Source organism: Nannobrachium achirus (genome assembly GCF_963921795.1).
Source record: "Nannobrachium achirus genome assembly, chromosome: 9".
Classification (NCBI taxonomy): domain Eukaryota; kingdom Metazoa; phylum Chordata; class Actinopteri; order Myctophiformes; family Myctophidae; genus Nannobrachium; species Nannobrachium achirus.
Window position 1 is genome coordinate 19,146,276 of NC_137818.1, and position 72,089 is coordinate 19,218,364.

General features: G+C 41.0%; 3 protein-coding genes across 3 annotated transcripts; all 3 read left to right on the forward strand.

The window, feature by feature from the left end:
- Positions 1–16,631: 16,631 nt before the first annotated feature.
- On the forward strand, positions 16,632–17,666 carry LOC308290695 (chemerin-like receptor 1; the record flags this gene model as incomplete). The annotated part of the gene is made up of 1 exon (XM_080732605.1): positions 16,632–17,666. The coding sequence occupies one exon, from the start codon at positions 16,632–16,634 to the stop codon at positions 17,664–17,666; it is 1,035 nt and encodes a 344-aa protein (XP_080588731.1).
- Positions 17,667–20,984: 3,318 nt separating this feature from the next.
- LOC308290696 (N-formyl peptide receptor 3-like) lies at positions 20,985–22,085 on the forward strand (the record flags this gene model as incomplete). Its single annotated transcript, XM_080732606.1, has 1 exon — positions 20,985–22,085. The coding sequence occupies one exon, from the start codon at positions 20,985–20,987 to the stop codon at positions 22,083–22,085; it is 1,101 nt and encodes a 366-aa protein (XP_080588732.1).
- Positions 22,086–24,988: 2,903 nt separating this feature from the next.
- Positions 24,989–42,986, forward strand: ddx20 (DEAD (Asp-Glu-Ala-Asp) box polypeptide 20; the record flags this gene model as incomplete). The annotated part of the gene is made up of 12 exons (XM_080732525.1): positions 24,989–25,187; positions 27,322–27,416; positions 28,561–28,729; positions 29,745–29,859; positions 33,387–33,529; positions 33,987–34,125; positions 34,591–34,649; positions 35,237–35,319; positions 35,877–35,982; positions 36,942–37,043; positions 39,611–39,795; positions 40,571–42,986. The coding sequence occupies 12 exons, from the start codon at positions 24,989–24,991 to the stop codon at positions 41,699–41,701; spliced, it is 2,526 nt and encodes an 841-aa protein (XP_080588651.1). The 3' UTR covers positions 41,702–42,986.
- Between the last annotated feature and the right edge of the window lie 29,103 nt (positions 42,987–72,089).

The following is a 72,089-nucleotide window of genomic DNA, read 5'->3' on the forward strand; positions in this document are numbered from 1 at the left end:
TAGAGACAGAGGACAGGGTTACTGTGTGTTCTACTGTATATGGTTATTATTATAGAGACAGAGGACAGGGTTACTGTGTGTTCTACTGTATATGGTTATTATTATAGAGACAGAGGACAGGGTTACTGTGTGTTCTACTGTATATGGTTATTATTATAGAGACAGAGGACAGGGTTACTGTGTGTTCTACTGCATATGGTTATTATTATAGAGACAGAGGACAGGGTTACTGTGTGTTCTACTGCATATGGTTATTATTATAGAGACAGAGGACAAGGTTACTGTGTGTTCTACTGCATATGGTTATTATTATAGAGACAGAGGACAGGGTTACTGTGTGTTCTACTGTATATGGTTATTATTATAGAGACAGAGGACAGGGTTACTGTGTGTTCTACTGTATATGGTTATTATTATAGAGACAGAGGACAGGGTTACTGTGTGTTCTACTGTATATGGTTATTATTATAGAGACAGAGGACAGGGTTACTGTGTGTTCTACTGTATATGGTTATTATTATAGAGACAGAGGACAGGGTTACTGTGTGTTCTACTGTATATGGTTATTATTATAGAGACAGAGGACAGGGTTACTGTGTGTTCTACTGTATATGGTTATTATTATAGAGACAGAGGACAGGGTTACTGTGTGTTCTACTGTATATGGTTATTATTATAGAGACAGAGGACAGGGTTACTGTGTGTTCTACTGTATATGGTTATTATTATAGAGACAGAGGACAGGGTTACTGTGTGTTCTACTGTATATGGTTATTATTATAGAGACAGAGGACAAGGTTACTGTGTGTTCTACTGTATATGGTTATTATTATAGAGACAGAGGACAGGGTTACTGTGTGTTCTACTGTATATGGTTATTATTATAGAGACAGAGGACAGGGTTACTGTGTGTTCTACTGTATATGGTTATTATTATAGAGACAGAGGACAGGGTTACTGTGTGTTCTACTGTATATGGTTATTATTATAGAGACAGAGGACAGGGTTACTGTGTGTTCTACTGTATATGGTTATTATTATAGAGACAGAGGACAGGGTTACTGTGTGTTCTACTGTATATGGTTATTATTATAGAGACAGAGGACAAGGTTACTGTGTGTTCTACTGTATATGGTTATTATTATAGAGACAGAGGACAGGGTTACTGTGTGTTCTACTGTATATGGTTATTATTATAGAGACAGAGGACAAGGTTACTGTGTGTTCTACTGTATATGGTTATTATTATAGAGACAGAGGACAGGGTTACTGTGTGTTCTACTGTATATGGTTATTATTATAGAGACAGAGGACAGGGTTACTGTGTGTTCTACTGTATATGGTTATTATTATAGAGACAGAGGACAGGGTTACTGTGTGTTCTACTGTATATGGTTATTATTATAGAGACAGAGGACAGGGTTACTGTGTGTTCTACTGTATATGGTTATTATTATAGAGACAGAGGACAGGGTTACTGCATGTGTGTTCTACTGTATATGGTTATTATTATAGAGACAGAGGACAGGGTTACTGTGTGTTCTACTGTATATGGTTATTATTATAGAGACAGAGGACAAGGTTACTGTGTGTTCTACTGTATATGGTTATTATTATAGAGACAGAGGACAGGGTTACTGTGTGTTCTACTGTATATGGTTATTATTATAGAGACAGAGGACAGGGTTACTGTGTGTTCTACTGTATATGGTTATTATTATAGAGACAGAGGACAGGGTTACTGTGTGTTCTACTGTATATGGTTATTATTATAGAGACAGAGGACAGGGTTACTGTGTGTTCTACTGCATATGGTTATTATTATAGAGACAGAGGACAAGGTTACTGTGTGTTCTACTGCATATGGTTATTATTATAGAGACAGAGGACAGGGTTACTGCATGTGTGTTCTACTGTATATGGTTATTATTATAGAGACAGAGGACAGGGTTACTGTGTGTTCTACTGCATATGGTTATTATTATAGAGACAGAGGACAAGGTTACTGTGTGTTCTACTGCATATGGTTATTATTATAGAGACAGAGGACAGGGTTACTGTGTGTTCTACTGCATATGGTTATTATTATAGAGACAGAGGACAGGGTTACTGCATGTGTGTTCTACTGTATATGGTTATTATTATAGAGACAGAGGACAGGGTTACTGTGTGTTCTACTGCATATGGTTATTATTATAGAGACAGAGGACAAGGTTACTGTGTGTTCTACTGCATATGGTTATTATTATAGAGACAGAGGACAGGGTTACTGCATGTGTGTTCTACTGCATATGGTTATTATTATAGAGACAGAGGACAGGTTACTGTGTGTTCTACTGCAGAGGAGTCCAAATAAACAATATGTTTTTTACAGTGGTCTAGAGCGGTTACACGCATTTGTTAGGTATTAAGTTATGGATTTTGTCATGATCACGATAGGTATTTTTGTATAATTGTTATTTTAAATAATTTGTAAAATACTATGAATTATTATCATTATGATAGTCTATTAAACAAACATCACAAACTACACGACTGCTACAGCTACCAGGTAACATTGCTCCTGACTGAGTGAAACAAACAATTTGTTTCTGCCGAGTCTTGTACTGTACATGCCTTTGCATTCAATACTCCAAGAACAAAAGAAAAGGATTTCCAGGAGGATGGCTCAAAAGTAGTAGGCCTAATATGTGAAGAGAAAACACTTAAAGGAGTAGTTCACCCCCAAAATGACTTTTTTTTCCTATTGATTAGTCACGCCATGGAGATTAGAGTTCAATAATATTTTTAGTTTTTTGTCGCATTCCTAAGACAAAAATTTGATAACAATAAATTTACCCCCATTCGTTCCGGATGGGGACCCGTTTCGAAACGGGTCCCCATCCGGAATCAATGGGGGTAAATTTACTCGAATAAAATTTTTGTCTTAAGAATGTGACAAAAACCAAAAGATATTATTGAACTCTACTCTCCATGGCATGAGTAATCAATAGAAAAAAAGTCATTTTGGGGTGAACTACTCCTTTAAAGGAGTAGTTCACCCCCAAAATGGCTTTTTTTTCTCCTATTGATTACTCACTCCATTGAGACTTGAGTTCAATAATATTTTTAGTTTTTTGTCACATTCCTAAGACAATTTTTTTATTACAATAAATGTACCCCCATTGATTACGGATGGAGACCCAAATGCATTTGGGTCCCCATCCGGAATCAATGGGGGTACATTTATTGTAATACAATTTTTGTCTTAGGAATGTGACAAAAAACTAAAAATGTTATTGAACTCAAGTCTCAATGGAGTGAGTCAATAGGAAAAAAAAGTCATTTTGGGGGTGAACTACTCCTTTAAGTCTTTTCATTGTTTTATTTGCCTCACCCGGAGGCACAACGGACATATGCAACTCCAGCATTCTTCCTCTGGCTGGCTGACTCCAAACACATGTGGTTTCGTTTCTTTGAAACTGGCATTTTGTTTGAGCCATGCCATGTGTACTGTACACAACCGGTCCTCCCTGGGGGTCCCGACCCACTGTTTGAGAAACCTCGCCCACCAGGCTTTCTACTGGTTTACAGTGTGCACTGTGCACTATTGTTCCAAACGTAGGAGACTTCGTTTGAAGGAGCGCTCGTTTTATGGTTATATGTCACAGTTATTGTCCACGACATTGCAAGCGGCGCGAAGCGCGAGTTACGAAGCCGTGGTGAATGCAATCGTTATATTTATGCCCAGGCCGTAAGGCCTGGGCAAGCCCACGATAAACGCATTCACACCCGCCCGCGCAGTCCAAGTGACCACAGCCGAGCGCTCCAGACCTCCGCTCCAGCCAATCACAAGCCGCGCCTCAACGAACTCTCCTATGGTAGGTATGGGACACACCTCCCCTCCTTAACCCCTCCTCCCTCTGCCCAACAAATTGGTAGCCAGATAAGACGACCTCTTTTCAAGTCGACCTTAGTCGCGGAAAAGTCACTCGGGAAGTGTCGACCACAGACATATAAAGCTAGACGCCTCCTTCGGCTAGGGGGCGTATGCATCTAGCAACCAAGGGAATCTTCGTCACTTCCGTGTTCATTGCTTCCGCGTGCGTCACAGTCACACATATGGAAGTCGGTAAGCCAATCAGAGGCAGGTGGGGGCTGGTCTTTACGTATGCAGCCTGTAAGAACAGCTGAGCAGCGCAACATCGGAACTGGCTCTGTTGAAATGAATTGTGGTCCTTGGATAAGTCACGGAAAAGACACACTGTGATTGGCCAGTAGTAACTTTGACTGACAGCGTTCCCTTGGTTTTTCCAGGAAGTCCGGGCTAGAACTTTTGCACATCGCTCCAATTAACTGCAGAGGCGAACGAGGCATCTAGCTCTTTATATCTGTGGTGTCGACCCCCATTCTAGGAAATCACGACCTAAACTAGACCAGGTCACCTGGTTCTGCCAGACCCGCAATGAAAATCAGAATGCAAGGAAGGGGGGGGGGGGGGGGGTGGATCAATCTTAGTCTGGCCTCTCTCCTTTGTCCTGTCCGGCAAGCGTGACGCTGGCAGGAGTGCAAGACTCCAGCTGGTATAGCTCATGCTCATCAGGAGAGCCTGTATTGTTAACAAATTTAAGGGGAACTCTGACAGAGTTGGGGCGGAACATTTTCAACACTTAATAGCAAGAGCTTGTAGATCGGCTGTTTTCACTAGTATGGCACTGAACTAACACATGAACACACAGGATTGTATAGGCTGAGCAGCTGGAAATGTTTCTGAGCTTGTAGATGGGCTGAGGAATTTATAGTGTCAGCAGCTCGTCAGCCAACTCAAGTCAGCTGGTCCTGTACAGGTGACGGCACTCAAGGCAATCAGCCGAGCAAGGGAAGGGAGGGGCAGATGAGCAGTCAGAGGCAAACACAGGCACACTGAGGAAAAGAGGGACCGACAGACCGACAGACCGACAGACCGACAAAGCCTTTTGTTGGCCGACCCCCTGGGTCTGGCAAAAATTGGAAGTGTCAACCCCAGTATAGGGAATCCCCGACCTCATGAAAATCAAGAAAATTGGAAATCTCATCCCCCATTATATGAAATCCCGACCTGAATATTTTCTCCCAGCACGCAGCAGCTGGAGAGAGAAGTTTAGGCGTTCTCTGTTTGAAAGAGAAAATATTATAACCTCTCTCTCTCCCCATCTTTCATTGCTGTGACTCATTTACAGCCAAAGCCTTATTTGAAAATAGCTGATCTATAGTCTAAGCATCACACACTCAAAGCGGATATGACTTCTCTCTCTCTCACACACACACACACACACACACACACACACACACACACACACACACACACACACACACACACACACACACACACACACACACACAATACCTGTGTTGTACCTTAAACTTGGACGTTTTCTTTGTTTAACAAAGTCACCCTAAACAGTATATATCATATCATATCTTTTTCAAAATGACCATAGGGTACTTGAGACCAATATTCTGCTGACCACTAGGCAAGAATGCAAGTGCTAATTGCCCCATTCATAGCTTGACCACTTTGATAGGTTGCTGCCAGTAGGCAACAACATCATTCATTGCGCAACACCCCTGCACGTCAACAAATAGGTCGTTAGAGAAGTGATCGCAGCTGCTTTCCTCGAGGCTACTTGGGCAGAAAGAGAGAGACACCCAAACGCATGGTGCGTTTATAGAGGAATATCCTACCTACCTAGACTCATCATTGTCATCATTTTTGCCTGCTTGAAAGGAAATACATTTAGGCAATCCAAGGTTAGTTTCCACGCACTTTGACCACAGGTAAAAGCTCATATTGCATGATTACGTTGAATAAGCATCTGATCGTTCCCTCTCTCCCCTCTCTGTCCCCAGCGCGGACAGAGAGGGGAGAGAGAAGGGGAGAGAGAGAGGTTATAATATTTTCTCTTTCAAACAGAGAACGCCAGAGGTTATAATATTTTCTCTTTCAAACAGAGAACGCCTAAACTCTCTCCCTGTGTGTCTCTCTCCCCCTCTCTGTCTCCCCTCTGTGTCTCGAAAATATTCGGGTCGGGATTTCATATAATGGGGGATGAGATTTCCAATTTTCTCCTGGGTGGGTTTTCTCTGGTCCTGGGATGACTTCTCCCAACCCTAGGTTGACTATTCCGTGCCCTGGGATGACATCTCCAATTTAAAAACGGGATGACTTTGAAAAGGGATGACTCTTCTGGCATTCAACAAATTCATCCCACACTTATTGTTTCACTTTCATTTCCTCCTTCTTGAAGAGGTGGGTGTCATACCGTATTCTCTGTCATGAGACTCAAGACATTAGAAATGGAATTGCTAACGATTTATTTTATTTTACATTGTTTGTAAAATAGTTCCTACTTCCTAAGTTCCTCAGAGAAGGAATGCGTTGCACTCCAACAGACACGGACTGGCTGTTAAACATCACAAGACACTAAGGCTTGCCCACCTGCCCCCGGCAGGTAAATTAAAACGTCAGGGCAGGTGAAGTTGGCTTTCAGGTTGCCCGACAGGGCAAGTGCTCATTTGAGAGGGAACACAAATGTCTATAAACACAACACGAGATATCTGTCTAAACACCTGAACGTGGCCAGTGCGCTGTGTCTTCTGGTCTGTGGAATGTAAAATAAGAGCACTATTTACCTATAATGTGCTGTTTTTACTGTTGCTACATTTAAAAATATAAAATAACAATTCTGAAACCATAGACATATTCAATCATAGCTAAAGTATTTGGTATTTGGATTTGGAGGTATTGAGGTATGACATTTTATCGCACAGCCCCAGAAAGTAAAGAAATAAGTGTTCAATTGAGCGGTAATTAAAATCGTACCTATCATTTTATAATGGACGATTTACTTTTCGGGCAAGTGGGCATATTACCTTCGGGCAAGTAGAACATGACCTGTACTTGCCCGATGGGCAAGTGCCTCTGAGACCTTAGTGTCAACCCCTGACATGCCTTTGCTATTGAGTGGAAACACTCCAAGAACAAAATAAAAATACTTCCAGGTTCACAGGTCAAAAGTATTATTATGTGAAGAGGAAACAGCACACTCATTGTTTATTTGCCTCAGCCGAAGGCACAAAGGACTGTTGCGACTCGATCCTGCATTCTTCCTCTGGATGGCTAAATACCAAACAGATGTTTCTTTGAAACTGCCATTTTGTTTGAGCCACGTGACGTCACATATACTGTTTGTTTGTTTGATTGATTGAAGAATGTATTAGAAGTTTGCAATAGAAAAAAAGTACAGTTTCATGACAGTACAAATCACTGGAACAAGGTCAACTAAAAGGAGATCCTAGAAAGCCGAGGCTTATTTCCTCAGGAACCACACCTGACAACTTGTGTTTGTGTGTGTGTTGTGAGAGAAGGCTCAGAGAGGATTGAAAACAGAGATTTTAGTCTAGGGACTAGGGACCAATATTGATATTTTCACAAATTGGTTGGTACCACCTAAGGTGACCGTAGGTTTTTGTTATATATTTGTTTTCTTCCTACATGTCTCTAGTTTATACATCTGCCAATGAATCTAGTAGTTATCACTCTCTAAACAAACCTATCCCCATATGAAAGAAACTGTGATGTGTGTGAGTCATTTATATGACCTCTAAAAACTCTGGGGAAAAATAGTGGAGGTATATGCCTGTAACCTACTGGAAATGTGCACAATCAATTTGGTGCTTATTAGTGTTGGGCCCCCTTGCCCCCTAGTGGCGAAAAAGAGAAAAACTTATGGGAACCCAGATTAGTGTTGGGGTAACGCCATCAAACATATAATTTTCCAAATGTCTGAATGTCTGTCTGTCTGAGACAGCGTTTCTCCACGATGGCTGGACCAATTGATATGAATCCGCATCACCATTAGCATATGAACACACCTGACATAACTGTGAAGCCCGTTTGTCACTTTCACAAATCATATGCTATATATTAGCATTTTTATGGTGTATCTACTATCTATTCTGCATCTAGCATGAGGCATATCTATTCTGCATCTAGCATGAGGCAAAATGTTTAACCAGCTCTGTGTGTGTGTGTGTGTGTGTGTGTGTGTGTGTGTGTGTGTGTGTGTGTGTGTGTGTGTGTGTGTGTGTGTGTTTGTGTGTGTGTTAGGGCTGCAAGCGAACCTTCGGAGGTTCGAACGTTCGTTCGTTACGTTGGCAATCGAAGTTCGAAATTAATGGGTTCAGGTTTTTTTCTTTTTTTTTTCTTCTTTTTTTACACGAAAAATAATTATCAGAATGTGATTGGCCTATTCAGAATATCACAGTAGTATTGATAGCCAGATACGAAATAAGTTAGGCCTACCGGTAAACACTAACAGTTAATGGTGACCGTTATAGTAGTTATAAAATGCACCAGAACAGCTTGGAGCGATCAAGGACCGTCCTCCGCTCCAATTGCGCTCCTATTTGGGGCCGCGAACCGGGTGGCGAATCAGCCTCGCTGACACACGCTTGTTGACAGTGAGTGAGAGCAGCTGTCCTGGGCAGAGAGAGACGTGTGTGCTTTGAACAGCGAACACCCAGCCATCCACGCACCCAAAGATTAAACATCCCTTTCTCCTAAGCATGAGCAAAGATGGATATCATTGCAACACCCTAAAGGATCTATAATCAATGCGATGTATGGGGTTGTTACATCGAGACCAGTTTAGCCCGAACGCGACGAGCTCCGATGCAGTCAAGTCTAATCATCATCATCCGTGCAACTCCGCTATACATTGAGCCTGTTCGTCAACAAACTGTGCGACATTTTCTCCGATTGGGTTGGATTTTCCAAGTGTTAGCCTAGGTGTTAATGCGGCCACGCATCCACGCGTTTTCAATGGATAAAACAGCGCATTTAAAACATTTCCTAGTTTCCTACACTGTTTAAAGGTACAGTACGTTCGATGGTTCGAACGTCCGAACGTTCGGTTTTTATTCAATTGAACGAACCCGTTCGTTCCGAAAATCCCCCCGAAGTTCGAATCCCTAAAACAGGGCTAGATTACAGCCCTAGTGTGTGTATGCGGGGGGGGGTGTTGTCTGGCCCTGTTACAGATGTTGTCCAAAAATCATGCAGATCGGTACACAGTATCTCTGTAGCCATTAAACGAAACGGGTATTTCTTACATTGATGCTCCTACATATTAACATGCAAGCACCAGTTAAAGTTACTTTCCATCCCTCATATACTGTGCACAGTGCACACCCCATAACCCACACACTGCACATCATTTCGGAGCTCATATCTTTGAACGGGTAACGACTAGTTTGTATAACAGAAAAAAATTATGATAATAGCGGTTGGATTATTATTGTCAAGGAATAATTTACCTTATAGCGCTGCCTTGGTTTCGTTATGCTCAAGGAATAATTTACCTTATAGCGCTGCCTTGGTTTCGTTATGCTCAAGGAATAATTTACCTTATAGCGCTGCCTTGGTTTCGTTATGCTCAAGGAATAATTTACCTTATAGCGCTGCCTTGGTTTCGTTATGCTCAAGGAATAATTTACCTTATAGCGCTGCCTTGGTTTCGTTATGCTCAAGGAATAATTTACCTTATAGCGCTGCCTTGGTTTCCTTATGCTCAAGGAATAATTTACCTTATAGCGCTGCCTTGGTTTCCTTATGCTCAAGGAATAATTTACCTTATAGCGCTGCCTTGGTTTCGTTATGCTCAAGGAATAATTTACCTTATAGCGCTGCCTTGGTTTCCTTATGCTCAAGGAATAATTTACCTTATAGCGCTGCCTTGGTTTCGTTATGCTCAAGGAAATAAATAAATACATGTCATCATATGACCAGTGGTGTAACTAAGTACTTACTCAAGTACTGTACTTTCTTTTTACAGTAATTTTCAGGTACTTTTACTTAACTGAAGTATTTCCAATTTTTACTTCTACTCCACTACATCTGAAAGGCAAATATTGTAGCCTACTTTTACTCCACAACAATTATTTGAAAACTTGACATACATTGCCATGGCCAATTGAAAATGGCCAATCTACAAGCTGCGTGCGCGTGCGCGCGCGCACACACACACACACACACACACACACACACACACACACACACACACACACACACACACACACAGTGGTGTAAAGTAGGCCTAACTACATTTACCTAAGTACTTACATAAGTGCAATTGAGTTATTTGTACTTTACTTGAGTATTTCCAGTTTTAAGTATTTTTACTTCTACTCCGCTACATCTCAGAGGAAAATATTGTACTTTTACTCCACTACATTTATTTGCAAACTTAAGTCATCAGTTACTTTGCAGTATAAATTATATTATAAAACATTAACCACTTTAGCCCTATTGTGTACCTATAAGGCTATTTGAAAATAGCCAATGTACAAACTCATTTCTACATCGGATAGAATTAACAGTATTGCAGTATTGATACTGAAGTAAAACATGTGATTACTTTTTCCACCACTGCGCCATAATGAACGTATATGGGAGAGGGGCTGGGCGCAAGCTCTGCGCAGAACCCTATATATTTGGAGTGGATTGTCACGGGTGGACAGGGATTCTAGAAGACCCGTGGGCATCTTTTGAATGCTCCCATGTGTGGAATCCGAGCGACGGATAATATCGATTGTTTTCCTATGAGTTAAAATGGCATCGAAGAGTTGCTTGCAGCTATATAGCATATTATTGCACAGCTTGGTTGAATGCTGGATTCTGATTGGTCAAGTACTGTGTGTGTGTGTCACAGATACTACATATTATAAAGTCATCTCTCTCCTTTCATGTCTCCTTCCACTTCCCCAACTCTCTCCTATCCTCTCCTGCAGCTATGGCTTCAGCCAGTGGCGTCATGTCTGAAGAACACTTCCTCTGTTCAATCTGGATGTTTTTACTGAGCCTGTAACTATTCCATGTGGACACAACTTCTGCAAGGTCTGCATCACTCAATACTGGGACAGCAATGTCACCTGTCACTGTCCCATGTGTAAAAACCCTTTCAGTCAGAGACCAGATCTCCATGTCAACACACTGATCTCTGAGATGGCTGCCCTTTACAAGAGATCACCTGAGGAAAGACCTTCCATCAGTGACAGTTCCCACCAAGATGCAGTTGGTCCAGGGGAGGTTCCCTGTGACATCTGTCCTGATGCTGCTAAGCGCAAGGCCCTGAAGTCCTGACTGGTCTGTCTAGCCTCGTTCTGTGAAACCCACCTGGAGCCTCATCGCAGAGTCGCAACCTGCAAGAAGCACAAACTGATTGACCCTGTGGCGAACCTGGAGGCGAGGATGTGTAAGAACCACGGCAAGCTGCTGGAGATCTTCTGCAGGAAAGACCAGGAAAGCATTTGTGTCACGTGTCTGAAGACGGAACATAAGGATCATGACACCGTCCTACTAGAGGATGAGTATAAGACGAAGCAAGCTAAGCTCAGCCAGATCAAGTCTGCGGCAAAGAAGATGATACAGCAACGGCAGAGCAGAGTTTATCAGCTTAAACAGTTCCTAAAGAAGAACAATGTAGAAGCAGCAAGGGGAAAAGATGACACCACCAAGGTGTTCGGTGCTCTAGTGGCAGCTGTTCAAAGCAACCAGGTTATGCTCATTGAGGAGATAGAGGAGAGGCGGAGAACAGCTGAGGAGCAAGCTCAAGGCTTCATCAAACAGCTGGAGTTGGACATCGCTTCGCTTCAGTGGAAAAGTACCGAGCTGGAGCTGTCTTCACACGATGAGGACCACCACCATCTCCTTGAGACATTCCCGTCAATATCCAGTATTCCACAAGTCCTCGATTTGAGTAAGGTCAATGTCCAAGAATGTAAGAGTCGGACTGTCGCTCAGCTGGAAGAGATGTTACATGAAAAAATGATACTAAGGGCCCAACAACGCTATGCACTAGATGTGACCCTGGACCCTGCTACAGCAAAGTCCGGTCTCATCCTCTCTGAAGATGGAAAACAAGCAAGGGCCAGAAAGATAACATCGTCCACCGATAACCCCTTTGGCGAATGCTGTGTCTTGAGTAAACTGTGCATCCACTCATCATCTAAGATCTATTATGAGGTTCAAGTTAAAGGAAACACAGAGTGGAAGTTAGGAGTGATTGAGGAGTCCTTCAAACGTGACAGGAAACAACAGGTATAGCAGTGTCCAAAAATGTGTTTTTAAAAATCGGCCTGGAGGTGGCGCTATATGGGACAGATTCATGTTGATGGGATGAGTGTAGACATACTGTGTACCGATTTGCGTGATTTTAGGGCGAAAATTGTAGGAGCAGTGTCCAAAAATGTGTTTTGCAAGAATCGGCCTCATGGTGGCGCTAGAAGTGGGCCATGTGAGAAATGAGGGGTGGGGAATTGTAAGCAGTGTAGTTTGTTGGGTTGTAAGCAGTGTAGTTTGTTGGGTAACCTTCCCTACCGATAGGAAAGCCAGCACATATTACCAGTAAGGCTCCCTAATCGGGAGATAAGCGACCGTAGGTCACTTATCTCCACAAATAGGGCAAAAATGTGTTTTGGCAAAATCTTCCTGATCCATGTTGATGACATGAGTATAGACATACTGTGTAGTGATTTTCGTGATTTTAGGGCAAAATCTGTAGGAGCAGTGTCCAAAAATGTGTTTTTAAAAATCGGCCTGGAGGTGGCGCTATATGGGACAGATTCATGTTGATGGGATGAGTGTAGACATACTGTGTACCGATTTGCGTGATTTTAGGGCGAAAATTGTAGGAGCAGTGTCCAAAAATGTGTTTTGCAAGAATCGGCCTCATGGTGGCGCTAGAAGTGGGCCATGTGAGAAATGAGGGGTGGGGTCTCCGCGCCGGCAAGGCGGACGAATAGGTACTGGCCCCGGCTGTCCCGGTCGCTCCTAGCCGGAGTTACGGCATTTTATGTGAGCTGCAGTGTAGGGGGTCCTCCACTGGGGGCGCCACCACTTTTGCATCCGTTCTGGAGCACCAGGAGTCGGCGGTCCCCGGGAATTCCCCGTGAGCAGCCCCGAACAGACAGGCTGGTGCAGGGCACACAAACTACTAGTACTTTCTATCATTAACCTGGTGATATAATTGTCACTAAGCAGTGAATGTATCTACAGTACCTGAACTTCTGGGAAAAGCCATGAGATCATGGAATTCTAAAAGTACCAGGTCAAAAACAAATGTATTTACAATCCATTGCAAATAATTGCTTGTTTATTGTTCAGAATTCATGATAATCCAGTTGGCTTAACTACAAATAGGAGTTAATTACTGAAAACACTAACCTGTGTTTTGACAAATAGATCTCCAGTGATGGACACTGTTACCAATGTTGATCAGGGCCATTTGGCTCCATTTGAACTCTTTGAGTTAAACTGTCACTCAGGATTTGACAGCCTGATGACACGCTCATGCTAGAATCATAGCACTTTTCTGATGAAATCATTGGCTTGTGAACATGACAGAGGGAAATATATTGAAAGGATAGTGCACACACGTCCAATAAGTGACCAGGTGAAGGACAAACAATACTGTTTATTGCTTGAATCAATGTATTCATCCAAGATCCTTGGACCAAATGTTGATTTAAGTGAAAACAGCGGGAGCTTGTTTTATGCCACATAAAGTGAAATATTGCCTGTAACTGACCGTGACAGCCTTGCTTGATGCATGATGACCATGCATTATTTCATATATATGCATTGTAATGCCTTTATATTTTGTCATTTTGTAATACAAGTAGGCTACAACTATCATGTGATTATAAGTGCTCATGTTCTATGTATGACTTCTACTGCCTTACACTATGATCCCTTTCAATTATGGGTTGTTTCTTCCCCCTCGTAGACATCAAGTGTTATAACAACAAGACACTTCCTGACCGGTGGAGACCTGTGAGCACTGCTTTTAGTTGAGATAGTTTTTTTATCTTTAGTTTTTGTATAGCAAATAGTAGCCAAGCTAATGTTTCCACTAAACGTAACGTTAGGAAGAGGCTTGGGGTGGCTTGTGGGCCATCCTGACATCCCAACAACCCCTCTGTCCCTGTGGATTATAATGGATGTGAGGTTTCTTTTTATGATGTTGATAACAGGGCTCTGCTCCACTGTTTCACAGGCTGCACATTTCATGAGAAACTCTTCACAATTTTCTGGTGCAACAATTATACTGATGATTCTCCTCTCATCATCACACATACATTTCAAACGTCATTTCAAACGATAAGATGGTTAATACTGTAGTTATTTCTTCCGGTTTAAAGCGGATAGGGAAACAGTGTGCATGGTTGAGACACGTTAATGGAAGCAAACACGTTAGCGGAAACATTTATCAAAGGCTAACAGACAGATTAAAGCAGAAAGAAGAGGAAAAATACTTTGTCTAAAACAGGTCTACATCTAAACAGAGAGACTGAGCTAAAAGTGAGGTGGACAAAAATGTGTGTTTAGGTTTGATTTAAAAGCTGCTAGATATGTGCACCACCCAGGAAGTTGAGTCCCAATGCAGCTAAGAGGCCCACAGGAGCCACTCTGCCCTGCCCATAGACCAGATGTGAGGGGGAGGAAGAAAAAGACCCCATGTGAGTCTCTCTTTGTTTTCTCTCTTCCTCTCAGTCCCAAAAGAGGTTCCTTGTCTGTCCCTCTGTGGGTGTGTGTCCCTCTGTGTGTGTGTGTGTGTGTGTGTGTGTGTGTGTGTGTGTGTGTGTGTGTGTGTGTGTGTGTGTGTGTGTGTGTGTGTGTGTGTGTGTGTGTGTGTGTGTGTGTGTGTGTGTGTGTGTGTGTGCGTGACCTGACCTAACTGAAAAACATGTCGATGTCAAACACCAATCAAACACCAAGCAAGCTCCGGGGGCGTTGCTTGAGCCATTCTTTGTGCAACAACATCTGAGCTGGGTTCGGCTGCAGGGCCGCAGGGCCGACAAAACCTCACTGCTGTCCCCTAATCTGGTTCTTCTCTGAAGAAAACACATCGTTGTCGGTCATTATTTTATTAAGACGTCAACATTGTAATCAGTATTGTGGGATATAAGAAATATGCAATCAGGTCTGTGAAAACAAGCCCAAAAAAGTATAGGCCACATGAGCCCTTTATACATACATTGGCTATTTGAAAATAGCCAATCTACAAGCTCACAATGCTTGTAGATCTGCTATTTATTTTTTGAGAAAAAAAAGTGACTAATATTACAATACAGTGAATACAGTGTATACAGTTTCTGTGTTGAGACTTGGAATGATCTATCTTCTCTCTATATCTCTGGAACAGCTTAGCATACATACAGTACATACAGCTGGGGCTCCTGGGAGGGAAACTGGAGCCAGAAATGTGATGGAATTCATAGTAGAACAGCTGGATGGACTTAACATCCTACACATCCCATACATCCTGTTCAATATTCCCTGTTGACAGGTGCCGCCCCAGCCTAGGAGTAACTTGCAATGACACAAATATCACCCTCTCCGCCTGGCTTCTTACTCAGCCAATTGTGTTCATATAGCCGGATGCAAATGTATGCATCACAGTGATGTGAAGCTGATTCTGACTGTCTGACAACACAGCGATGTTTTGTGAGCTTGTAGATCTGCTATTTTCAAAACACTGCACAACCAATATACTGTACTGTATGTACAAGTAACTTTACAGAAAAACAAGCCCAAAGTCACTTATAATAAGCAGATATTTGGAATAGAGGGAAAAAAGTGCAGACCAAGTACAGAGTGAAAGGTCAAGTTTATTAAGTATTGAGGGTTTAAGTTGAATCCAACATTGAAAAACATCAATTTACACAAGAGTGATAATAGCGCTGCATGTCAAACAAGTCTATGAAATGATCTATGAAATCTATGAAAAGGTTTAATCTGCAACACAATTTGATACAATATTCAGGGGGGGGGGGGGGGGGGTTCCTGGGGTCCCTGCTTCATATCTCTCTCTCTCAGCTAAGGGGTCCTTGGCCTGAAATACGTTGACGACCGCTGGTTTAGATCCCAAATACTTGCTTAACTGTTTGTTGTAGTTACCATACTCTACCACACCAATTGGACAAAAACACGGTTCAGATAAAGCCAGAAATTTGAGCTTATAGCAATTTCCAGGGGCACGCACTCAAAAATAAAGCATAATGAAGCATTGGCAGCTGTGAAAAAGAGTGCAAAGTGGATAGACAATGTCACCTATTGTCAGCATGAAGTGTGAGAGTGCGTGCGTGTGCCTGCGTGCGTGCGTGCGTGCGTGCGTGCGTGTGTGCGCGTGAGTGTGCATGTGTGTTTGTGTGCATGTAAGGGTTGGAGGGTCTTATCTAACCATTTTAAAAGGGGGTGGGATTTGTCCCAACCTTAATATTTGGGACTCTCTCTCATGCAAACAAGACATTGAACATTCAGTTCTCTGCTTGACATCCCTTGAGCACGCTGAGAGAGGTGAGCTGTTTTTACTGTTTAATCTACACCTAGGTCAATATTAAGGAAGCATCAGTGCAGTTTAAAGGCATTTAAATGTATATAACGCATGCTTGTAACTAAGGCCAAAGAAAAAGCAGAAACTTAGAAACTGTTTCATCAACTGTTTTTTTAGGTCTGTTACTGCCCCCTGGAGGATGAATGCTAGTAGTGCGATAAAACAAGGCATCATGTATCTTTGTTCTGTCATTTCAGGTCTCTTCACTGCAACCTGATGAATCGGTCTCGGTTTGACTATGACGATGAGTATGATGAAGAGTACGTTGAGGGATTTAATGAACTTTTACATTCCCTCAACATCACATGCATCATCGTTTACTGCCTGACCTTTGTTGTTGGTGTGTTGGGGAACGGAGTTGTCATCTGGGTGACAGGGTTCAAAATGAAGAAAACCGTCAACACCGTTTGGTTCCTCAACCTCGCTGTGGCCGACTTCCTCTACATAGCCTTCCTGCCACTGGGCGCGATGCACAAGGCGGTGGACAGCTACTGGCCTTTTGGCAGGCTCATGTGCAAACTATACTATGCTGCTGGCAACACTCTGGCCATGTGTGCCAGCGTCTATGTTCTGGTGGTCATGAGTGTCGACAGGTGTGTTTCTGTTGTGTGGCCAGCGTGGGTCCAGAACCACCGCAGCGTGAGGAAGGCGTCTTACGTGAGTCTGGGTGTCTGGGTGCTGGCCCTGGTCCTCAACTCCCCTGAGTTCATCTTCAGGGACGTTCTACCCTGCGTCAACGACTTCGACAACAACATTACCTTCCTCTGCGACTATAGGTGCCCCGACTATGAACCACCCACCGTGGTTCAACGGGCCATGGGCATCTCTTACTTAGTCCTGGGATACGCCATCCCTCTCGCCATCATCGTCTCCTGCTACACCATCATCATCCACCAACTCAGGAGGAGTCACTCGCTGGCCAGCCACTGGGGCGGTCGCCCCTTCAAAATCACAGCGGCTGTCATCATCGCTTTCTTCCTCTGCTTTGCTCCCATGAACATCATGGGTCTCATCTATGTTGTGTCTCCGGAAACGCCAGAAACAGTGATGTTTCGGATGGCCTGGTTTTATATAGGCCTCTATCTAGAGGCTCTCTACCACTGCCTCAACCCACTGTTTTACTTGCTCATGGGTCAGGATTTTGAGAATAAAAATTGCAAGCCCAACCTGAAAGTGCTGGAGAGCGCCTTCACTGAAGAGGAGCCTCGATCCAAACCCTCCACAGACATATCCCTTACTGATGCAGAATAGGTCTTTGAATAGTGTAGATTTCATTACGGACAACAATAAGAGCTCCAGAGAAGTGCAGGAATTAAATAAAGATCTGCAATGATGGTAGTGACCAGCAAAGAAATTATGCAATAAGGCTTTGAGACCATCTTTCACATCTTCATTTCAAATCGAGGTGCCCAGATGTCTCCACCTAGCCATAAACTATAACTTCCAGGAGAGGGCGCTAATATTCGAACATTATGTCTCTCCTGGAGTTATAAGGCAGAGTCATATGGCTCTCGCTGGTTGAGCCCCAACGTCCATACTAAGCTCAAAACATGTACAAATCAATAAGTTGCTCACCGAGTCATCGAAACAGCTTTATATCTACCGTCCAGCACACTCATTGGCATGTGTTAGTCCATATGTTTCTAATAAATGAATGTTTACTCAAACTTCTCCGAGTCTCATCGCTTTCCTTGTTTTTGAACTGCTTGGGTAAAAATGGCCGAACATATCACGTGACGTTGATCGCCGTTGCGATTCGCTCATATTAGGACATGACGTTTTTGTATGCGGAAGTATTCCAACGTTCTGTAGTTCTGAAGCGTTCTGTAGGTGGAAGCATTCCGACGAGGAAACGTGCTAGTGGGACCCCAAAAAAAGGTTTTAAAATAGGAAAAGTGACATTTCATGGTGTATCACCTTTAAGGGGATGCTAATTTCGTGCAAATTTGTCTTAAAGCGCCACATTTTGCACAGATGTAGCCCAGGGCATGCTCTAATGATTTAGCTAGGGACCTCTCACATCCTACTTAAATACCCAGAAAAAAATTTTTTTTTCTGGGTATTTCCCTCCTGTATAGAAAGTCGATGGGAGCCCAACTTGATTTGGCCGCTGTGGCGACCCCGAAGGTCGCAAACTCGGGCGCCCTAGCTAAATCATTAGAGCATGCCCTGGGCTACAAATGTGCAAAATGTGGCGCTTTAAGACAAATTTGCACAAAATTAGCATTTGCTCCCCTTAACGCCCCGCACTAAATCAACTGTGTGGTGGAAGTGAAGCCCACATTAACACACCCCTTTTCCCCAGTAAACTCCTTGGGAAACTTGTGGATAGAGATCTGCCTAATCGACTGGCCTGTGAACCTGAGTGGGCAGATATGACACAATGCTTACATTGTATTTGAACATGAAGATCATTACTGTAATATGACCTGTAATATGTAGTAGTCCATATGCACCCAAGATCAGTGTAACAATCAGTGGTGTAAAGTAACTAAGTACATGTACTCAAGTAGGCTACTGTACTTACATGTACCGTATGTAAATGTTGAGGTATTTTTACTTTGCTGGAGTATTTTCAACTTTCAGTTATTTTACTTCTACTCGATTACATCTCAGTGGCACATATCGTACTTTTTACTCCAATACAATTATTTGGATACTTTTGAAAACATATTTCGAATATTATTACAAAACATACATTCACTTCAACCCTATACTCTTGAAAAATCGCTACTTCTTCCACCACTGGTAACAATCATTCTATTATGTATTGTCTTTTTTTCGTTTATTCTTACTAACTAACATTAAATAATAAAAAGTGCAGAGCCCTTAAAGGAATAGTTCACCCCCAAAATGACTTTTTTTCTTTTGATTACTCACGCCACAGAGACTTGAGTTCAATTATGTTTTTTTGTTTTTTGTCGCATTCCTAAGATAATAATTTGATTACAACTAATTTACCCCCATTGATTCCGGATGGGGACTCAAATAGATTTGGGTCCCCATCCGGAATCAATGGGGGTAAATTTACTAGAATCAATTTTTTGTCTTAGGAATGCGACATACAACAAAATATTAGTCTCCATGGCATAAGTAATCAAAAGAAAAAAAGTCATTTTGGCGGTGAACTACTCCTTTAAGACCTCCTGCAAGCGTAAGTTACAGAAAGGAGTCTGTTTGTGATACTTTATTATTATTTAGATTGCATTTTATTGCATTTAGACAGATGCTAGGTTCATTATTACCTGGTATCTTATATATCGTTTCAATTGTTTTTAGTATAATGTTTACAGCAGGGACCAATGTTTTTCTGGCCAAAGGCCCCTTAGCTGAGAGAGAGATGAAGCAGGGACCCCCACTACATACATATTGTATACAATTGTGTTCCAGGTTAAACTTTTTCATAGATTTTGTTTTGTTGTTTATTTGTTTCACATGATCTTCTCCATTAATGTGTTGGATCCATGTTAATTTGCATTTCAGACATTCATTTTGTTCACTTAAACCTCAATATTAAACTTGACCTTTGCTTTGGCTGTGTATTGGTCTGCTCTTTTTTCCCTCCACACCAAACCGAAAAATTTACAAAAAATGTTGCACTGCGTTGTGAGCTTGTAGATCTGCTATTTGTCAAATGTTCCCAGAATATAGGGATTCTAGGGTTCATGTGGTCATGGTTAATGTAAAACAAACAAAAAAAAGTTCCTGTCACACAAAGTTTTGGTGACTCCCTCTGTAGTAACTCTGAGGACCCTCTATGGGTTCCGGACACATTTGATGTACGGTATGTATTTGAGAGACAGCCGCTGGCCGCCGCGAGTATTTACCGTGTGCATTGTGAATTTTGTAATTATTGGTACTTTTTACTTTCATATATTTCATCAGAAATGTTTCCATTTCCATTACCTTTTGTTCCATTTTTAATAATGTAATAGGCTAATTGATTAATGTAAATTGTGACAACACATGACACATACAGTACAATCTTGCTGAAATTTATTTTTGAGCACCGCTCAAAAACAAAGTATAATGAAGCATTGACAGCACTGTGAAAAAGATTGCAGAGTGGATAGACAATGACACTGATTGTCAGCATGTGATGCGTGTGTGTGTGTGCGTGCGTGCGTGTGTGTGCGTGCGTGCACGCTCGTGCGTGTGTAGGGGGTTGGGGGGGTCTCTTATCTAACCATTTTAAAAGGGGGTGGGATTTGTCCCACCCTTAATATTTGGGACTCTCATGCACACAACACATTGAACAGGACATTCAGTTCTCTGGTTGACATCCCTTGGCCACGCTGAGAGAGGTGAGCTGTTTTTTTACTGTTTAATCTACACCTAGGTCAATATTAAAGGAGCATCAGATTTAAAGATAACTAAATGTATATAATGCATGCTTATAGCCGGGCCATGGGGGGAAAAAAACTGAAACTTAGAAACAGTTTCATCAACTGTTTTTTTTTTTTTTTTTTTTTAGGTCTGTTACTCCCCCCTGCAGGATAAATAGAAGTAGTGCCATAAAGCCATAATGTAACTTTGTTCTGTCATTTCAGGTCTCTTCACAACAACCTGATGGATCAGTCTGCATTTAAACGCTGGAGGTTTGAGTATGAAGACTATGAGTCTGAGTCTGAGGACTATTATGAGTCTGAAGAGTACGTTGAGGGATTTAATGAACTTTTACGTTCCCTCAACATCATGTGCGTCATTGTTTACTGCCTGGTATTTGTTGTTGGTGTGTTGGGGAACGGAGTTGTCATCTGGGTGACGGGCTTCAAACTGAAGAAAACCGTCAACACCGTTTGGTTCCTCAACCTCGCTGTGGCCGACTTCCTCTACATAGCCTTCCTGCCGCTGGGTATGATATCCAAGGCGATCGACAGCCACTGGCCTTTTGGCAGGCTCATGTGCAAACTATACTTTGGTGCTGGCAACAATCTGGCCATGTTTGCCAGCGTCTATGTTCTGGTGGTCATCAGTGTCTACAGGTGTGTTTCTGTGGTGTGGCCAGCGTGGGTCCAGAACCACCGCAGCGTGAGGAAGGCGTCTTATGTGAGTCTGGGTGTCTGGGTGCTGGCCCTGGTCCTCAGTGCCCCTAATTTCATCTTTATGGACGTTAAACCCTGCGACCAGGGCCACCACCACAACGGCACTGAGAACTCCACCTACTGGTGCTTCGGCAACTACGTGTTCTCCAATGACTCTGAATCACCGGCCGTGGTAGAGCTGAGAGAGTTCCGTAAACAGGCCATGATCATCTCTTACTTCCTGGTGGGATATGTCTTCCCTCTCACCATCATTGTCTCCTGCTACGCCGTCATCATCCACCAACTCAGGAGGAGTCGCTCGCTGGCCAGCCACTGGGTCGTTCGCCCCTTCAAAATCACAGCCGCTGTTATCATCGCTTTCTTCCTCTGCTTGACTCCCATGCACATCATGGAAATCATCTATACTGTGTCTCCGGAGGAAACACACATTCGGTTGGTCTGGTATTATATAGGCCTCTACCTGGAGGCTCTCAGCCACTGCCTCAACCCACTGTTGTACTTGCTCGTGGGTCAGGATTTCAAGAATAAAGCTTGCAAGCCTATCCCGAAAGTGCTGGAGAGAGCCTTCACTGAAGAGGAGCCTCAATCCAAACCCTCCACAAACTTGTCCCTTTCTGATGCATAATAGGTCTTTGAATGGATTTTTATTACAATAGCCAATTTTACATTGAGATGTCCAGATGTCCCTATAGTGCCCACCTATCCTGTATAGAGCCTAGCAGTGGGCGTGGTTTACTGGTGTCAACAAATTGTCTCCCATTCATTTTCTCCATAGACTTTTACAAAAATATGTATAACATTTATTTTAAGCCTAGAACCAAGCCATCCAGGATGTCAGTGAATCATGACCATAAAAACGTTTATGCTGTGGGGGAAAAAAATAATAATATTCAATTATTTGATATACTACATTTAATAAATACCCTTTGTTTCACAAAATCAAGGGTTTCATGGCCATGATTCACTGTAAACCACGCCCATTGCTATGCTCTATAGAGATCTGCCAAGGAAAGGGAACCCTAATCGACTGGTGGCCTGTGAACAGAGTAAGCAGATATGACACAAGGCATACATTGTATTATTTTCTTAATTTTTTATCCCACGATTTTGTAACACATTATTTCACCCAGTGCCAATTACCTAGCTGTAATCCTGGTTTCTGCTCTCACTCTGCCACGCCTGGGGAGCCCCAGCTGGCCAGGGGGAGGCATACATTGTATGAAGATCAGTAATATGACCTGTAATGTGTTGTACTGTAGGCCCTATGCACCCAAGATCAATGTAACAGTCAGTGGTTTAAAGTAAATAAGTACATAATAACCAAATACTGTACTTATGTACAGTTTTTAGGTATTTTTACTTTACTGAAGTATGTCTAATGTTCTGTACTTTTACTTCCTCTACTCATAGTACATTTTACTCCACTACAATTATTTGGAAAAAAAGAAAAAAAAGAAAGAAAAACAAACAAAAAAAACAAAACATAAAGGGATGTTTCACTTTCAAAACATTTTTGGGTCATTTTTATCATATATTCAGGCTTTTGTGAACACCCAGACAGCTTTTTAAGTTGCTCGATTTAGTATTTAGATATTTGATATTCATTTTATCAGACATGCCCATTGTAACTTCAAACTCCATTTTAACCATGATAGATTCATTGAAAACAACTGTCTTTGGTTTTAACCATTAACCACTTGACCCCTATATACTTTGGCTATTTGAAAATAGCTAAGTATTTTAATATACATTTTTTTATATATGATGAACTTGTGAAATGGGATTATGAGTAGCCTACTTTTACTTTTGGTACTTTAAGTATATTTTGATGCAAATACTTTTGTACTCTTATTACATTATATTTTTAACACAGACCTTTACTTGCAACAGAGTATTTCTACATTGTGGTATTGATACTTTTACTCAAGTAATGTTTTTTTCTTTTTTTTTTACTAACCTTGATGTTTTCATTAATAAAAAGTGCAGAGCCCTTATGGTGGGCTCGGTTAGACTGAGACCGCTTGCAATCATAAGTTACAGAATGATTTTTCATCTTTTAGATGTTATTAAGTTTAGACAGATGCTGGGTTCATTGTTTACCTGCCATCCTATAGTTTCAATAGGCAGATTGTTTTTGTGACAGTAAATTGTTTACACCAGGGGTCTTCAATGTTTTTTTGGCCAATGACCCCTTGGCTGAGAGAGAGATGAAGCGTTGTGTTCCAACTTCTTCATAGATTTTGATTTGTTGTTTATTTGTTTCCACATTAACTGATCCATTAATGTGTTGGATTCATATTCATTTGTATTTTCAGTTCATAGACAAGATTATGTGCACATCTCAAGCCTATATTCAGGCCAGGTGCTGGACATCAAGGTATCAGATAATGGAAGGAGAAAAACGCCCGCACACTGTTCATATGCTCCAAAAACTTACTTTTATTATAGGCAACTGCAACGTTTCGACTTTACGTCTTCATCATTTTTTTGCCTGATGAAGACGTAAAGTCGAAACGTTGCAGTTGCCTATAATAAAAGTACGTTTTTGGAGCATATGAACAGTGTGGGGCGTTTTTCTCCTTCCATAATTTGTATTTTCAGACATTTGATGTATGTGTTTAATTTAACACATACATTATTTATAAGTCTCCCTGGATAAGAGATGCCTATTTGTATTTTACATACGTACACTTTTTACATTCATATATTTCATCATTCCTTTTCCCCTAATTTTTACCTTTTAATTTGTACAGTACCATTTCCACCCATTTTTACATAATTGATTAATGTAAATTGTACCGTGACAATACTATTTTCATGACACAGTGCAATCTTCAGAAATTAGTGTTGTAAATATATTTCAAATGAATAATCCTATTCAATGTTACCATTGTCTTGTGCTTTATTTTTACATGATGCTTTACTAATAGCCATAGCTAAGTGCACACGTTAAGATACTCAGAGGATCAGTGCCCAGATGCCTGTCAAACTACTTTACTCACAGGTGTAGATCCTTTTAGTTGGCCTTGCAGTAGTAGCCTCGGAAACCCAGACTTTTATTTTGGCAATAGGAAGAAAAATAGCCTTGCAGTGAACTGTACTGTCATGAAACTGTACCCTTTCCTATGCAAACTTCTAATAAAGTCTTCAGTCAATCAATCAATCAATCAATCAATCAATCAATCAAACAAACAAACAAACAAACCTAACCTAATAAAACCTGTTCCTGGTATATCAAATTAATAGCCTACAAAATAAACCGTGAACACCTCAGTCACTCACGCTGACTATTTCAGCACCATGGACAGCGCTGTCGACGCCACCCACCTGGTTGCCACCAATGTATAACTACTAATGCACACTAGATGGCGGTAAAGACAATGCTTTTCTTTTGCCATATCCTTTCCCTTCCCTTCCCTTCCAAAACCTCAACATCAAACTCGTTGACTCAGAGCGCCGGCTTTTCATTGGTCGCCCAGCAACATTACACAGTGACGTCACTCACCAGCGCGCTGCAGTGAAACAAACATGGCGGCGTCCATCAGGAGAGCCGCTCACGACATCGAGACGCGGAGTCGGACCTCCGACGTGCTGCTGTCGGATGGAGGCATCGACTTCACCTCGCTGCTGCTGTCCCAGCCCGTCCTGGACGGCCTGTCCGCGGCGGGCTTCCACAAGCCTTCTCCCATCCAGCTCAAAGCCATCCCGCTGGGACGCTGTGGACTCGGTGAGTCCCTCTCTCTCTCTCTCTCTCTCTCTCTCTCTCTATCTCTCTCTCTCTCTTAGCAGTTGTGGCTGGTGGAAGAAGTACTCACACATGTTTTAATATTCAATTCTATTCAGTTCAATTCAAAGGAGCTTTTGGCATGAGAAAACATACGTTTACATTGCCAAAGCAAGTTTCACAACATAAGAACGAAGGGAGAACTCCTTCTAACGCTATGGACCAGAGCTATAGGAACATAATGCAGTTGTAGCCATACATCACCAGTAAGACTCCCTAATCGGGAGATAAGCGACCGTAGGTGGCTTATCTCCACAAATAGGGCAAAAATGTGTTTTTCCAAAATCTTCCTGATCCATGTTGATGACATGAGTGTAGACATGCTGTGTAGTGATATTCGTGATTTTCGGGCAAAAACTGTAGGAGCAGTGTCCAAAAATGTGTTGTAAAAATTGGCCTGAAGGTGGCGCTAGAATAGGGCCATGTGAGAAATGAGGGGTGGGGTCTCCGCGTTGCCTTGGCGGACGAATAGGTACCGGGGCCGGCTCTCCCGGACGCTCCTAGCCCGAGTTACGGCATTTTATGTGCGCTGCAGTGGCAGGGGGTCCTCCACTGGGGGCGCCACCACTTTTGCATCCGTTCTGGAGCACCAGGAGTCGGTGGTCCCCGGGAATTCCCCATGAGCAGCCCCGTTGGGGTGGTAATTTTTGCACATTTGGTCATTTTTTACATCTGGGGGTCCCCCAGGACTCCGGGGGTCCTTGGAGGTTGTAGTTTGGCAGGCAAGGAGTGTGTGTGTAAAATCTGGCATGGATCGGGTCAACGGGTGCGGAGATATGAGCAGGGAAAAAGTGTGACGTGTGACGTGTGAGCACATTTGGTCATTTTTTACATCTGGGGGTCCCCCAGGGACCTGGGGGTCCCTGGGGCTCCGGGGGTCCTTGGAGGTTGTAGTTTGCCAGTCAAGGAGTGTGTGCAAAATCTGGCATGGATCGGGTCAACGGTTGCGGAGATATGAGCAGGGAAAAAGTGTGACTGACGGACTGACGGACTGACTGACGCACAGACAGCCCGTGGAGGTTTTGGTAGTAAATGTGACCTACGGTCGCAATAACTCTTGTAGAGGTTGCTTATATTGGGACCCAATATAAGCACCTCTACAAGAGTTATGATTTATGGCTAAGTTAATGCAGTTGGACTTGGAGGGGCAGCATTGTGTAAATAAGTAAAAGTATCAATACTGCAATGTAGATCATTCTAGTCTACTCTGTTACAAGTAAAAGTCCGGAATTCAAAATGTACTACTTGAGCAAAAGTACATAAGTATTGGCCTCAAAATGTAGTGCCAAGTAAAAGTACTCATTAGTATTCATAAAAGTAAAAGTTCTCATTGTGCAGAATGTCCCGTTTCAGAAGTTCAAAATGTATATAAAAAGAAATAGCCGATCTAAGTAATCTGCTATGCTAAGTAATTTCAAATGGCCGAAATACAGCTGCAGTGGTTTATGTATGGTTTTGTAATAAAAAGTAACTTGAGAAAAATAAGAAAGTAAAACATGCCTCAAAATTGTGCTTAAGTTAAGTACTTAGTTACTTTACTACACAGCCTCCTATTACACCCAGTTCTGCCCCATTCATGAAAAACACTCCTATCTGATTGTATTGAACTAGTGGTTCTCAAAATGTTTCACGTCAAGGACCTCCAAATGAATGTGTTTGGCCGGGGAACACAACCTGAAAATATTTTATGCCAGGTCACCCATACAAGATTTGTGTTCTTGTATTATTATTTTTGACCTTGATCTTGTAGATTGTTGTTTACTAGTTAACTAGGTATAACGTGGGTCAAAAGTGTTTAAACAGGTTTTGATGCTATATATTTTACATCCCCCTCGAACCCCCTCAATGATCCTTGGGGGGTCTTTGAGAACCACTATTAAACTATGCTGAACTGTGACTGGGAGCATTGTATTGCACCTCTACGGACAGCTGGGGTTATCCTATACAAAAAAATAATAATAATAAATGTTGTGTGTGTGTGTGTGTGTGTGTGTGTATACTATACACAATAAAACTAATCCTGTGCAGAATTTGTGTGTGTGTAAGTGAGACTTTTAATACCATGCGTTTGTTCCAGATTTGATAGTACAAGCCAAGTCTGGCACGGGGAAGACATGCGTGTTCTCCACCATCGCACTGGATTCTCTGGTTCTGGAGAACGCCACAACCCAGGTGAGCTCCACAGAACATCCATTCAATATGACTCTTCTTGTCATAAATGACAAGCTGTTTATCAGGAGCAGTTAAGGGGTTCAGTGTCTTGCTCAAGGACACTTTGACACTAACCCAGGCGGAGCCGGAGATCCAAACGGGAACCTTCTGATTCCCAATTGAAGGAATTGAGCGAGAATTGTGTTAATTAGTGTGGTTTCTGACCAACACATTGTCTTCAATTGCAAGACATGAGAAAGTTTTGGGGCTCTATTATGATCCGGGTCTTATGCCTTATGCCTTAACTTCTTTGCCTTTTTTTTACTATTTTGAAAAACATTTTTAAATACTTCAAATGCTGATCTACATCTGCACGTTGTGAGCTTGCAGATCAGCTATTTGAAATATTTTAAAAAATATGTATATATAGTAAAAAAAGGCAAAGAAGTTAAGGCATAAGGCATACGACCTGGATCATAATAGAGTCTATTAAGTCACTTTCAACAGGTTATCTGGTAACCAAGCAAGATAACCTCAATGCAGGTCTAATACAGTGGTTCTCAATCTGCGGGTCCCCCTTCATGATTTTGGAGGGGTCTCCAGGTGACAGTAAAGTGACAATTAAGGAATATTTAATACCTAAAAGAAAATAGAAATGAAATAAAATACCATTACTGCATCAAAAATTATCAACAAACTATTAGCCTACTATTAAAAAAAAGCTGGCAAAAAAAGAGAGGGGCAACAATAGTGAAAATGGACGCTATACAAGAGCTGATACGTAGATCGGCTATTTTCACAATTTGGAACTGAGTCCCACTAAATGTAACACCTCAACTACTACATTTGTCTGTCAGGGTGGGCTGTCCCCAGTTCAATTTGATTCTTTTGGGGGCTCGCAGCCTGAAAAGGTTGAGAGCTACAGGTCTAATAGATGACAAAACATTGTTACAGTATATTGAATTCCCATTAAAATGTTGTTCTTGCATTTGAAGACAGTGTGTGGGAGTTTCTTCTTTCAGTACGTTGTATCCGGTCTTCTCCAACGCACCTGTCGCCCTTTGTAGGTGTACAAAAGACGTGTTTTATCTTATGTGCAAGAAAAAGCAAAACACCAATAAATCTCATCAGAATCCATGTGCTTATTATCTTGTTCACCCTGTAGGTTCTAGTGCTGGCTCCCACGCGTGAAATCGCCGTGCAGATCCATTCGGTGGTGATGGCCATAGGCAGCTGCATGGAGGGCCTGCAGTGCCATGTCTTCATAGGGGGGACGGCTGTGAGCCAGGACAAAATACACCTGAAGAAGTGTCACGTAGCTGTGGGATCTCCAGGTCAGTGTCTGGACATCATAGGGCTGTCACTATTATTACATTTTACATGACGATTAGTTGTCACTAGTTGACAATTACATTTCTGTTTGCCTTGGCATGTACTGTATGTAGGCTTTGAAGTTGCACATGGCAGATATGACACATAACCTAAATATGCAAAGATATGACACATAACCTAAATATGCAAAGAAATTACTGACATATTTGATAACTTTATACTTAAAAAAATAACATCGCAACACGTTGTGAGCTTGTAGATCTGCTATTTCCACTATTGTTGAAAATATAACATAACATTCTTCAACATGGAAAAGATTATGGCAAAATAATTTGCGACAAGCCTAGACATCAATGAAACATTTAGGCCTGACAACCAATTGTTACATAGTTGCCTGATCTAAATGATTTGAGGCAATCTAAATTATTTTTGCATAACTGTAGAGAATTGCTTCCGTTCATCTGTATAAATGTATCTGTTGGAAAATGTTTCTACTTTTTCCAAAATTATGTTTAGATAACACTTAGATATGTGGCACATTGTGAGCTTGTAGATAGTCTATTTTTTGTATTTTTGAAGAATTTAGAACTATATTACTATACAAATATAACATTATTGAATTTAAGGCCCGTTTTGTTCATAGTAGGCCTACATAGTACATAATCTACGTATTTTATGTTGAATGCCCAAAACACAAATGCCGTGCTGTGAGCTTGTAGATCTGCTATCTTTGAATATATTGACCTGATTCTATAAATGTCTAAGTCATGTCAAGGACCCCCAAAATGATATGTATTTGGCCGCGGACCCCATCTCAAATTATTTAGTTCCAGGGACCCCCCAGAAGCAAGGTTTATATATTATATTCAAAGATTTGCACAGATTTTCACGACTTTACAAAAATAGCAGATCTACAAGCACGCAGCACAGCACTCGGTGCCACACTGTGAGCTTGTATATCTGCTATTTTTCAATAACTAAAGTATGAAATAAAGTTTGTTCTGGTTTTGTTTTCAGGGCGTATCAAGCAGCTGATTGAGTTGGGGATGCTGTCTACAGCTAGCATCAGACTGTTTGTCTTGGATGAAGCAGATAAACTGTTGGAAGAGGGCAGTTTCCAGGAGCAGATAAAGTATGACGGCGTACACTTTTACCATGATTTATTCATGTTCATAATATTATAATAGTGGGCTGGCCAATGCAGCATGCTTCGCATTTCCATTGCATTAACTGGAAATAGTCCAAGATGGTTGCTGTATGCGTCTGAAAGCATGAATGCTTCTCTTTCACCATAAGAAACGTATGTTAAAAGAGAAGCATTCATGCTTTCTGCTGCATTCAGCAACCATCTTGGACTATAGGGTGATGTGAGCTTCTAGGCATTTTGCAGTCTAGACAGACTAGAAAATAGTGCCTTTGTTCCACAACCCATATGAACAGAACGATATCCCGCAATTGAAGGCTTGTGGTTAAAAATAGAAGAGTTCCTTTTATGCCTTGCTCCCTCTTCTGGTGTGTGTGTGTGTGTGTGTGTGTGTGTGTGTGTGTGTGTGTGTGTGTGTGTGTGTGTGTGTGTGTGTGTGTGTGTGTGTGTGTGTGTGTGTGTGTGTGTGTGTGTGTGTGTGTGTGTGTGTGTGTGTGTGTGTGTGTGTGTGTGTGTGTGTGTGTGAGAGAGAGCTAGTGCTACTGATGAGAAAGGTTTGTCGACTACCTTTTTTCGCTGACAAACTAAATAAAAACTACTTTAAATGAAAACTAGAAAAATATTGTTCCTTCGAAACAATTGTGGGCTCGCTTCAAGCCAGAAAACAATGGCTATAAAAGTACAAAACGTCAAGATCGCAGGCAGTGCTCTCTTTGACGTTACTGACGTCAAAGATTGGTCCATTTTGTTCCAAAAATGTGTTGTGCAAAAGTTGACCCGCTGGTGGCGCTATAACAGGCCAATGTAAGAAGGGTGGTATCTGTTCCTTGACCTATTGGGAATGTGCTTGCAAGATTTCACGCACATCCCAGGCTGTGTTCATGATTTGAGGCTTTGGCCACTTTATCGCTGCTTGCAGCTATATTTATTTCATTTATTTATTTATTTTTTGTGTGTGCACTTCATAGGCATATTAGATAGAGGTCCTTAGATTGTGTGTAGAATGTTTCATGCAAATTGCTAAAAAGAAATCCTAACGGGTTTAAGCGTTTCACAAACTGCTCAAAATGATATAGCGCCCCCCTTTGGTCAATTGGAGTAAGATTGGTTTTAGTGATATTTGGACTAACACTCTACATCTTTGCCAAATGCCATGAACATGTTACTTTGCATGTATGATTTAGAGGCAGAAGAATAATTTGCATAAAACTGCAATATTCATTGAATTATTAAAAAAAAGCATGTTTCAATTTTTTTTTAAATCCGATCTGACAGATCTTTAGATATTGGTCCAAAGTTCATGTAAAAAAATGTTTTGTGCACGTGACACGAAAATTCCAGAATAAAAGCGTGTTTAAGCGTTTTACAAACTGCTCCAAATGGCGGAAAATCTAAGGGCGGAGCTTACTTAACAAAGACACAGATGTCTTCCGCTCGAGTCAAAGCACGCGTGTAAGCAAGTTGCATGTCTTCAAACGAAACGAGTCATGTCTTATGCCCGTTTGAAGTTTGAATTTTCAAACGCTTTGTATAGCGCCCCCCTTTGGCCGATTGGAATAAAATTGGTTTCAGTGATACTTTGACTAACCCTCCACATCTTTGCCAAATGCCATGAACGTCTAACTTTGCATGCATAATTTAGAGGCAGAAGAATAATTTGCATAAAACCGCAATATTTATTGAATTATTAAAAAATAATGTTTCACTTTAAAAGGAATCCGACCAGACAGTTTGACCGTATTGGTCCAAAGTTCCTGTGAAAAAAGTTTTGTGCGCGTCACGCAAAAAACCCAGGAGGAGATAGATTTTGACTGTTTTTCATATAATTCCAAATTTTGGGGGATCTAAAGGTCAGAGGTCAAAAGTCAGAGCGTAAAAGTTGTTCGGCATGAGGAGACACATACGTGTATACAGGTTTCATGGCTGTACTTATAACAGAGCATGAGCTCTACCTGTTCAAAGTTCGCACTTTTGAAGGCTTCTTACAGCGCCCCCTTTGGCCGATTGGAATAAAATTGGTTTCAGTGATACTTTGACTAACCCTCTACATCTTTGCCAAATGCCATGAACGTGTAACTTTGCATGTATGATTTAGAGGCCGAAGAATAATTTGCATAAAACCGCACTATTGATTGAATTATTAAAAAAATATATTTCACTTTAAAAGAAATCCGACCAGACAGTTTGACCGTATTGGTCCAAAGTTCATGTGAAAAAAGTTTTGTGCACTTGACGCGAAAATCCCAGGAGGAGATAGATTTTTACTGTTTTTCATATAATTCCGAATTGTGGGAGACCTAAAGGTCAGAGGTCAAAAGTTAGAGGGTAAAAGTTGTTCGGCATGAGGAGACGCATAAGTGTATACAGGTTTCATGGCTGTATGTATAACACAGCATGAGCTATACCTGTTCAAAGATCGCACTTTCGAAGGCTTCCTACAGCGCCACCATTTGGCCGATTGCTATAAAAAATAATAGCACACTTCGCCACTGTAAACTGAACACATTGATGTTTTTATTTTCATTTTCTCACTAAGTATGTAGGAGTAGAAAGGAACCGAAGTTCCCGTCTACTGTATGATAGATAAACAAATAAATAATGACAACATCTAGAGTGTGCTTGAAGGCTTCTTACAGCGCCCCCTTTGGCCGATTGGAATAAAATTGGTTTCAGTGATACTTTGACTAACCCTCTACATCTTTGCCAAATGCCATGAACGTGTAACTTTGCATGTATGATTTAGAGGCCGAAGAATAATTTGCATAAAACCGCACTATTGATTGAATTATTAAAAAAATATATTTCACTTTAAAAGAAATCCGACCAGACAGTTTGACCGTATTGGTCCAAAGTTCATGTGAAAAAAGTTTTGTGCACTTGACGCGAAAATCCCAGGAGGAGATAGATTTTTACTGTTTTTCATATAATTCCGAATTGTGGGAGACCTAAAGGTCAGAGGTCAAAAGTTAGAGGGTAAAAGTTGTTCGGCATGAGGAGACGCATAAGTGTATACAGGTTTCATGGCTGTATGTATAACACAGCATGAGCTATACCTGTTCAAAGATCGCACTTTCGAAGGCTTCCTACAGCGCCACCATTTGGCCGATTGCTATAAAAAATAATAGCACACTTCGCCACTGTAAACTGAACACATTGATGTTTTTATTTTCATTTTCTCACTAAGTATGTAGGAGTAGAAAGGAACCGAAGTTCCCGTCTACTGTATGATAGATAAACAAATAAATAATGACAACATCTAGAGTGTGCTCGCCTTACAGGCGAGCCCACAACTAAGTTATGATGACTAAAACTCATGACTAAATATATACCGGTAACTAAAGTGTTAGGGAGGGATGGACTAGAACTAAAACAAGTCATTACGAATTTCATTCAAAGGTTAGCACAAATCTAAAGCTATTTTATCAGGTGAACTGGTTTGTTTATACCTCCCACCTGACCTGTAATGTAACTGGTATCCTATGTTGAACACATGAACACACACCCTTTCTCTCCAGTTGGATCTTCTCTTCGCTGCCTGCCAACAAACAGATGCTGGCACTCTCCGCCACCTACCCAGAATCCCTTGCTCAGCACCTGTCTCGGTACATGAGAGAACCCACCTTTGTCAGACTCAACCCCAGTGACCCTGGACTCAAAGGTAACGGCAAATTCTATGGTCAAACCTTTATGTCATCACAATGATTTCAAGGGCCCACATGGAATATTTGTTTAAATTTATAAAAGATGCATACCGTTTACTTGCCTGTCACAGACTACACCCTATACAGCAGTGGTTCTCAAAGTGGGGTCTGGGGACCCCCGGGGGTCCTTGCGGCAGTTCCCGGGGATCCCCATTGATATGAATTGATATAGAAAATCTGTTTAACCACTTTAACTTCATTTTATACTCTGCTATTTAAAATAATTGGCCGATCTGAAAGCTCTTAACGAGTCACACAGCAAATTGTTTGTTATGGGGTCCCTGGCACAATCTTTTCAGATGGCGTCTCGTGACCAATTACATTTCAGTTTGGGGGTCCTTGATGTTTGTAGTGAATATATGAGTTTGCTTGAATGAAGATTGTAGGCTATATTTGTTACCATTTCCCTTCCAGGTTTGAAGCAGTATTACAAGCTGGTGCAGTCTCATGGTCTACCTCATAAGGTATTCGAAGAGAAAGTGATGCATTTGCTGGAGCTGTTCAGTAAAGTACCATTCAACCAAGCCCTCGTATTCTCCAACTTACACTCAAGGTGACACTGTTGATTCCATCTCATACTTTACAGAAAAAAAATATATATCCTGCCGAAGAAAGTGATAAACTGAGACATGTTTTTTTACTGGGAGTGGGAATATGTACGGTGTACAAATGAACTACCGAAATGCACCTTTACTTTTTCACAAATGTGGACACCAATACTTGATATGTAGCGTATAATATATAAATATAATTTCTCTACCATTTACCACCATCTGGCAACATTGACGAAAATGTGTGTCATTGACAACACTTGTTTTCTGCGCTACATTGAAACACAAATGAAGTGATGGCAGACAGAAAGTTCACTTAACATTTCTGATGATGTGGATAAAGAATGTATAGTACATACTTATAGTCAAGGTGGAGATACCGTACGTCAGCTGTGTTTGCTAAAAAGGTTTATTTAGTTCATAATTATCTTAAATCATAAATACAAATAATGTGTGTGTTCTCACAGGGCTCAGCACCTAGCAGACATCCTGTCCTCCAAAGGCCTTCCTGCTGTCTGTATTTCAGGTGTGTAGGGCTGTCACGATTATGACATTTTAACATGACGATTAATTGTCACTCAAATAATTGCAATTAACAATTTAATTGTGTTTTTGTGTTGACAATTCCATTTCTCTTTGGCTTGTAGGCTTTGAAGTTGCACATGGCAGATATGACACATAACCTATACTAAAGAAATTACATATTTGACAACTTTATACTTAAATAAAGGACATTGATATTTTTGAAAATAAAATCAACATTGTAAATGATTATGATGAAATAATTTGATTATGTCAAATAATTGCGATTAAACGATTATATAGTAATTGTGACGGGCCATGTGCGGGTGCGCACACATACATAATGTATGCTATGATTGTGCAAAGAAGAAACTGTTCCAATGGATCCTATGTACTGTAGTCATAAGCTCTTGTTAATTCTTTTCATTGGTTCGATATTTATTTTCACTACTTTGCACGGCAGTCTTGTATGATGATGAATTAGGCATTAGGGCATTCGTTTATGAAAAAAAAAGAAAATCTGAAATGTGGAGATTGAAGGCTTGTGGCTGACAGCAAGGATATGTGAATATGTTTCCATGCTCCGTACAGGAGGCCTGAGTCAGGACCAGAGACTGGAGGCCATGTCCAAACTGAAACAGTACCAGTGCAGAGTGCTCATCTCCACTGACCTGGTGAGACGCACGCACGCACGCACGCACACACGCGGCCACTAAAAATGTCTTAAATAAAAGCAGTCCTGCATTTTGCCACATCTAGATTTGAATATAATCTTTTCATGATCTTTTCCAAAGGAGTAACTGAACAGTGCCTCCCGGTGGCTCAACTTGTAAGAGCACCTACGTCTCTGGCTCACGTGTCTGTCTGTGTCTCTGTTGAAATAAAGCAGGAGGGCAGGGGAGAAAGCGAAAGGAACTATTTGAAATGTGGTGTCTCTGAAAATATTTTATAACATTTATATTATTACATATATATATACATACATTTATATACAAAATATTATTTGACAATTTGGCCAGTGTTTAACCCGTTTTTATAGTATAGTTTGTTGATTACTTTTAATGCAGTAATGTTTTGTTTTTTTATTAAAAAGATCTTAAAAGTCCTTAAATTGTCACTTAACTGTCATCTCAGTGGGGACCCCCCTCAAAATCATGTCTGGTTGAGAATCACTGCATTCCATCAGCCCCTTTCCCTCCAGTGATCTGTTCTCTTGTTCTTCCTCTCCCAGACCTCCAGGGGCATCGATGCAGAGAAGGTCAACCTGGTCATCAACCTGGACGTGCCACAGGACTGGGAGACCTACATGCACCGCATCGGACGGGCCGGACGCTTCGGTCAGTCTAACAACGTCATAATGTATTTGTTCTGTGACAAACGAGAGGCATTCTGATTCAGCCCCACATGCCTTTTGATGGTTCTCAAACCTTTTGATTTCAAGGAACCACATGTATTGCTACTTTTGATGCTTTTGTGTGATGCTGTAGTGTAATGGAGCATCAATTTACAAAAGAAAAAGAAAACTTCAAATATGAAGATAGCAAAGATATGCTTTGCTGATAGGTATTTATTTTTGTTTCGTTTTTTTCCCCCCAGTGTGCATACACGTTCTGTCCCAGGCCACATACTGTATGTAATGCATGTCCCTCTGTCTCGTCATGAAGGTTCTCTATAGCCCCTTTTCAACTAAGAGGTGGAACCAGAACTTTCCAGAACCTGAACCTATTTTCTTTTGTTCTGGTTTTGTTTCCATAGTGCACGGCCCGCTTTCAGACAAGGTTCTTCTGGGAACCTTTTTTTTTAGGCCCTGCTCTTGATGTAGTACTAAACTTGAGTTCTGGGAACCTATGATTGGGGCCAGAAGCGCTGCTGTTCTTTTTTGGGATCTTTATGTCTGGTTATATGGAAACATAAGCAGAACATGGTCCCGGAACTTCACAGGTTCTAGAAAGTTCTGGTTCTAGTTCTGGTACGGCCCTGTTGTGGAAAAGGGACTTAAAATGAAGCGCGGTTTCTGTGTGTTGACAGGTACTCAGGGCCTGGCAGTAACCTACTGTTGTTTCTATGTGTTGACAGGTACTCAGGGCCTGGCAGTAACCTACTGTTGTTTCTATGTGTTGACACTCAGGGGCAGTAACCTACTGTTGTTTCTGTGTTGACTGGTACTCAGGGGCCGGCAGTAACCTACTGTTGTTTCTGTGTGTTGACACTCAGGGGCAGTAACCTACTGTTGTTTCTGTGTTGACTGGTACTCAGGGGCCGGCAGTAACCTACTGTTGTTTCTATGTGTTGACAGGTACTCAGGGCCTGGCAGTAACCTACTGTTGCCATGGCGAGGAGGAGAACCAGATGATGGCCATTGCTCAGAAGTGCAGCCTGCATCTGTCAGTGTTGCCATGTGAGTCTGTCTTTGGGTCTGTTTACTCTCTTTAATGTTGATGTGTTGGAGTGCAGTGGTTTTCAAAGTGGGGTGTCTAGGGACCCCCATGGGGTCCTTGATGGGGTACCCCCAGCCAAATGAGTAGTTTAATTGTAGAATCGGCCTCAGGTCTTAATGGGTTTAATGGGTTTCTATGTACAGTGGTTCTCAAACTTTTTCATGTCAAGGACCCCCAAACTTGTATGTATTTGGCCGCCTACCTTCCATCTCAAATATTTCTTCCAGGGACCCCCAGAATTAAAGATTTGAGTAAAAAAAAAATTGCTTAAGAAATACATACGTAGCAATAAGCTAAAGCAAAAAAGAAACAATACATACAGTATATACCAGTAAGACTCCCTAATCGGGAGATAAGCGACCAACGGTCGCTTATCTCCACAAATAGGCCAAAAGTTTGTTTTACCAATTATCAAGACATACGGGCAGTTGACAGTTTGCCATGGTTACTCATTGAAGTTGAATCTCCATATATGGAGATAACCTACGCATCACACTAAGTCTGACCTCACCAGCCCATATTTGGGCATGAGCAACTTATGTCTCCATATATGGAGATATGATGACATCACACAGTCCTCAGCCGATGATGTGGCGTGATGTCATACAATACACAAACGAGCCCTACAGTATAAAGGGGCAATTCTTGCCAGGAAAGAAGCATTTCTTTGACTCAGACCTTATCGCCAGGGTTGGCTTATAGCAGCTGTCGGTAGGACCATATATGGATTCTGTTAGTGTGGATCTCCTAACAGGGCATCATCTGGGATACAATCCCTTTTATGCCCATATATGGAGATCCCTAACATAATCCCTTTCATGCCCATATATGGAGATCCCTAACAGAATCCCTTTTATGCCCATATATGGAGATCCCTAACAGCATCCCTTTTATGCCCATATATGGAGATCACTAACAGCTAACAGAATCCCTTTATGCCCATATATGGAGATCCCTAACAGAATCCCTTTTATGCCCATATATGGAGATCCCTAACAGAATCCCTTTTATGCCCATATATGGAGATCCCTAACAGAATCCCTTTTATGCCCATATATGGAGATCCCTAACAGAATCCCTTTTATGCCCAGTTGGTTGCTAGGGTAAAAAAAACATGGTTGCTATGGTAAACAGTTGGTTGCTAGGGTAAACAGTTGGTTGCTAGGGTAAAACCATGGTTGCTAAGGTGGTTGCTAACGTACACTAACAGACCAGCAACAACAGACTGTTGCCACAGCAACGTACACAAAGGTTTGTGTACACATGTGGTGTGATGTCATACTGAAGATATATGACATCACACCGTACACAAACAAAGGTGTGACGTGTGACGTGTGACCGACGGACGGACGGACGGACGGCCGGTGGAGGTTTTGGTAGTAAACTGCTCCCTAACGGTCGCAACCAGTAAGACTCCCTAATCGGGAGATAAGCGGCTTATCTCCACAAATAGGCCAAAAGTTTGTTTTACCAATTATCAAGACATACGGGCAGTTGACAGTTTGCCATGGTTACTCATTGAAGTTGAATCTCCATATATGGAGATAACCTACGCATCACACTAAGTCTGACCTCACCAGCCCATATTTGGGCATGAGCAACTTATGTCTCCATATATGGAGATATGATGACATCACACAGTCCTCAGCCGATGATGTGGCGTGATGTCATACAATATACAAACGAGCCCTACAGTATAAAGGGGCAATTCTTGCCAGGAAAGAAGCATTTCTTCGACTCAGACCTTATCGCCAGGGTTGGCTTATAGCAGCTGTCGGTAGGACCATATATGGATTCTGTGTGGATCTCCTAACAGGGCATCATCTGGGATACAATCCCTTTTATGCCCATATATGGAGATCCCTAACAGAATCCCTTTCATGCCCATATATGGAGATCCCTAACAGAATCCCTTGTATGCCCATATATGGAGATCCCTAACAGCATCCCTTTTATGCCCATATATGGAGATCACTAACAGCTAACAGAATCCCTTTTATGCCCATATATGGAGATCCCTAACAGAATCCCTTTTATGCCCATATATGGAGATCCCTAACAGAATCCCTTTTATGCCCATATATGGAGATCCCTAACAGAATCCCTTTTATGCCCATATATGGAGATCCCTAACAGAATCCCTTTTATGCCCATATATGGAGATCCCTAACAGAATCCCTTTTATGCCCATATATGGAGATCCCTAACAGAATCCCTTGTATGCCCATATATGGAGATCCCTAACAGAATCCCTTTTATGCCCATATATGGAGATCCCTAACAGAATCCCTTTTATGCCCATATATTATGGAGAAATCCCTGCTCTGAGTATCTGACATCAGTGTGATCGACGGACGGACGGACGGACGGCCGGTGGAGGTTTTCATAGTAAACTGCTCCCTGACGGTCGCAATAATTCAATTGAAATTATTCCAATTCAAACAATTATTCCAATATTACCACTTCTATTGCTCACTGACGTTTAGACATTTTAGTTTGAACAGAAGCACTGTTTCCTTCCTCTCAGCGCCCATAGAGCCTGGCCTGATGGAGGAGCAGTGTGACTGGGGTGTCACAGTGGAGGCCTCCAGCCCAGGGGCCTCCTCACACAAGCTGTTCCCCAAGACGGAGAAGAGGAGACGGGCCAAGGCTGAGGTCCTGACCACTGCTGCCCCCACCGGGGACCAGGGAGCCCACAATGCTGACCCTGAGGTAGGTCACAACTATTACATAATCGCCTGATCGCAGTTCAGTTTTTCATTGTCGTCAAAATCCTCATCATTGTAAATATTGAACCTTTTCCTATACCTATGCTCAAGCTCACAATGCATTGCGATTCAATGCGTTGTGAGCTTGGAAAATCCAATACTGTAGGTTTAATATTTTTGAAAAAGTTTGAGTATCAAATTGATAAACATTATTTAACACTTTGAGTGCTTTTCCCGAACTTCGGGATAGTGTGCCTATAACTTCTTTGGGATTTATACCATATAACGTTGTATATTATACAAACTTAATGCACTGTCGGGGATGTCCCCTGGGGAAAATAGACTCGTTTCCATTGGACGATGACATCATCGCAGAGCGAAAAAATCCCATAGAGATCCATTCATTGAGCTGCAAATAAACTGCTTTATCTCCAATAAAAATGTTTGGGTTGCCCAGAACCGCATTTTCTCATGGCAATGTAGTGATCCCAGTCGGGATCACTACAAAATTAAAGCACTATAATGGGTTAATAATTTGCGCATTATTTATTTTCAATTTTGGGACTGGCCATTGACCATCATACGTGTATATTCAAGTTACGTCATATCTGTCCTGTACAATATTTCTTTAACAAAGCCTGAAAGGCTATACGAGATGTCATTTCTATTGATATGTTCCAGTTCAATGCCAAAAACTAAAAAACAAATGCTAAAATCATTCATCTTAATTATTCGTGTGACAATTAATCGTCGAATACCATGTCTTACCATGGTGACAGCCCTGCCCAGAGGACCGTGGTTCCAGCCAGCCGCCACAGAGCCGCACAGATCTCACCCACAAGCCGGAGGTCAAGTGTGAGGCCAAACCTCGGAGAGCTCCTCCTCCCGCCAGGGACACGCCCCCTGCGGCCCCGCCCACTCGCAAGGCGCTGCAGGACGCGCTTCCCAAAATCCCTCCGCTCTGCTCCTTCAAGAGTCCCAGGTCCAGCTTCATGACCTTGGAGGAGGCGGAGCTGGACTTCCAGAGTTTCATCACCGAGGGACTCGGGAGGTCTGTGGAGGTCATCAGGCAGTTCAGAGGTCAAGGGGAGGGAGGCGGCCTCGACGAGCAGCGCGAGACACACATGCTCCACAACGACGGCGAGCGGCCGCTCACGCGAGTGAGCGCGCCCAATACCAGGCTCCCCCCGGCGGGTGCGAAACGCTCCCCTGTTAAGATGAACGCCGATCTGCCAATTCCCAGGCCGGCCTCTAGTTCTTCTAGTTCTGATTCTGACATGGAAGAGAGCCGGCAGGGAGACGAGGTGTCCGCAAGTGTTCATCAGACGAAAGACGACGGACGCGGAGCGGTCGCTCGACCGCAGACTGAAACGAGATCCACCGGCGTGGACAAACCACAGGCAGCTTCTACGAGAACCAAAGACCTTAAACGTTCTGTGCCTGACACCCGTCGTCAGGTAGACCCCACATCAGAGGGGAGGGCTGCTTACGCCCAGCCTGAGAATCGCGACCGTTCACCTCGCTTTGCCCAGAGCGAGCAGATCAACACGACCACGGCTCCGTCACAGACTGGTCGAGCTGAGTGGAGGGACGCCAGTAGTAGAAAGACTGGGAAAGAGAGGAAGGCGTTGGAGAAGAGAGGGAGTCGACGACGGAGGGGAAGGGATGAAGGGAACGCAGCAGTGGAAGAAGAAGAGCTTCAGGGAGAGGAAGAGCCTGAGCAGGAGGGAGAGGAGTGGAGTAATGAAAGCTACTGGAGAGCGTACTACAGAGCCTGGGAGGACTGTTACGCATCCATGCCCGCCTCTCACCACCAGGATTATCATAGCTACTACAGTGTGGCTCACAGCTGGATGGCAGCCTACCGTATGAACGCTGTCTATATGAAAGAAATGCTCAAAGAAGATTAATCGCCTGTGGTAATGGTACTCAATGTCGGGCCCGGGACCACCATTGTCGCCCCTCTTCGGAGATCTCGCAACCCCTCCTCACAGCTAAAATGCGGTTAAATGTACCACAGACACATAATTCTACAGGTCACAGGTTTCAGCGTGGTTTCTTGATGCATTGCTTTGCACTCCGTTGTGTAGTTTGTAGATCAGCTATTTTCACTACCTTTTGAACATTTGTTTTATAATTTACCGGTATGGAATTTAATTTATTTCTTCATGAAATGACTGAATATCATGAAAGATTATCCTTTTTTTGGAAATGTTTTTTGAAACCGTTTTGAAATAATAATTAAAATCAAATTTAGGGATAAAGGGACCCATGAAAATGTGTCCGGTCCACAAGTGGGTCCCCACCCCAGTATTTCGGAACCACCGGTCTAAAAGATATAGAATGGATTTATTTTTGTTATAGTGCCAGAGGCCAGGGTACCCAGATAAAAGTGAAGTGACAAAATAAGTAATCTTTATTAATACCTAAAAATAAAAGAACAGAAATCAAATAAACTAAGAAAAAGAATTGCTGCATCAAAAGTAATCAAACAATTAAAAAGTTAAATAAAACATTGGCAAAATTGTCAATTAATAGAAGAAAGAGGCAATCATTTTGAAAATGGCCGATCTGCTATTTTCAAAATATCTCTGGAACCAAGTCGAACAAAATTGAATGCCCTACATTCCAAGTGCTTGTCAGGGTGGGGGGTCCCCAGTTCAAATATTATTTTGGGGGGTCATGGCCTGTAAAGGTTGGGAACCACTGATCTAGGCTACATGACCAGAAAATAAACCTACACTTGACATCATGTCAACTTTTGTCTTGTTGATTTTTTTTCCTCTCACCTAATTTCAATGTTTTTATGATTACTCTATTATAACATCCTTTGCATCAACATAGATTTTTAAACAGGCTTTATGAACTAAAGTAATACACTTAGTCAGATCTACCGTATATTAATCTATGTAATTATTTTGCTATCATCACACATCTTTCATTATTCAAAAGTTTTAAATGGCATATTCAGCTTATTTGTTCTTTTTATGCCGGTGCCAGAGTGCGCGTGTGGGGTGAGAAGAACAATGTATGAGTTGTGGGCTAGCAGCAGACCACCTTTCCTCTTCTTGGTATTAAGGCAGAGTGGAAAGTCCCCTGTGGTTTATTGCTATGTACTCTTACAAGCCTGCAGCTAGCATTTTGGTTTTGTTACTTAAACTTACTTACTTAATCCTCTTTGTGCTAGATAGCACTTATAAGGTCTTTTCTTTACCAATGAATGCCAAAGTTGTCTGTATACTCTGCACTTGGCCCCAGGTTCATCCAAGCTGCTCTAGCTGCACGTAATCCATGCTTCACTACAAATGAATCTTTAAAAAAAAAGATTAACTTTGCGAGAATATTTTATTGAAGTTACTGGGGTCACACGCACTGGCTGTCCTTTTTCCGTTAAGGGCATACATGCACGCACTGTGGTTTAGAATAAAGAGAAGCTTTACATCTTGTACTATGAATAAAGGGTTCTGTTGATAAAAAGTTGAATTTGCTCTGTCTGCTGTCTACATTGTTATGCAATTACAAGGGCAATCGTATTTAGCTGACGCTATTAACCAGAGGGACAAAGTGCACAGTCGAATTAAAGAGACATGAACCTTTGTCGACCAACAGTTTAAGCTATGAAAACAATGCTAAGAAAGCATCCTTATGTGACAGAGGCCACGTAAATATTTCACCCAAGATAATATCAAAGTAAATAAACCACAATTAGACTCTCAAGCTACACAGATGTGTTAACGGAAGGAAGACTGAAATGCACTTTTACATTTTCAGAACAGTATTTACTATTTATATGTGCAGAAAGACTGAATATAGGTGTGGGAGGGACTGGGTAAGTGGGCTAAATAAATCTTTAACTATAACATCAATAATACTTCTTAACACAATGTATTATAATCATTTCAAGTCATTTAAAGTTAGTATTTCTGTTGACATATGAGTTACGATGGAAAACATTGATACTACTATGGTATAGGGAAACCAATGTGGAAGTGGGTTGAGGCCAACATACAAGAGGCAGACTGCGTTGCGTGTCCAGGGGTGCAAACACTTAACACTTGTGCATTCACAGCAACAACAGGAAGCACATCTTTTCTCGTTTCTCTTTAAACCACAAGTACAAAAAACAGCGAAAAGACCTGAAATAGACAAAACATGAACACAATAGAAACCAAAGAGAAGGAAATAAAAATACCTATGAAAGGGCTAGACAGAAGAAACACAAAAATAAAGCAAAATGCAATAAGGCAAACCGTAAATCTAAGACCTGCATAAGAAAACGTGCATAGAATAAAAGGTTTCTACTAAAACGTTTTTCCGAAAGAGGAGTCAATAGGCTGGACAATGTAGTGTTCAAAATTTAGACCGCTACGGGAAAGCGTTTGCATCGGTTCATCCGAACAACTTTTGCTGAGGACAAAATGAACTGCACTGTTCAGTGTGAAACTGACTGGTTTGGTACTGATTTGTCAAACAAAAACATGTAATGCACACTTGGGCCTATCACGTTCCAAGCACAATGCAGCCCGATACGCTAATAGATTTGGTATCATTCTGTCTCTCATGATCATCGTAAGGCAAAGCAATCAGTTTGACCAATCACACACAGCCACACCTCTTAAGATGTTGTCTACATCCATAAACTCTTTGCACTCAAGAGACAAACTTGAAGATGATGGCCGCATCAAAGCTCATCCTGCATCTAATGTGGTTACTTCTATGGGAAAAAGGTAAAATACCACAATTTTACAAACATTCATTCTTTAAAGAAATGTGTAATGTTTATAATTTATACTGTATATTTCTGTTTGCAGTTGCTTTTACTCATTTATCGATGCTGGAACAGCAGAAGAATTTCATAATGGCTAATGTTGGAGACAACGTGACTTTGACCTGCTTGGACAAAACTGACACCATGAGTATCTTGTACTGGTTCAAGCAACGTCTTGGAGGTAAACCTGAGATGTTAGTCTCATGGGACACGATACGAGAGAAACCTACCTTGTCAGCTAAAATTGAAAACGATCCTCATTTCACCGTGGACAAAGAAGGAAGAACTCACCTCAACATCTCAGTCTTGGATGTGCAACTGTCAGACTCTGCAATGTATTATTGTGGTATCATGGGGCTACAATCTGATATTCATTTCAAAGAAGGAATCATGCTCCTTGTTAGTGGTTCCTCATCCAGCATCCAAGCGTTTGTCCAGCAGCCTCCAAAGAAGTCGGTCCATCCAGGAGACTCTGTGACTCTGAGTCTGAACTGTACCGTCCACAATGCTGCCACTTACAACTGTACTGTGGTCAATGCTGTGGAACTTGTGGAAGATGACTGTCCTAACCAGATGAGAATCCTAGTGTTTCTCTCCATCAGCAGAACTGGAGTTGTGCTCTGCTTCCTCATCATCTTAACCATCATCTACATGGCCAGAAAAAAATAATGAAATTGAATATTTCTATTTTATATTGTAAAACTGTACATAAAACTTAAACTGAGGGGGCAGAATTTGCAACTAAGGGTGCCAGGTCTCCTCTGGCACCCCTGTGGCACCAGGCCTTTTACTTGGCCTACTATTGGAATAATGAGTCATTCAAAATGGTTCCCTCCTCCAACACGAGCTGTCATTTCTCTCCTCCTCAAGAAGGACAAAGTTCCTAGTTGCGGGTCCTATCGCCCAATAGGCCATTCCTTCTTAAATGTAGCAACATATTTGTTTTTGTTGGCTAATTTTTGAATAATATTGTTTTTCAGAAAACTTAGGTCAGGCCTAAATGGGTTTGCTTGGGGCTCATTCCATTCGAGGTGGTGTAATGTAATGTACACTTCTCCGGGCGGGAATGGAGGTTGTGAGAGAGGTTTCTTTTCCCCAGAAAATGTGACGTTGCAAGATGATAATGGGCAGATTATACTGATATATCTATGTGCTGACATGTGTCTTTGAAATAATGTGTATATCTGATTGTTTGGAAATAATATAGAAACCAAATAATAGATTTGTAATTTTTAAATGTTACCACAATGTTTGGGGGTTGTTGATGATCTAAACATTTATGAATTTTTTGGTTTGTTTTTATAAGACGGATAAATGTTTTGTTTACTGTTAATTGTAATGTTTTTTTTTTCCTTTTAATAATATAAATATCAAATAAATGACACATTGTTCTGCATTTCTTGTTCATGGTGTTGAATTGTTGATTGTCAAAGCTTCATTTCCTGTAAGTATGACTTACAAAGTTATAAAAAGTGTGTTGAGATGTGTGAGCAGAAAACATGTGATGTACCAGCAGACCACCTTTCCTGTGCAATAAGCCTCTTCTTGGTATTAAGAAACAGAAAGTTACTTGTGGTCGCTATATCTTTGATCTGCTATTCTCTTGTCAGCCTGCAGCCAGCATTTTGATCATGTGGTACTGTATAGTTGCAGTACATTTAACATGTCATGGACTTATATTAGAGATGAACTAAGAGCAACTGACAGTATTCTCATTAGCTTTCCAGACTCACAGTAGACATACATCAAGGTGCTGTGCTCTTAAAAGTCACAGGAAAGTAAAGAAAATGAGGTAATGTGTTTCAATCCCGGTTCATAATGTACAAACATCTGCAGATTGAGAGGCTGCAAAGTGCAGGACTACAGTATGTCATTAGAAAATGTTATATCACAGAAACGATGAGCTGGTGTCACATGATAATGTCTTCCGGGTTATAATACATTGATTTTGGTGCTTTTAGAAGACTTAATCGGTTCTACAAAATATAAACTGTTCAAAAACAACAACACAACCATATAACACAAAACAACATCACGAAGACAGATCATGAGGTCCCCACTTGTACACAGAAAACTATCCTATCGATGGGGGTGAGGCCATTTGTTTATGCAGCGATGGCTGAGTGGACAAAACTCCTGCTTAAACAAACCTTGTGGCTTGTGCCACATCAGGGTTCTGTATCTTCACCCCAATGGCATGAGGTCGAAGTAGTGATATACAGGGGATGATCAGTGTCATTAGTTATTGAAAGTGCTAAACGTGTGATGGCCTTATTGTTCATATCAGCAAGTGTGGGAAGTCTGATGATCTTGAAAGCAATACGGGTAATACTGTAAACTTTGTTTCTAGGCATGGAGAGTCTAGTAAAGAAACATGCTGTGTAATACAACAGAACAGGATGTACTCTGTCTGTGTAGGTGTGTGCGTCTGTGTCAGTGTGTGTGTAATATTGTCTTGTTTAAAGTAAAATAAAATATAATTTTACTTTAAAGGAGCTATAGTCAACTTTTTCATTGTAGGGCCGACACTTTGTTTACATCCTAGTAACAAAGTGTTGGTCTGACAATGGCCAAAATGATTATTTTATCATTATTTTACGCTTTTTGTGGTCATTTTTGAATAGAAACACATATATGAAGCTTATTTTTTTTCTAAAATATTTTCGAAACATTTTTATTTTAGCATCCGTTAAAGCTTTTAACGCTTTCTTGACATTATGGTAAATTTGTTAATGATAATGTAATAAGCTTGTTTTTTCTGTTCATGTTATTACAAAATCAGAAATCTGCAGTCTCTTTGATGAAGAATAGTCACTAGTGACACCTTATAAGGAGAGAGAGAGAGAGAGAGAGAGAGAGAGAGAGAGAGAGAGAGAGACTATGTATCCTGTAAACTACCTGTCCTGTTCTCTCTCTTCTATTTAGTTATTTCATACAATTAAAATATGTGTTTGCAAACATAAGGGAAGCTATTACACAATGATGGCCACTACAGGCAGAGAAACTCCTGTACATACCTTACAAAGTATGAATGGCCAATAAAATGTAGAATACACATTCAATTAGAATGTAAGACTTGGTCCTAAACCCGAAATCGGTAGCCGAGGAATGTTATTAATTATTTTGTGTAATGTCCAGGCAATCTAGGTGGAAATACTGTAGTAGTCATCAGTGCACCTGGGAGGGTGCAGGGAAATATAAAGGGAGGATGGGCAGACTGGTAGTCTTCCATAATGGCTAAAATGCTGTATCACACACTTTATGATGGTGTTCTTGAGATTTTTATGTACCGGTACCCAAAATGCCTACTTTAGTGTGATCGTCCCTGCCTCCTCACTCCTTCTCCGCAGTGCCTTGGTTCATCTGAAGTTTGCCTAGGCTACTTCTTAACGATCCCCTGACACTATTTATAGCCACTTTGGCTGCATTTAGTTGCTGGTTTAATTTGTGTGTCAGGTTCTCCATTGTTTATATACATTGTTCTGAGTTGTACTTGAGCAAACACAGCAACCTATTATAGCAATAAGCAAATAATGTCAAGCTGTATTTCCATTATACTTTAGTTCTCACAATATAATGAAAAATAAAGCAGACAATCAGCCCTAATTGCATGAACGTGTCTTTGACTTCTACTCTGAACAAGTATAACTGATGATGAGACACATGCGTAGAGAAGACGAGTTCTAACCAGCGAGTTCTAAGCAAGTTCTAACCAGCAAACAGCAAACAGCTTTAAGATGGAAGATCTTAAAGTACTGCATACACGAACCTTCCATGTTACAAGCACAGTGTTGCCTGGGTCACTGATTTGTTGTTGATCTCTCATGACATCATTGCAAGGCAAAGCAACAACAATCATTTTGGCCAATCACACACAGCCACACCTCTTAAGATGTTGTCTACATCCATAACCCTTTCCACTCAAGAGACAAACTTGAAGATGATGGCCGCAACAAAGCTCATCCTGCATTTGATATGGTTTCTTCTATGGGGAAAAAGTAAGATACCACAATTAGGTTTTTCCTACAATCATAACAAACATTGATTCTTAAAATAAATTTGCATTAATATAATGTATATATTTCTGTCTGCAGTTCCTTTTGCTCAGCTATCAGAACAGCGGAAGAGTTTCAAAATGGCTAATGTTGGAACCAACGTGACTTTAACCTGCTTCGATCAAAGTGAGACAATGTCATACTTTTACTGGTTTAAGCAACATCTTGGAGATATACCTGAGCTGTTAGCCTCATGGGACAGCATAAGAGATGAACCAACTTTGTCAGATAAATTCATGAAAAACCCTGGTTTCTTCGTGGTCTCAGGAAAAGGAAGAACTCAATATTTCAATATTTCTGTTTTGGATGTGCAATTGTCAGACTGCACTGTATTACTGTGGGATGAAGGTGAATCAAATGTCGGAAATTCAGTTCAATGAAGGAATCATGCTTCTCGTTAATGGTTCCTCGCCCAGCATCCAAGCAATTGTCCAGCAGCCTCCAAAGAAGTCAGTCCATCCAGGAGACTCTGTGACTCTGAACTGTACCGTCCACAATGCTGCCACTTACTACTGTGCTGCTGTGGAAGATGACTGTCCAAACCAGATGAGAATCCTAGTGTTTCTCTCCATCAGCAGAACTGGAGTTGTGCTGTGCTTCCTCATCATCTTAACCATCATCTACATGGCCAGAAAAAATGGAAAATGATCCCCCAAAACTCTGCAGATATGGCATACTTCATAAGTAATTTACAGATACAGTACCTACATTAACATCGGAAGACATTGTTGGCTCAAACTCTTACAGGAAGAGAATACTGGGGCCATCTGGACCATGCAGAGTGGTAAAATCCAGCTGAAGTTCCATACAAAGATTGCACCAATGCTACTGGAATAACGAGAATGGTTCCCTGTCCCAATCCATCACACAAGCTGCCATTTCTCTCCTCCTCAAGAAGGACAAAGTTCCTATCCCTTGTTAATATGTTGACGTACATTTTAGCACAATTATTGGCATCATGTGCACGCTTGGTGCTCATTCCATTTAAGGTGTTGCTCATTTCAGTAAAGCTGGAATGGTGGACATTTATCCGGGCGAGGAGGGTTGTAAGAGAAAGTACCTTTCCCCCAGAAAATGTGTCACTTTTAAAATCTATTTTTAAGATACTCTGAGGTTCTTGAAACTGATGAACAGCCTTGTCCTTAAATTGCAATATTTGGTAATCCAGAAGAGACTTTAAGTGTAACTTGAAAACAATCTTATCGCTTTTACACCACTTTTTGCTTGTTGCAGAAGTGATGACTTTGCAATTTTGTTAATGTAGAATGAAGATTAGAATGGGTCAGTTATACTGATATCTATGTGTCATCTTCTAATGTGTATTGTATATCCGATTGTTTGGAAACTATATAGAAACCATAATAGATTTGTCTTTTTGAAATGCTACCACGGTGTGCGGGGGTGGGTGATGACTTAGACCTTTTTTTGTTTGTTTGTAATTATAAGATGGATGACAGTTTTGTTTACTGATTTATGGTAATGTTTTTTTTTATTCTCCTTTAATAAAAAAATATTGATTAAAAAAAGAAAATAAACCTTAACCATCATCTGTCCAGAAAATAAATGTATGTATGTATATATATATATATATATATATATATATATATATATATATATTTATATAGGATTATTCTCTTACTTGTTTAGCTTGCTAAATTGTCTTGTTTGTTTAAATGGTTTCATAATACTTAATAATTACACTTTTATAATAAATCCATTGTATCCTAAATAGCTTTTTAGAGAGGCTCCTCTATACCATTCTATTCCATACTATCTTTAATTTACTATATTTACTGTATTTGTATATTATTATCAAAAAGTATTAAATAAATGACACATTGATCTGCCTTTCTTATTTGTGGTGTTGAATTGTTGATTGTCAAAGCTTCATTTGCTGTAGGTATGACTTGTGTGTGTGTCATACCAAAGTGTGTTGAGATGTGAGCAGAAAAGGTGTGATGTACCAGCAGCTTACCACCTTTCCTGTGCAATAAGCCCCTAAGGCAGAGTGGAAAGTTGCTTGTGGTCGCTATATCTTTGATCTGCTATTCTCTTGTCAGCCTGCAGCCAGCATTTTGATCACATGGTTCAAGGCCACGATGGACTTTTTTTTAAGCTAAAAAAATAAGAGCAACTGACAGTATTCTCATTAGCTTTCCAGACTCACAGTAGACAGACATCGAGGTGCTATGTTTTTTACGAAACATCGAGCTCACTCTTAAAGTGACAGGAAATTCAACACATAACCATATAACACCATATAATTACAAAGAAAAACCAAGAGGTCCCCACTGTACACAGAAAACCATCCTATCGACAGGGGGGGCGAGGCAATTTGTTTAGTGCAGCGATGGCTGAGGGGTCAAAACTCCTGCTAAAACGAACCTTGTGCCACAGGGTTCTGTATCTTCACCCCAGTGGCATGAGGTGGAAGTAGCAATAGGGGATGATCATTTGTTATTGAAAGAGCTAAACGTGTGATGGCCTTATTGTTTATATCAGCAAGTGTGGGTGTGGGAAGTCTGATGATCCTGAAAGCAATATGGGTGGACAGTAAAGTAAAGAAACATGCTGGGTAATACGACAGAACAGGCTTTAAAGTAAAATAAAATATCATAATTAAAGTTTTTAACACAGAAAACTTTTGGTGGGGATGAAAGATCATGAGGTCATTCATCCTCCAGGAAGCATGAGAACTGTCTGGTGCAGAGCTGAGTCCTGTCATTATGGTTATTTTGTTAAGGATACAATATAATAGGTTGTAATATGCTTGCTTTTTGATTCATTGCGACCATAGGTCACAGTTAGTATGAAAACAGCCAGCCCCATGTCACACTCCATTTTATGCCTACTGTATGTATAAAAACGGAAATCTGCAGTCACTTTGATGAGTAGTCACTACTAGTCAGACCCTATAGAGGAGAGAGAGAAAGAGGGAGGGAGGGAGGGAGAAGGCGTGCGAGAGAGAGACTGTATTGTACCTGTCTTGTTCTCTCTCTTCTATTTTGTTATTTCCTACGATTAGAATACATAAGGGAAGGGTATTACATGTTGCTATTCTCTGTGTAAAATCAGTACAAGGTGCTAAACGTCATACAGTATTATTATTAACATCAACAATAATACTCAAATCTGTCAACAGACTATCAGGCTTCAGGCTTCTATCCATGTCAACAGCACCATGCGGACAATCGCTCCCTCATAGAATGAATGGTGTGCACCATAAGCACACTGAACGGCCACTACAGACAGAGAAACTCCTGTACACACCTGACCAAGTATGAAAGGTCAATAAAATGGAGAATACACATTAATGTAGAATGTAAGACTTGGTCCCAGACCTGAAATCAGTAGCAGAGGAATGTTATTCATTATTTTGTGTAATGTCCAGGCAATGTCTAGCTAGGTGGAAATTTTTTAGTAGTAGTCGGGGACCCACAAGCCCAAAAGCTCAAGGAATAAGGTTAAACCTGTGATGTTCTGCCACACTTTTTATTTCTGTTTTATCTATTAGTTGGTCATTAATGTCCACAGAATGAGAGGCCTGCTCTGCCGGAAACATCGCGAAAAAAAGTTATGGCCATTTGTTGCGACCATAGGTCGCATTTACTACCAAAACCACCACAGGCTGTCCGTGAGTGAGTCAGTCACCGTGAGTGAGTCAGTCCGTCAGTCACACGTCACACGTCACACTCTTGCCCTGCTCATATCTCCGCAACCGTTGCCCCGATCCATGCCAAATTTTGCACACACACTCCTTACCTGCCAAACTACAACCTCCAAGGACCCCCGGAGCACCCCCAGATGTAAAAAATGACCAAATGTGCTAAACTGACCAAATGACCACCCCAACGGGGCTGCTCACGGGGAATTCCCGGGGACCACCGACTCCTGCTGCTCCAGAACGGATGCAAAAGTGGTGGCGCCCCCAGTGGAGGACCCCCTACACTGCAGCTCACATAAAATGCCGTAACTCCGGCTAGGAGCGACCGGGACAGCCGGGGCCGGTACCTATTCGTCCGCCTTGGCGGCGCGGAGACCCCACCCCTCATTTCTCACATGGCCCTCTTCTAGCGCCACCATGAGGGCGATTCTTGCAAAACACATTTTTGGACAATGCTCCTACAATTTTTGCCCTAAAATCACGCAAATCGGTACACAGTATGTCTACACTCATCCCATCAACATGAATCTCTCCCATATAGCGCCACCTCCAGGCCGATTTTTAAAAACACATTTTTGGACACTGCTCCTACAGATTTTGCCCTAAAATCACGAAAATCACTACACAGTATGTCTACACTCATGTCATCAACATGGATCAGGAAGATTTTGGCAAAACAAATTTTTGCCCTATTTGTGGAGATAAGTGACCTACGGTCGCTTATCTCCCGATTAGGGAGTCTTACTGGTATATTCACTGTCCCATTGACTCCATTACACAGGAAAAGGTCAAGGTCAAGGATGTTCACGATCATAACACCAGAGGCAGCTCCACTAATCATCATCAGCGTAGATTTAACACTAAACAAGGCGCTAACTCGTTCTCCTGCTATACCATCAACATGTGGAACGCCCTTCCACAAGCCCTAAAGGAGAGCAAATCCCTAGCCTCCTTCAAAATTGGTATGAAAAGTCACCTTCAGACAGCAGCTACCCGTGACTTGTAAATAGACTAAGCCCCCATGCCCCCCCCCCCCTTTTTCTTTGTATTCTGCCTTTTGTATTTGATGTTATGCTTTTGAAACTGATATTATCCTAGATAAAGTACTATGTTCTATCCGTCTGTCTTTCAATGTTATATGAGATACTTAAAGTGTGGTTCCTGTGGAAATAAGCCTCGGCTTTCTAGGATCTCCTTTTAGTTGACCTTGTACCAGTGATTTGTACTGTCATGAAACTGTACTTTTTTCTATTGCAAACTTCTAATAAATTCTTCAATCAATCAATCAATCAAAGAAATATATATACAAAAAGAAAAGATCTGTTTTCAAACCCCCCAGTTTGACCCCTCACATGCTACTTAAAGCAGATTCTTTTCTTTTTTTTTAATATATATATATTTGTCTTTTCCTGTGTAGTGGAGTCAATGGGACAATGAATATACAAATGGCCATAACATTTTTCGCGATGTTTTCGGCAGAGCAGGCCTCTCATTCTGTGGACCTTAATGACCAAACTAATAGATAAAACAGAAATAAAAAGTGCGGCAGAACATCACAGGACCTCTCCCATTTTGAGGGACTGGGTACCTGGCTATAGTCTTCAGTACACCTGGGAGGGTGCAGGGAAATAAAAATTGTGGGCAGACTGGTAAACTTCCATAATTTCTAAAATGGTGTATCACACACTTTGTTTGTTCGTTTGACTGTATTATTGAGATTTGTATGTAGCCAAAATGCCTATAGTGCATGGTCCCTGCCTCTGCCACTCCTTCTCTCCGGTGCCTTGGTTCCTCTGAGTTGATTCACTGGTTAAGTTCACCTAGGCTACTTGTTAACAACCCCCTGACACTTTTTATAGTACCATAGTTGTGTGTCACGTTCTCCATTGTTTGTATTCAAGTTGTTCCAATTTGTACTTCGGGTTTGAGTACTGACAACTTGAGCAAACACTGTAGCCTATTATAGCAATTATCAAATGATGTCAATCCTTATTTCCATTATACTGTAGTTCTCACAATACAATAATGAAAAGAAAAAAAAACATTAAATAATCAGCCCTAATTGCATGAATGTGTCTTTGACTTCTACTCTGACCAAATATGACTGATGAGACACATGCAGCATTAACATTACAGGAACATTTTGTTTCCTCAGAGTGGACAGACAAGTGATCATTCAGTACTGCATAAATGAACCTTCCGTGTTCCAAGCACAATGTAACCTGGGTCACTGATTTGTTGTTGATCTCTCATGACATCATTGCAAGGCAAAGCAACAATCATTTTGGCCAATCACACACAGCCACACCTCTTAAGATGTTGTCTACATCCATAAACTCTTTCCACTCAAGAGACAAACCTGAAGATGATGGCCGCATCAAAGCGCATCCTGCATTTGATGTGGTTCCTTCTATGGGGAAAAGGTAAGATAACACAATTAGGTTTTTCCTACAATCATAACAAACATTGATTCTTAAATAATTTTGCATTTATATAATATTTATTTATTTCTGTCTGCAGGTCCTTTTGCTCAGCTATCAGAACAGCGGATGGATTTCAAAATGGCTAATGTTGGAACCAACGTGACTTTGACCTGCTTCGATCAAAAGGACAGAATGTCATACTTTTACTGGTTTAAGCAACATCTTGGAGATGTACCTGAGCTGTTAGCCTCATGGGACATTGTAAAAGATGAACCAACTTTGTCAGAGAAATTCATGAAAAACCCTGGTTTCTCTGTGGTCTCAGGAAAAGAAAGAAGATTTCAATTCAATATTTCTGTCTTGGATGTGCAACTGTCAGACTCTGCACTGTATTACTGTGGGATGATGTTGAATCAGAAATCAGAAATCCAGTTCAATGAAGGAATCTTGCTCCTTGTTAATGGTTCCTCGCCCAGCATCCAAGCGATTGTCCAGCAGCCTCCAAAGAAGTCGCTCCTTCCAGGAGACTCTGTTACTCTGAACTGTAGTGTCCACAATGTTGCCTCTTACAACTGCACTGTGGTTTCATTTGAGGAGATACTGCATGAGGGTAGGTATCACTTCATCTTATACTCTTCACCTATGGCACTAATGGCAGCTATTTCATCTTCACTATGTTTAATTGTAATCTGTACTAAACATGTAAAGCTTTCAAATAGCAAACAACAGTACAAATATAATCTGTTTATTTATAATAATATTTAAAAAAAAATCTAGTATAGATATAAATATGTTATTTTTTCAAGGTATTTTCGGGTACCTTTTTCTGCCTTTATTTAAAGTTGTAGTAGAGATGGACAGGAAACATGGAGAGAGATGGGGAGAGTCATGCGGTAAAGATTGTCTGGAGCGGGACTCGAATCCACAATGCACCGTCAGGCTACTTATAGAAGCTTAGGTGCCTGGACTGCCAGATCAGCAGTCTGGGCCAATATAAATACGGTATATTCTGATGCTATATCTCTACAGACAGGGCAAGGGTGGCACTGGCCGCGGCACTGGTCATTTCCATCATCCTGGTGATCGTCTTGTCTTCCATCATCTGCATGTGGAAACTGGAACTATGTAATCATGGTGGTGAGTTACATGACAGATATTTTAAACAATTTATTCAATTACAGTGTTGATTAAATACTATGTTATTGTTGTGCTTGTGAATAATGGATATGTGACGACAGCAGTTGCTGTTGTGACTCTTATCTAACCTAACCTAACCTAACCTAACCTAATTTAACCTAACCAAATATAATCTAACCTGTCTTGGATTTGAGGACAGGCTGCATGCAACCTGCCCTCGGCTGGATGAACGGCCCTCGACTGACACTTGAATGCATGGTTCATAATCTATATGTTTGGTTTTTAGGACAGTCAGTTGGTTCCTCAGTGTCTCCTACAAACACAGTGGTAGGTTTTATTAATTTTTTTGTTTGTTTGTTTAACCTAATATCTCTTCTAAAGTATTCCCCCCACCCAGAGGTCGGCACCGGGGTCATGTTCTTTTCATTTTCTTCCAGAACCAGGATGAAGACAACCTCCATTACGCTGCTTTGAGTCTCAAAAAGAAGAAGAGAAGACCAAAACCCCAGAGGAACAACATGCAGCAGGAGGAGGAGACTGTGTATGCTGGAGTCAGAGTTCATTAATAGCACCGCAAGCTACTATCTGCTACTCTCTACTTTGCAGTCTCAGCATGACCAGTGTTGCCAAGTCTGCTAGTTATAAGCAGTGGTGTGATATGGATTTTAGAAGTGGAGCCCCTCTAAATTCGTGACGTGTGCGTGCTTGCACGTGAGGCGGCGAGGAGCGCGCGCATGCAGCTAAATAAGTCTGGGCTCGCCGAGCCCAACCGAGCCCAACCGAGCCCACGGCATCTCACCCCTGGTTATAAGCGATCTTTCCAGTAAAGTTGCTTGTAAATATCGTTTGTTGCGGGGTTGTTGTTGTTTCTTGGCCTTGTTTCGAAAGGGTTGTGTTGTTTAAAGTGGCTGTCAAACATTTTCATGTCAAGGACCCACAAAATTAACATGTATTTATTTGTCTGTGGGCTCCCATCTGAAAATATTTAGTGCCATGGTTACCCATACAAGATTTTTGTTGTTAAAATATTTCAAAAAACATTCAGGCAATTTCAAATAGTCGATGTATACAGGGTTAAAGTGGTAAAACTGAGTTGCTTCTTTTTATGTGCTTGTTTTCATAGACCTGGCCGCATTGTTTCTCACTGCTTATATGACTGAATTTCCTAACAAAGCTCTGACAAATTGAGATTAGCTTCTTCTATTAGGGTCCGTGTCCATAGAGAGTGTTTTTGGGAGGACAGGCATTTGGATAAAGACATCATGATGTCCATAGTGCACAAACGCAACATTTATTGACACGCTGTGTGTTCGAACTGATCAACCATTGCTGTGCTCAGATATCTAGTCATCTACGTTATTAGTAGCACAAATAGCTTAGCTGAAACAACTGTAAATAAGGCCTTCTTGTGGGTGTGGTAACAATTCAATGTCGTGTCATAAATTACAAGAGGATCAAAAGGGCAGCGCTCCAATCCAAAAGTAGAACTGTTTTCCAGCCTGAAACGCCCAGTACAGCTTGTGGCATCAAATAAATGGCGGGTTGGGAGTGCGATGCTCGGCGCTGGGAATAAGAGGAACGTCACGTCTTGACCATAGAAATGCATGGCAGACATGCCATTCATTCGCAGAAATTGCCGCTGCCTGATCACAAGGTGCTCTCTGTGGACACGACCCCTTAGAGCTTCATCTCGTGATAAAGAATATCTTTATTTCTGAGTTTAACAATGCATGCAATAATGTAATAATTAATATACTGAATGGCTATACCAGCCTTTTATTTTTATGCGTTGAATTAACTAAAATGTAAATGTTGATGCAGTGATGCAAGAATATTGGCTAAAGGCACCTTTAATTAATCATGTTATTTGTCATAGGCTCTCTGTTATATAGGCCTACCTTCATCATTCAGTCTGTGTTCCAGCTGGTACTCTTAACTGCTACATCATGACATTGAAGACATAACAGCAATGGGTGGGGAGTCAGTGACTTATTATTAGTTCCAGCATTTAAATTTGTCTGGACCTCCACCTGTTTCGGTTTCAAATGCATATTTCTGTGAGATGATCGACACTAGCATGGTTGTCAATGTATTTTAAATTTTAAGTGGTGGTTAATTATTGGTTATCACTGGTTCTGCCTGTTGTTGAGCTATACGTTATAATATGAAAGTGCTGTTTTTGGAAGCTATGTGAAGGTCTTCAGTGGCATGATGCTGATTTCCTGCTTAAAAAAAGAAAAAAGGGGGGGGGGGGGGGGGCACAAAGTCTTCAGCAGTAAGGGGTGTCACACATAGTGAGTGAAGAACAAAATGTGACAAACCCCCCTCCTTGTGCGAAAATAAAGCATAGAAGTGTGCAATACCTTGTGTGCTTTGTTCTTTTCTTCTTTTTTTAAAGTCAAACAATTTCTACACCCACAATAAACTAGTGATGGTAGAAGTACTCACGTGTTTTACTTACGTTAAAGAAGCAATGCTGCTATGTAGATATCTGCTACAAGTAAAAGTGCTGTATTCAAAATGTACAAATACCAAAAGTAAAAGAATGCATTGTCTAGAATGTCCCATTTCACAAGTTCAAAATGTATCAAAACTATTTTGAAAATAGGCGATCTACAAGCTCACAATGTGTTGCAACGCGACGCATTGTGAGCTTGTAGATCAGCTATTCAAATGGCCTGAAATAGGCTATATACGGCTGAAGTGTTTGTGTGTCTTGAGTTTTCATATACCGTAATTGTATGGAGTAAAAGTACAATATTTTCCTCTGATGTAATAGAATAGAAGTAAAAGTATAAACAATTGTAAATACTAAATAAAGTAAAAATACCTAAAAATTGTACTTGAGTACATGTACTTAATTACTTTACCCCACTGCAATAAACCACATACTAATTAGTACTGGTCAAGCTACAAATAACAGCCACGTGATCAGTGACTTGTTACATGGATGTTTCAGTTTACCATGATAAATCAACCTCACTAATTTGAAAACATTTCATCCTGAACATCATATTTGCTTTGCTACGCAGTCAGATGCTGCAGACCAGACTTCTTGTCCTGTCTGCACCTTAGTTTCCACAAACTGAAACTAAACAACTGAAACTAAACAGAAGTGAGAACATAGAAGCTGGAGGCTGGGGGGCTCGCTGAGTTTGAAAGGAACTCTATTCACACGCACTTCCTAGAGTTGGTGGGACCATGCCTTCTTTCTTCTTTTTTTGAGTATACACTTTTTTGTTTCTTACTTAATCTGTTTTGATATTTGATATGTTTCTCCTCTCTTCTTCCATTTATAGTTGGCAACAAAAAATGATTTCACATACTCTTTTACACCTGCAAACTTGTGATATAATGTGATATAACATGAAATTGAAATTGAACATGAATGACCAGGATAACCCTTTATGTCCCTTGGCTATCAGGCCTGCAATTAAGCATAGGCCTAAATCGAATGATGGGTAGACTGTAAGGATACATTTTTAATGTATCTTATTTTATTTTAGAATAAATAAAAGGCTTGGCCAAGGTAGCAAATAAAAATCATGTATATATTAACATATTAAAATACATAGCCTATTGCAACATGACAATCGGAACCTCTCAAGTAAAAACAACCATTTGCATCCATCTCCACATCCTGTATGATACTGCCTGTAGTGACAAAGTCCTATACCTATACTATAAGTGTTTTTCAGCAAAATGACCCCTTAGCTGAGACAGAGAGATATGAAGCAAGGACCCTCACCACAAAGCTTTTGCTTGCCCCCCAAGCAAAAGCTTGATGTGTGCGTGCGTGCGTGTGTGTGTGTGTGTACCATGCGGACAATAATTGCTCCCCATAGAATGAACGGTGTGCACCATAAGCACACTGAACGGCCCTGCAAGCAGCTAGAGTCTGCTGTACACACCTGACAAAGTATGAAGGCCAATAAAATGTAGCATGCACATGCACATTCAAGTAGAATGTTAAACTTGCTCCTAGACCTGAAATCAATAGCCAAGGAATGCTATTCATTATTGTCCAGTTAATGTCCATGTTAAACAATAGCTATGTTACCCTGAGTGAGTGACAGCCAGGAATAGATGTTCTACAAGTTTATACAACCTCCAGCTACAGTATATGTACATGTAGTTGTCAGCCGTGAACCTGGGAGGGTGCAGGGAAATATAAAGGGTGGATGGGCAGACTGGTAGTCTACCATAATGGCTAAAATGCTGTATCACACACGTTATGACTGTTCATTTGAGATTTGTACAGTATGTAGCCAAAATGCCTACTATAGTGTCATGGTACCTGGCTCCTCACTCCTTCTCCCCAGTGCCTTGGTTCATCTGAGTTGATTCACTGGCTTCTTCTTAACGATCCCCTGACACTATTTATACCCACTGACTATTTAGTTGCTGTTTTAGTTGTGAGGTTCTTCATTGTTTGCATTCAAATTGTTCAGAGTTATACTTTGAGTTGTAGTACTGACAGCTAGCTATAATGCAATAAGCTAATAATGTCAAGTCTAATTTCCACTATACTGTAGTAAAATAAGTATCCCTACTTGCATGAATTTGTCTTTGACGTCTACTGATTTGTTGTTGATCTCTCATGACATCATTGCATCAGTTTGTCCAATCACAAACAGCCACACCTCTTAAGATGTTGTCTACATCCATAAACTCTTTCCACTCAAGAGACAAACTTGAAGATGATGGCCGCATCAAAGATCATCCTGCATCTAACGTGGTTACTTCTATGGGGAAAAGGTAAGATTCAGTACCACAATTAGGTTTTTCTTACAACCATAACAAACATGAATTCTTGAAATAAATGTGTATATTTATACTGTATATTTCTTTTTTCAGTTGCTTTTTTTGCTCAGTTATCAATGCTGGAACAGCAGAAGAATTTCATAATGGCTAATGTTGGAGACAATGTGACTTTGACCTGCTTGGACAAAACTGACACCATGAGATACTTGTACTGGTTCAAGCAACATCTTGGAGATAAACTTGAGATGTTAGTCTCATGGGAAACTTTGGGAAATACACTTACTTTATCAGATACAATTAAGACCGATACTCGTTTCTCCGTATTCCCAGAAGGAAGAACTCAACTCAACATCTCGGTCTCAGATGTGCAACTGTCAGACTCTGCTATGTATTACTGTGGGATGACGACGTTTTTGGGGCATAAATTGTATATGCAGTTCAAAGAAGGAATCATGCTCCGTGTTAATGGTTCCTCGTCCAGCATCCAAGTGATTGTTCAGCAGAAGTCGGTCCATCCAGGAGACTCTGTGACTCTGAACTGCACCGTCCACAATGCTGCCACTTACAACTGTACTGTGGTCAATGCTGTGGAAGATGACTATCCTAACCAGATGAGAATCCTGGTGTTTCTCTCCATCGGCAGAACTGGAGTTGTGCTCTGCTTCCTCATCATCTTAACCATCATCTACATGACAAGAGAAAATAGAAAATAATCCTCCAAACACTGCAGATATGGAATATTTCCTAAATAATTTAGAGATGCCTACATTTAACATTGGACATTACTTTGTTGGATTAAAAGAATACTGGGGCTGTCGTGGCCATGCAGCGTGGTAAAATCCAAGGCCAGAATGGTTATCCAGCTGAGGTTGATAAATAATAAATACGTTTACACCACTGCTATTGGAATTTCATCAGTCATTCGAAATGGTTACTTGGCCCAAGCCTCACACAAGCTGCCATTTCTCACCTCCTCAAGAAGACAAAGATCCTACTAGTTGCAGATCACCCTATATACTGTAGCATTTCCCGCCTTAATATGTTGACTTACATTTTAGCACGATTATTGGCATCTTCATCATGTGCTCACTTTGGGCTCATTCCAATTAGTGCATAGAGCTAATTTCAGTAAAGCTAGAATGGTGGACATTTATGCGGGGGAGGATGGAGGTTGTGAGAGCTTCCTTTTGCCCATGTGACACATTCATTTTGGTGAACTATTACTCTATTTTTAAGATTCTCTCTGAGTTCATTGTAATTTATGTACAGCCTTGTCAATGTTAAGTGTTATTCTGTTTGCCATGTATTTTAGTTTTCCTTGTTTTCATTCTATTGTTATTTTCAATGTTATATAGCCTATTTTTATTGTTGTGTTTTGCTTATTTTTTTGTATATTTTGTTTTGTGAAAAAATAAACAAGATGCATAACTGTTGTGTTGCTGTTAATTGCCACGGTTTACTCCTTTACTCCTTTGATACAGATATTTATAAAAAATAAGAATCCTACTCACCTTAACCATCATCTATACTGTATATGTGTTTCTCTAACGCTTTCAGGCCTTGACCCCCCAAGATAATCATTTTTTATTTTGAACTTGGGACCCCCCACACTGACAAGCACTTATTTACGTGGTTCCACAGATAGATATTGTCACTTCATTGTCATCTGGGGACCCCCCAAAAAATCTTGTGGGGACCCTCTGGAAGTCCCGACCCATGGGTTGAGAACCAATGATCCATATTATGACCAGATAATAAACCTGCCAAGACATCATTTCAACCTGAAGAAATATTTGTGTAACAAATAGATATGATTTTTCTCTTACTTGTTTAGATTGCTAAATCTATTACTTAATTGCATTGTTTTCCTAATACTTTATAGGCCTAATGCCACTTTTATAATTATTTCATTTATTCTATTTACGCCCCCAAAAAATTTTTTCAAGAGGTTTCATGAACAGAAATATATTATACTTATTGCATCCTATACCATACTATTCCATATTACCTTTAATTTACAATATTTACTGTATATTATTATGAAAAGGTTTCTATTAAATGACACATTGTTCAGAATTTCTTATTCATGATGTAGAATAGTTGATTGTCAAAGCTTCATTTGCTGTAGGTATTACTATAAAACAAAGTGTGGTGTGTGTGAGCAGAAAGAAAGGAAAAAAGAAAACAGAAAAAAAGTGTCATGTACCAGCTAGCAGACCACCTTTCCTGTGCAATAAGCCTCTAAGGCAGAGTGGAAAGTTCCTTGTGGTCGCTATATCTTTGATCTGCTATTCTCTTGTCAGACTGCAGCCAGCATTTTGATCACGTGGGTCTGTATATGCGTGCACTACATTTAACATGGACCAAGACATTGAAGGACTTTAGAGCTGAAGCAACTCACAGTATTTACTGTAATAAAATAAATGTGCATGTAATGTTTTAGAAGACAACATCAAGCTCGCTTATGAAAGTCATAGGAAAGTGAAGAAAAGAAGTATTGTGTTTCACTCCCTGGTCATAATGAACAATCGTGCAGATTGAGAGGCTGCAAAGTGCAGGACTACAGTATGTCAAAAAGAATTGGAGGATTAGAACATTTTATATTCACAGAAATGATGAGCTGGTGTCTCATGATCCTGCCTTCCAGTTTATAATACATTGACTAAGGTGCATTTAGAATACTTAATAGTAATAGATTTTACAAAATATTACCTGTTGTAAACTTGTACACACAGTGGAGGTCATTTGAACAAAATCTGTTTTGCTTCTGGGACTGATAGCAAAAACAACTTCTGTGGACATACATACAGTACTGTACATAGAAATGTCTTCCCCGTTGCTTAGAGCCATAACAAGTCTTAAGACTCTTGCTAAGAGTCCTGCCATTGGCAAATGGATTGATTGATTGATTGATTGATTGATTGATTGATTGATTGATTTGATTTGATTTATTAACAGTTTGCAAAAGGTACAAAGGTATAGTTATACAATATTGCTAAAAAGATAAGACAAAAAGCCATGAGGGCTTGTTTCCATTGAGGTCCTGTGTATTCAATTAATCAGAAACCGGGTTTCTACTCTCACTAAACCACACGTTTGACTGACCAAGTAATTGTTAAAATCCTGCGATCACACTATTGATGATTTGTTTCAGCATGTGTTTCAGTATTCAATGTGTGTGTGTGTGTGTGTGTGTGTGTGTGCTGCGTGTGGTGTGGGAGTGTGTGTGTGCGCGCGCTTGTGACTGCGTGTGTGTTTGTTGGGCCGGAGGTCGCAGTTTACTATCAGAACCGTCACATCTTGACCGTATCTGTACGTACGTAAGGGTAACGCTTGTCTTTTCATTGATTGAATCTCATGCTCTGACATCTGAGTCACAGTGATGTGGCACAGAGTCAAAGTGATGGTTCCCCTGGCATCACAGAGATCTCCATATCTCCATTTGTGGGCATAAAGGGGATTTGGTTGGCCCTGGCATCACAGGGATCTCCATATATGGGTAACTGGTCCGATATACATGACCAGCCAGATGGCCAAGACATAAGGGCGAGGTTGCTTTTCGCCCTTAGGCGTCTTACTAGTTACATACTGTATTGTCAACAGCACAAGCTTTAACGTAAAATAAAATATAACTAGAAGAAGTGCTCTTCCGAGCACAGGTCTCCACCAGCCACGCGTCCTGGTGGTGCTATAATAGGCCAATGTAAAAAGGGTGGCATGTGTTCTTCACCAATCTTAGACCTTTCATGGTGCCACCATGAGGATGATTTGAACATTTTGTAGTGTAATTTCTTCCTTGGGCTTTTGCGAATGTGCGTGCACAATTTCATTACAATTGCACGCTGTGTTTGATTTGAGGCATTTTGTTCGAAACGGATCAATCCTGCAAAGTTTGGAGGCCAATCTTAGCCAATCAGGATTGAATATTTAATACGGGACAGATCCGTCCGATCATATGACTGTAGAGATACTGTGTACTGATATGTGTTAATTTTGGGTAAAATCTGAAGGAGTAATATCCAAAAATGTGTCTTACATAAGTCGGCCTCCTGGTGGCGCTATAAAAGGCTGATGTGAAAAATACAAGGAAAGGGTTTTTCCTTGGCCTATAGGGAGTGCGCTTACAAAGTTTGAAACTGATCGGTGGAGTTAAAAGTAAAATCACAAATAGTTATAGTGCCACCATGAGGCTGATTTCAAAGATTTGGGTACTGGCCAAAAGGTAGTTTTGCACAAATTGGCCTCCTGGTGGCGCTAGAACAGGCCCATGTGAAAAATGTGGGGCAGAAGTTCTGAATTGGCATCCAGAGAGTGCGCTTACAAAGTTTGAAACTGATCGGTGGAGTTATAGGTAAAACCACAAATCGGCCTGTTATAGCGCTACCATGAGGCTGACTTCAAAAAATTGAAGTGGCATTTCTTCCTCGGTCTAGTGGAAACCTGTGTGCGCGATTTCATGTTAATTGCACTCTGCATTTGTGATTTGAGGCATTTTGTCCAAAATGGACCAATCTTACAAACTTTGAAAGCCAATATCAGCCAATCAGGATGGAATATGGACAATCAGACAGATCTGTGTCGATCACATGACTGTAGAGACACTGTCTACCGATTTGCGTGATTTCTGGACAAAATCTGTAGGAGTAGTGTACAGAAATGTGTTTTGCAAACATCAGCCTCATGGTGGCGCTAGAACAGGGCCATTCGAAAAACGTGGGGCAGAGGTTCTGAATTGGCATCCAGGGAGTGTGTGTGCTCATTTTGGCAGTGACCGGGCCAACAGCGCCGGAGATTAGCTGTACACAAAGTCGGAGCTCGGACGGACGGACGCACGCACGCACGCACGCACGGACGGACGGACGGACGGACGGACAGGGGCGAAAACATACTCTCCCCCTGCCTTCGGCTGGTGGAGACAATAATTAATAAGCCACTTCTAACCATGTCAACAGCACCACAACCGCTCCCTCGTAGAATGAACGGTGTGCAGACTGTACACCATAAGCACTGAACATCCTGCAGGCAGAGAAACTCTTGTACACACCTGACTAAGTATAAAGGCCAATCAAATGTAGAAAACACATTCAAGTACATTGTAAGACTTGGTCCTACTGTAGAACTAAAATCAATAGCCAAAGAAAGTTATTCATTATGTTGTGTAATGTCCAGGCAACATCACATGTTAAACAATAGTTATGTTACCCTGAGTGAGTGACAGTCAGGAATGGATGGAAGTTTTTACAATGTCGAGCTGTACTGTAGTAGTAGTCAGCTGTGGACCTGGGAGGGTGCAGGGAAATATACAGGTTGGGTGGGCTGACTGATAGTCTTCCATAATGGCTAAAATTATGTATCACACACTTTATGACTGTTCTCTTTAGATCTTTTAGCCAACATGCCTACTTAAGAAGGGAATATTGTCAGAAATAGTGTCATATGGAATAAATTCCTTACCAAAAAATGTCTTGACCAATGTGTTCTAGTAGCACATCCCACAAAGACTGAAATTCAGTTTACCTAGGAGAATCAGTTACAGCTGATGGAAGTTGGAGTCCCATTAAATTAACTATACAGGATAAAACACACCAAAATAAATATGCTTTAAGTAGCATGTGAGGGGTCAAACTAGGGGTTTTTAATGATTCTGAATCCATTGCAAGCATTTGTTTTGCACGGAAAACAGTCTAGTGTTACTAGACAAGTTTACAAACACGTTGGTGAAGATTTTTTTGGGTAAGGAATTTATTCCAGGACTTTTTACAGTATTCCCTTCTTAACTATATGTCATGGTCCCTGCCTATGCCACTCCCTTCCAGTGCCTTGGCTCCTCTGAGTTGATTTACTGTGCTTCTTCTTAACGATACCCAGGCCCAGACACAATTTATTTTTTATTTAGTTCGGGTTTGAGAACTGAAAACACAGTCGCCAATAATAAGCAAATAATGCGTCTAAGTCTTATTTGCATCATACTGTAGTTCTCACAATAAGTTAATGAGAAATAATCATACAATAATTAGCCCTAGCCTAATTGCATGAACATGTCTTTGACTTCTACGCTCGCTGACCACATGTGACACATCATGCAACAGTAACATTACAGAAACATGTTTCTTCAGAGCAGACAGACAAGCGAGTTCTAACCATGCAGCAATCAGCTTGAAAATGGAAGATCATTCAGTACGCACACATGAATGTACCATGTTCCAAGCACAATGTAACCTGGGTCACTGATTTGTTGATCTCTCATGACATCATTGCAAAGCAAAGCAACAATCATTTTGGCCAATCACACACAGCCACACCTCTTAAGATGTTGTCTACATCCATAAACTCTTTCCACTCAAGTGACAAACTTGAAGATGATGGCCGCATCAAAGCTCATCCTGCATTTGATGTGCTTACTTCTATGGGGAAAAGGTAAGATACCAAAATCTGTTTTTTCCTACAACCATAAAAAGAATTCTTGAAAAAAATGTGCATATTTATACTGTATATTTCTGTTTGCAGTTGCTTTTGCTCAGTTACTAATGGTGGAACAGCAGAAGAATTTCATAATGGCTAATGTTGGAGACAACGTAACTTTGACCTGCTTGGACAAAACTGACACCATTAATTACTTTTACTGGTTCAAGCAACGTCTTGGAGATAAACCTGATATGTTAGTCTCATGGGAGACGTTACGAGAGAAACCTATTTTGTCAGATAAAATTAAGAATGATTCTCGTTTCTCCGTGGACAAAGAAGGAAGAACTCAACTCAACATCTTGGTCTTGGATGTGCAATTGACAGACTCTGCAATGTATTACTGTGGGAAGATGACATTGGGGCATATTCGGTTCAAAGAAGGAACCATGCTCCTTGTTAATGGTTCCTCATCCAGGATCCAAGCGATTGTCCAGCAGCCCTCAAAGAAGTCGGTCCAACCAGGAGACTCTGTGACTCTGAACTGTGCCGTCCACAATGCTGCTAATTATTCCTGTACTGTGGCAGAGAGTACAGGGAGTACTGTAGCAGAGAGTACAGGGAGAGAGGGTACAGTCATATCTCTTCATCTTATTCTCACCACCTATGGCACTATTTAATCTTCACTACTTTGTGTTATTAATCATAATAATCTTTTGCTAATATCTCCATATTATTGAGACGGAACAAACAACTTACAAATATAATATAAATAATAATCTAAATATCACACCCAGTGTGAAGTGAGAGGTGCTATTTATGAGTTAATTTCAATGTGACCCTGGTCATACAAACAGACACCAATTGACCAACGACAGTCCGGACAGACACGGGACAAACAGCAAAGCCAGGTGTAGGAGCGGTTTGCACCGCTCAAAAATAAGAGCTATAGATATTGAATGACTGATTGAATACTTTATAAGTCAGAAATGTAAACAGAACAAGGTATACAGTCAGACATTTAGGCTAAAAGGATAACACAAAAAGACCAGGAGACTTGTTTCCATTGTGTAATACCGTCCTATATAAATATTTTCTGATGCTTAATGTCTACAGATAGGACAATGGTGTATTGCCTGGCCGTGGCACTGGCCATTTCCATCATCCTGGTGATTGTCTTGTCTGCCATCATCTTGTGGAAACTGGAACTATGTCATCATGGTGGTGGTGAGTTACATTACAGATATGTTAAACAATTATTCAATTAGAGTGTTGATCAAATAATTTTGTATCGTTGTATTTATGAATAAATTAGACTATGGATATGTGACAGCAGTTGTTGTTGCGCTTGTTATCTAACCTCGGCATGGCGGCATGCATACTGAAAGCATCATTCCCACCGGGCACGATAAAGATAACTATAACGATATGTTGGCATTCACATCAATTATGTTGGCGTTATCGTTGTGGTGTGGATGCTACCATCCCCTTGGGTTGAGAAGGTTCTTTAATACCATATCGTTATCATTATCGTGACTGGTGGGAATGACGCTTTAGCCTTCCCTCAGCTGGATAAAGACACTGTACGATGAATGCCTGGCTCATAATCTATGTGTATGTTTTGTTTTTAGGACAGTCAGTTGGTTCCTCAGCGTCTCCTACAAACACAGTGGTAGGTTTTATTTATTTGTTTGTTTGTTTAACCTAATATCTCTTCTAAAGTGTCCCCCACCCAGAGGTCGGCCCCGGGGTCATGTTCTTGTCATTTTCTTCCAGAACCAGGATGAAGACAACCTCCATTACGCTGCTCTGAGTCTCAAAAAGAAGAAGAGAAGACCAAAACCACAGAGGAACAACATGCAGGAGGAGGAGACTGTGTATGCTGGAGTTAGAGTTCATTAATAGCACTGCTAGCTACTACTATCTGCTATACTCTCTCCTTTGCGGTCTCAGCATGAACAGTGTTGCCAAGTCTGCTTATTATAAGCGATTTTGGGCTTGTTTTTCCTGTTAAGTTGCTTGTAAATATCATTGGTTGCGTGTTGCGGGGTTGTTTTGTCCACAGAGAGTGTTTTTTGAGCAGAGGGGTGTTTGGATAAAGACATCATGATGTCCATAGTGCACAAACGCAGCATTTATTAACATGCTGTGTGTTCGAACTGATCAACCGTTGCTGTGCTTAGATATCTAGTCATCTGCGTTATTAGTAGCACAAATAGCTTAGCTGAAACAAATGTAAATAATGCCTTCTTGTGGGTGTGGTAACAATTCAATGTCATGTCGTAAATTACAAGAGGATCAAAAGAGCAGCGGTCCTCTCCAAAAAGAAGAACAAGGCATGCAATAATGTAATAATTAATATACTGAATGGATATACCAGCCTTTTATTTTTATGCGTTGAATTACCTATTGTAAATGTTGATGCAGTGATGCAAGAATATTAGCTGAAGGCACCGTGAGTGTGTGTGTGTGTGTGTGTGTGTGTGTGTGTGTGTGTGTGTGTGTGTGTGTGTGTGTGTGTGTGTGCGCGCGCGCGCGTGTGTGTGCGTGTGCGCGCGTTTGCGCGCGGCCCGCGCGCATCTCTGTTTGTGTGTGTGTTGCAATACTTCTGAGGGCCAAATGTATAATAGAATTTGTGAAAAAAGACATTGTGAGCTTACAAATTTCATGGAAATGTCATGGATAATCAGTATTCAGTCCTACTTCAGGCCTGAATTGCCTGGCTCCAGCCCATAGACCGCCCACTCTCTGAGTGGACTCTGCTGAGTCTGAAATCAGGCTAGAACAATGGATACATAACAGCAATGTGTGGGGAGTCAGTGACTCACAGTTAGTTGTTTTAATTTGTCTGGATAAAATGGAGGTCACAATCAATGAAATCAATTGAAATGGTGGTTAATTATTGGTTAACTTATCACTGGTTCTGCCTGTTGTTGAGCTACATTATAATATTAAAGTGCAGTTTTTGGAAGCTATGAAGGTCTTCAGTGGCATAATGGCCTGTTTGCTGCTTTCAAAAGAAAGAAAGAAAGAAAGAAAGAAAGAAAAAAGCCTCAAATCTTCAGCAGTGAGAGACGTCACAAATAGTGAGTGAGTGAAGAACAAATGTGACACCCCCCCCCCACCCCGCGTGAGGTGAAACACTTTTTCTTTTTGTTCCGTGTTGCGAAAATAAAAGTGTGCAATATATTGTGTGCTGTGTGTTATTTTCTTCTTTTTTTAAGGTCAAACTATTTCTACACTCACAACGAACTAGTGATACTCACATGTTTTACCTAAGTTAAAGTATCAATGCTGCAATGTAGATACAAATAGAAGTCCCGTATTCAAAATGTACTTGAGTAAAATTACAAAAGTATCTGCATCAATATATAAGTACCAAAAGTAAAAGCATGTGTTGTCTAAAATGTCCCATTTTGAAAATAGCTGATCTACAAGCTCACAATGCGTTGCACCGCGATGCATTGTGAGCTTGTATATTTTGCTATTTTTAAATGGCCTGAAATACGTATATACGGCCGAAGTGTTAGTGTGTTTTGTAATAATAATACAAATCAACAAAGTAACTTAAGTTTTCATATACTGGTAATTGTAGTGGAGTAAAAATACAATATTTTCCTCTGAGATGTAGTGGGGTAGAAGTAAAAGTATTGAACATAGCAAATACTGAAGAAAGTAAAAATACCTACTTAAGTTACTTTACAGTTCACACCACTGTAATAAACCACATAATAATGAATACTGATCAAAATCAAACAACTAAGTGACAGTCACATGGTCAGTGACCACATGGATGATCAGTTTACCATGATAAATCAACCTCACTAATTTGAAATCATTTCATCCTCTGAACATGATCACAAATGCCTCCCATGCTATGCCGTCAGATGCTGCAGACCAGGCTTCCTGTCCTGACTGCACCTTAGGTTTCCACCAACTGAAACTGAACAACTGCGACCACACTGAAGTGAGAACATATAAGCTGGAGGCTGGGGGGCTCGCTGAGTTTGGAAGGCATGCTCTATTCACATACACTTAGTTGGTGGTACTCTGCCTTCTTTCTTTTGAGTACACTCTTTTTTGTTTCTTACTTAATCTGTTTTGATATTTTATGTTTCTCTCTTCTTCCATATATGGTTGGCAACAAAAAATAATTTCACATACTCTTTTACACATGCATTGTGATATAACATGAAATTGAAATCGAACATGGATGACCAGGATAACTTATACTGCACCAGAGGCAGAGAGTCATATGGTTGTTTTTTGATTTTGTATCAGAGGGGACTATATAGTCCTATACTCTCCTGTGATCTTTGTACACATTCAGACTCAGAACATACCTGATGCACAAACATTGTGACCACACCACACTAATTATTAATTATATTGCACTTTATTGGCTGGTCATTTACGATAATTTTAGAAGAAATCTCTCTTGGCCAAGCTAGCAAATAAAAAGCATATCTATACTATAATTTTGCGAATGTCTGAGTGAGTGTCTGTCTGAAACAGCGTTTCTCCTCAGTGGCTGGAGCAATTGATCTGAAATCGCATCACCATTAGCATATGAACACACCTAACATACTGTAACTGTGAAGCCCGTTTGTCACTTTCACAAATCGTATACTGTATATTAGCATTTTTATGGTGTAGCTACTATCTATTCTGCATCTAGCATGAGGCACATCTATTCTGCATCTAGCATGAGGCAACATGTTTAACCAGCTCTCTCTGTGTGTGTGTGTGTGTGTGTGTGTGTGTGTGTGTGTGTGTGTGTGTGTGTGTGTGTGTGTGTGTGTGTGTGTGTGTGTGTGCAGGCAGGCGGGTGTGTGCGCAGGCGGGTGGGCGGGCGGGCTGGGGTGGGAGCCATTAAACGAAACGGGTATTTCTTACATTGATGCTCCTACATATTATCATGCAAGCACCAGTTAAAGTTACTTTCCATCCCTCATATACTGTATGCACAGTGCACATCCCATAACCCACACACTGCACATCATTTTGGAGCTCAAATCTTTGAACGGGTAAGGGCTAGTAATATTAACATATTGAAATACACCATGTTGCAAAATGAAAATCACA